At 37.0% G+C, this 72,089-nt stretch overlaps 1 protein-coding gene across 12 annotated transcripts; it reads right to left on the reverse strand.

The window, feature by feature from the left end:
• Positions 1-27,267: 27,267 nt before the first annotated feature.
• Positions 27,268-55,795, reverse strand: SOCS6 (suppressor of cytokine signaling 6). 12 transcript variants are annotated; one of them, XM_021530870.4, is made up of 4 exons: positions 55,631-55,795; positions 53,497-53,573; positions 34,267-34,382; positions 27,268-33,285 (listed from the first exon to the last, which is right to left on the reverse strand). In XM_021530870.4, the coding sequence occupies exon 4, from the start codon at positions 33,158-33,160 to the stop codon at positions 31,556-31,558; it is 1,605 nt and encodes a 534-aa protein (XP_021386545.2). In that variant the 5' UTR covers positions 33,161-33,285; positions 34,267-34,382; positions 53,497-53,573; positions 55,631-55,795; the 3' UTR covers positions 27,268-31,555. The 12 variants fall into 12 exon arrangements, with proteins under 12 accessions (XP_021386545.2, XP_085427996.1, XP_021386544.2 ...); XM_085571870.1 differs by having other exon boundaries at positions 49,958-53,573; XM_021530869.4 differs by lacking the exon at positions 53,497-53,573.
• Between the last annotated feature and the right edge of the window lie 16,294 nt (positions 55,796-72,089).

The following is a 72,089-nucleotide window of genomic DNA, read 5'->3' on the forward strand; positions in this document are numbered from 1 at the left end:
TCCCAGCTTCAATTCCAGGAAGAAAAAAATAATAAAAAGGGCTTCATGTCAGAGAATGAAAAACTGTTTTAAACTTCTCTTCTTTATATTTTAATTTTGATACAAGCATTCTTGATTCAAGAAATGGGGGGGGGGGGGGGTGTGTGTCCCTCCCCTCGTCTTTTTCATACCAAAACTAATTTTTAAAATTTAGCAGACAGGGCCTGTAAATATTTTTTTTTCCACAGATTGTAGATGTTATAAGGCATTACCAGAATTTTGATCTTCTAATCCGTGCGAGCAAATTGACCGAGTGACTTCCGATAAGAAAATAATACATGTCACCGCGAGAGGGTGCTGATGGCAAACCAACAGAACTGTTCTGCCTGATACCAGCGAGCTCATCCGATTTTCTGTGTGAAAACTTCAGGTTCACAGTAGAATTTCATCCCAAAACACAACAGGCCGGACATGTTTGGTCAAATTTGGTCAGCGAAACCCTGAATTTAAAAAAAAAAAAAAAAAAAAAAAAAAAAAAAAAAGATAATATTCTACACATTTATATTTAAGAGAACAAGGATGCTATGTAAGTAATGGCCCACAAGTTTCTCAAGTGCTGGTATATTGTAATGCATTTAGCACTGTTTCTCATAAATGCACATTTACATTTATGAGGTCAGCTTAAAAAAAAAAAAAAGGTCTTTTATTAGTTCTAGGCTCTTAGTGAGTAGGATGTACAGAGGAGGAAGAAAAATGTAGAAAGAGTTTGTGGGGGGAGAAATTAAAATAGAGCTTTTATTTCTCCCAGAAATTATAGTTTTGGAAGCCCTTTAATACTAAAATTACGTGAAAGCCTAAACTGCTGTAACTGAAGAACACAAAGTTAATATACTGTTTTACTGTTAACCTAAAAACTCATTCACAAGAATCAAATGGTAAAATGACTATCAAATATCTAAATAATTCCTGTCTAATCACTAACGTGTTTTTATAGATTGCACATTAATGAGGTGTTCTGAAAAAGATAAATATTTCAAAACACAATTTCTTGTGAAAGAGGCCAATATGGGTTTTTTTTTTCTGGTCTTTTTTTCTTTATTTTTTTTTAATGGTAATGTAAAGATCTTTTTCCTGGCATTAAAAAAATAATCTATGTCTCAATTATCTTAGAGTCACTTATCTTTTTTGCTACAACACTTTTTTCACTTGGAGTTTATAGTCTTTGGAGCCACTGACTTGACCCTAGCAAGTCCTCATGATTTGGCCAGTTTACATGGCTTCTTAAAAAGAGGAGAGAAAAATAAACTTCTAACTGTAAACTAGTGCTTTCACCCAGCAAATATGAAAACTGTCCATTGAAATTGAATGGGTACCATGTGGTACTGTGAAAGCAGGGCTCACAGCTGAGCTGTGGAGTAGCGCTCTGGTCTGGTGCTGGAATAGAGAAAGAAAAAAATGAAATTATTAACAGACAAATCTATCTCAAAGCTATGTAAGAACCACAAGCTGGCCAAAATTCAGATCACGTACAAGCCCCTTCAGAGACAGGTAAGGACAGCACCATAGTGGTTTAGGATTTACCACTTTGTCATCTAACTTGTTCCACTTGGCACACCCGTTGAAATGGGAGCAATGCTTTCCTGGGGAAAGGAGAGAGATAGGTTGGAGTTGCTAATAATTGGCATGAGGGTTATATGAATATGTATGATCTGAATTCTCTGGGTTTGTGGAAGTAGACTACTTTGGCTGTTCTGGCCATTTTTATCATGATTTGATAGCAGCAGATGGAATTCACTAAGAAGCCTTTTTAAAATATTGAAGTCATTTCTCTTCCCTGCTGCAATAAAGTTTGGAAGTGACATTTATAGTCTATAGGTCAGATCCTGAGGGGTACAGTCACACACTTGCAAGAATATCTGGCCAATTCACTGTATGAAGAAAGAGTCCAGTTCCATAAGTCTTGTGGAACTAAAGTCTCTGTCGGGAGTTCCTTGACAGTTGCTTTTAAGAATAAAGGCATTCAAGTTAGATTAGACTAGTCTTCTGTAGGTTTGCAGCTTCCCGTGGAAAGAGAACTTAGGTCTCTAAAGCTTTATCTAAAATATTCTGCATTTCTAAAGTTACCATTACATACTGGTGTTTGTATCATATTCTTACATGCATGTCAAATCCACGTAGATTTGTGTCAGACTGGTTTTCTCATTTGAAGTCAATCAAACTGATTGAAGCCCAGAGAGACCAGCAATGGCTGGAAAGTTGCTATTCACAACTCAGTCATCATTTCAGTCTGCTCAAAACAAAGTCACAAAATTTTGGTGTCACCAAGCTAGACAGGAACAAGTAATGAAATCTGATATTTCTCATATGCAGAAAGATACAGGATATATGTCCACTGTGTGCTTCAAAACTAAGCATAGTCTGGCAGTAAGATGCATTTATTGCAAAACCTCACCTGTTTCTCATAATACTGATAACAGAAAAGTATAATGATACTTTACCTATCTTTTCACAGCTGATGTTTGTGAGAACATCGGTCTTATATATTTCTTTGTCTCCTCTTCCAATCTACCCTTCCCATTCTGCCCCCATTAGCCAGGACTTTAAAAAGACAAATTTTCTCCTTTACTGTTTAAAGTTTTTGGGACCTCTTACCCTGTCACAGTCCTTTCTATTGCCCAGTCCCACAACAGGATTTGCAGGCTCCCAATAGCCTCACATGTGCTGTGGTTCTGCTTCTCCCTGCTCCAGGGTTTTCTTAGGAAGCCATAGGAGTGGACTAACCAAGGAGGGAACAAACACAATTCCCTCCTCCAAGCTGCTACTCCAGCAGCAATTGATGGTGGAGAAAAGGGAAGAAAGGGATGCTGCACAGAAGCAAAAGCATTTGGGGTTTGCAATGCTGAGTTGAGTAGTACTGGTAAAATCAACATTAATATTGTGGGCACCTCCTCACTATAATCTGCATTGGGAAGAGTGAAAATATATATATTCTGAGCATCAACAGAATAATGTAGTTGTGTACACCTACACATACATCCACACATGAGGAAATCCAGAAATTTGAATCACCCTTTTTTCTCATTCCAATACATTTCCATCGATAATATGCATGCTCTATGCACTTCTGTAGCTTGAGAAGGTAATTTCCCCTTAAAGGGGAAAACTGCAAAACTGAAAGAGAGAATGAACTCTCCATATGTAGTAGGCCTGACTGTAACCATCATTTCTTTTGCTCCATGTCAAAAAGAAGTGGGATTCCAAACAGATCCCTCTATTCCATTTCTGTTTGTCAATATCTACATAAGCCTGCTAAAGAAGGTTGCAATGCACCATCCCTTTAGGCTGCTTGCCTTAGCAGTTACCTTACCAGTTTTTCCCATCTATATCTCAGTTCAATCTCAAACAGTAAATTTTCAACTTATTCAATATTCTGTTCATTCTTTGATTTTTTTTAAGTTTGTAGGATGAAATAAAAGCATAAGTGATATTATTTCTGTAATTCAATTGAAAGTAAAATAAACCAAAGCTTTTTTATCCCAGATGCAAAAAATTTATTATACAGGTCTATTACATTAAATAGTAAGTTACATAATTTTGTTTCCAGCATGCATATCTATATGTATTTATCTGATTATTCCTTCCAGGGCTGGATATATGCATAAGAGCGATATGCAAGTGACACAGCAACAAGGATAATTGTCCTTACCTGCTTAGTAACACATACAGTTCTGGCCATGCTAAGCAAAATAATTATATGGATCTCATCCAGTTTGTCAAAACCTTTTATCTCTAAAGCATGGTGAAAGCAGCAAGACTCATTAATTTCATCCTGCTTTTTAAACTAAAATTTGGCCAGAAATTATCTGCTGGATCTCCAATAAACTCTGTCACAGGTGAGCCAGATCACTGAAAACACTTACAATCCACAGGATCATCCTGATCCAGCCCACATGAGTTACTCATAGCTGCCTCAAAGAAAAATTAGAGAAAGATACCTTGAGAAAACTAAGTCAGTTAACCTGAAAGAGAAACTTCTATTAAAAAGACCTCAAAACCACCAAACCGAAAAAAAACCAGCCAACCAAAGAGAAATACACCCACTCCATTCCCCAAAAATAACTTCAACAATAAAACCAGCCCAAGACAATCTTGACTGAAACCTCAGTTGTGAGCAGTGTGGTATAAGTGGCCACATTTGGGTTCATACACATTCCCCCAGTCATGCCTGTGCACTACAGACCCCTCAAGATTCTGAAACCTAATTCATTCTCATAAAAACTAGGAGTCAATGTGTCTGTGTAGCCCCAGTCTCAGAAGTACTTTTAGATCCTTCTGATTAGAACCAGGTTTGGTAGTCAGTCTTAATGACTGGGGAGCATAATCCTTGACTGTCTGCCAGACCAAAAAGAAAAAAATCTTGTGAGAAGCTTGCAATTGAAATTATTAATGTAAACCTCATTAAATAATTAGGGAGCATTTTAGATTTGCAAAACAAAAGATGAAAAATAATTAAAGAGGGAAAGATCACATGCGTGAAACCTAAGGATCCTAACAGAAATGAAAAGAAAATGAAACAATTGGAAAACCTTTACCAGCAATAAGCTGCCAGACCTTGCAGAAAAGACAGGATTCCACAAGATCAGTACATCTTACCTAGAAGGTAACCTCTTTCGCTTGAACTACTGTTCACACATGATGGTCTTTAAGGAGTTGTTTGATTTTTGAATCAAAGAACTTTTGCTTTGACTGTCTCACAGCTTCAGCTTACTACACCTAAATTATACCTATTCCAGTGCAACTTTCATCCTCCTCCAACTTCCTAAATGAACCCCAAATTCAGGTATCTTATTAGACCATCACATCTGGAGATTTAAGAGAATAAAAACCACTTGCAATATGGAACATTTTTATTCCTTGTGGCTCTACCCTGCCAGAGGCAGCGAGGCAGTTATATAAAGAGTGTTCTCAAGTGTGAAACAATGTCCTCAGCCACCAGTTCAGACTGCATCTTAGCAGCAGGGGCTCCAACAGCTTTAGTAGCATGGATAAACTGGTGAAAACAGATGACATGTTCACCCAGAAAGAGACATGTTGAAACTGAAAATTAAGAAAAATTGCAACATTTATGCAAAGGCATAAATTGCTCTCTGATTAAATGCTCTTGAAATTAATGGAGAATTTTCCCAGCAGTCAAGGACTGGAAGTAGAAGTACCATATTAAATCCTTTTTTTTTTTTTTTTTTTTTTGGTCCCTATTGTGCTAGCTTTTCACAGAGAGTAATAAGAAAATATAGAAGTATTTCCAATAATGAATTTAACCTGCTTTTTTCAATACATTTTCTGCAAGCAGTTAATATCCTTGAACATACTCATTTAATTAAATTTATTTATTACTTTCATTCGCTCAACAGAAGCTGGCAAGAATTATTTCATTTAATCTCTAGGCTGCACGCCCACACACGCTTTCCTGCAAGAATTTTAGATTTCATGTCAGAAACCTGAGATCTTTTTACTTGCACAGGGTCATGAATATTGTTTATCCCCTTTAACTGGCTCCAGTCATCAAAGTGTTCAGGGAAGCAGCTGGGACTGGGAATCTCTCAGGAATAGAAAAACAGTACTAGGGAATGGTAGTAAATTTACATCTCTGAGTGATTCAAGGGTAGTAAAGACCCTCCTAGGAAACAGAATCCATTTTAAGATGGCATGCATATATAGCTACATCCAGAACTTAATTTCTGAAATGGATTTTCCATGTAACAATCATGAAAATTTTTGACCTCTACTGTTTGAAGGCTCTAGCACAGGGACCATTTTGGTGTTCTCATCATTCTTTGCACAGATACTGTAATGTCTATCATTCACCGAAACAAGAATTTTTTTGTGTTCCTGAATGCTGTCTTTAATCATTTAAAAAGTGAATCAATCAATGCTGTTACATTTCACAGTTACATTTTGAGAGTATTTTTAACATTAGTAGAACTTTCTACATTGCAAGTGGTTTTGTTCATTTATTAATTAATTAGTCTCTGCCCATGCCATGGCATTTAACAGCCTGTTCTGCAAAGCTGTGATATTAGATTATTGGATGATATTCCTAGCAGTTGTAGAAAACTCACATGAATCTTCTGTTAATTTTTGAATACATTTGCTAAAAGCCTTGATTTGCTTGTAATTTAGAAGACTGATTTGCAGCTGACAACAAGACAGATCAGGTACCTTTAAATGCCTAATAAACATCCTCATGGCTCCCAGAGGAAGATCCATTATCAACGAACCTTAAAAAGGGACATTCGGAGGGCTCTGATGATGACCTAGCATGCATCTCACCAGGCTGCAGTGTGGGAACAGACCTGCTCCTGGGAGGCTGTGGGGAAACCTTGACAGAATTAAAAATAAGCAGCAATTTCTCTTCTGCCATGGTGAGTAGCTATGGCCTATCAGATCAAAGTGAGTCCATCGGACTGCTGCTACTTAGGTGATGGACACAGGCAATTAAGGGGTTACCATGTCATATTTTTTCCCAATTGCTGTAAATGTGGCTGGCTAAGGATTCAGGAAATATTTGCTATAGTTCTATGCCAGCACCTGATTGTGAAAACCTGATTAGATTGAATTACTGAATGTATTGTCTGGTTTGCATAATAGAACAAAGAAAGGACACACCCTTCTCCTAATCCTATACACAGTCCTGGTGCTGTATTTCCACACTGAACAGATTTGCAGGTTTTCTATGTCCATTTACTACCCTTATTGGGTGAAAATATAGGTTGTATTTAAGAAGTGTGTCACCACACTGAATACAACTCTAGCTTTAGAGCTGTTTTCTTCTAGCCAGCCCTAAGGTTATCTACCCCCAAGTTATCATGTTGTTACACATCAGTGCACCATTTACCAACCACAGTGGAAAACATTGTTCTCCCTGCCTAGACAAACTCACAGCCGAAGAACACCTAACTAGACCCAAGCCTGGCTTTATTTTACTGTGAAAATATTAAATGTAGCTCAAGAATAAATTTTAATTTTGCTAACTACAGAGAAGTCAAAAATAAACCGTGAAACATTCAAAAGACTTTACTTTCCCACTGGTTACTTTCAGCCTCTCATTCTCTGTGGCATGAGTGCAGCTGGAACATGTTTTCACAGAGGAGTGTTCTGTTTGGACTTAGATAGACGTGAATTAATTGTGCCAGTTCTTGCAGGCACATCTCCCATGCACTGGGGAGCTGGGCATAAACCTATCAGCTTTTTGATTAATACACTGAGCCTGGTAGTCCATCTTGTCGTTTCTGCTGCAAAGTGCCCTGCTGCCTCAGAGGAGCTGCTACTTTTGTCCCTCTCATTTGTTTAATATTTCTTGCTTCCTGCCTTGTAAAGGCAGAGAGCTGTGTCTCCTCTGATAACACAGATCAAACATTTTTGAAACAATGAAGAAACCCAAATGTGCAAGGATTTATTTTCAATATATGTGATTCACATTCAGGGAGCTAGGAAGTGGCAGGTACAAGTGTTAAACTGTAAGATTTGAAGTGTAGCCTGCTTTATATATCTTGAACGCAAATGACAAATGAAGCTGGGAAGCTGCAGCATCCTGGAGTGAGTACCACAAAGCCAGTCATTTATAGAAGACAGCCACAAAAGCATGAATGGGTGGAGACAGGAAGAAAATCCACTGATGTGAACAGAAGAATGATGTGCTTTGGGGCACTGAGGTCATTTCATCAGTTCAAGAGGACAGAATCAAACGAGCATGAGAAACCTTTCAGGAAAGTCGTCATAACTGTAAAAATAGGAACTCCTGTAATGAAAACTGATATAGTCCAAATTACATCAGGGAGGGAGGAAAGTAAATGGGATTGGTGTCATCTGCCATCAGTCATCTCTGCAGTATAATCAATAATTTGTTTTTACAATTTTTTTTTCAATGGATTGCAATTTAAAATAACCACAGAAGGTCTGACAGCCTTACAGAAAATAGAGCTGTACTCTGTGGTCATAATTGCTCAGTTACCATATAACTCTCATTTTCAAGGTTCAAACCAATAACTTATGGGATAAGCAGCTTCCTACATACTGTGGTAAACCTTGTAATGGTACAGTGGTGTTCATCACACATCAGACTACACAAACCTAGAAAGATTCACAGAATTCAGTCTGAAAGGGACCTCTCAAAGTCATCTAGTTCAGATTCTTGCTCTAAAAAGGTCTGCTTCAAGTAGGTCACTCATGTTCTTGTCTAGCTGAATCAATCTCTGAAATAATGGAACTCCCAAAGATGCTTGTTCCAGTGTTTGACCATCCTAAAGATTAAAAATAAATATCTATTTCTTACATAAAATAATATGTGACAATCATCACATCTAGAAGAAAATTCTCACCTACCAACTCATATCTCTCATCTCAAAACCATGTGTCTCAAGAGGAGTCTCACTCCATCTTCTATACAGTCTCCCTCTAGGCAGCTCTGCACAGCAATAACAATATTCTGACTCAGTGTTTTCTTCTCAGAGCTTTCAGCTAAAAGCTGGATTTATTCAAGCCAAATCCTCTCAGCTTTTTATCTTACACTTTGTGCTCCAGACCCTCAAGTGTCTCACTGCTGAGTCCAAAATGGGATGCAGTACTTCAGAATTGATTTCACAAGCACTCTGCAGAGGGGGAGAGACACCTCCCTTTGTTTGCTGGCTACAGTCATGCTGGTACAGCCCAGGGTGCAAACAGCCTTCTTCAATATAAAGGAACACTGCTGGCTGATTGTCAGTTTGTTGTTCACCATGATTCCCAGGGACTTTTCTCTGAAGCTGGATTACAGCTAGTCATCAGCAAACTGTATCTGTGCACAGGGCTACTCCATCTCACATGCATGACTGTACCTGGCCATGTTTGACTCCTTGCAGCACCTGCATTTTCCCAGGCCACAAAGATCCTTCTGAAGAGTGCCCTGCCACTATCATCTGCTGAGAGCACAGTGAATATCTTCTCTGCCTCATCATCCAGTTCATTAAGACCATATTACACAGAATCAGCCTCAGAATTGACCCCCAAAGGACATGACCAGTAAGCAGCTGTCAGATTTTGTCCTATCGATCCCTCTGAGACTAGAATGACATGGCCAAATGAAAAAAGGGGCAATTATGGCTCTTCCTCTGCCTGCAACTGGTGAGAGCATATGATTGCATTGGCACAGGCTGTCCCAGGGCAGGAGCTGCTGGACTGTCCAATTCCCCAGCTGTGTGAGGGAATGAATCATCCAAGAATAATGAGACCCACGCTAATCATTATGTGATGCCACACTATTCATTCCACAAAACTAGACACAGCCGAAGCAGTCAAACTTTCTGCAAGCTCTTATCATCTCCCTGGTAGTCAAAAGTGTGTTTATCTCTGATCTGGATTCTGTTCCCAGTTTTACAGTAGATTTCCTATATAATATTAACCAGGGCTCTCTTGAGCCATTTACTTGGTTAAAAAATCTATGCAAAGATGCTATCACAACTTTAGTGAGAAATCCAGAAAGCGACTTAATAATAGAAAATAGGGGTACTTTGTTCAATGCATGTTCCCCTTTTATTAAATGCTATTTATTCTTATTAGTGAACATTTTAGTCTAATGGTATTTGCAAAGGGTTTGAGACATTTGGTGGAAAATATGAAGTGGTACCATTGTTTCTTAATCAAGTACTGTGACAATTATTTCATGGGCTATTTAGATCAAGGCATTGACAAATCTCCAAACCAACTTCCTCCACACCCCAGCTCTTCCCCTGATGGTGCAGGGCTTGCAGTGCTCCCATCAGCTAGGCGGGTCCCCTCAGCAATAATATGAGTGAAGCCATTCAGCATTTCACTTTGAAAAAGGAAATGCATTTTCCTGAATATGTGCCAGGTTCTACTCCACCCCTAACTCTCTGCAGTGCTCAGTTACACACAGTTTAATGGCATGAAAGCTACAGAATTAGTGATCCATTACTACTCTATCACTGAATTTTCAGTGACAATGACTGACTTTATCACATTATAAATAGAAGCATGAGAATAGGTGTAGCAGTGAACCGTGTAGACAAATGAGCCCCTGCATCCTAGAAGATTCCAAAACTTTCTTTTGCACCTGAAAAATAGAGAACCAATTGTTGAAGTGAGGTAGGACATTTTCTAAATATCAAGTATTCAAAATAATGTGTGAAGAACTACTGAAAACATACTCTGTATAGATGAATATTAAAAGAGAGATAGGTTAGCTATGATAAGAGTTTTGTAAGCTCTACAACACTTAATTAGTAGATACAGCAATTAATATGAAAACCATTATATCCAAGGTAGACCCAGTAAGGCATAGAGCAATGAAGTATTTATACAGATCCATGACAAAAAGCAAAAATATGAGATACATAGCTACATCAGTTATAATTCTTCTGTGTTAGTAACCTTCAAAACAAAGCTCAATAATTCTGGAGGAGTCATCCAATAAAAGTAGAAGAAGAGGTAGCAAAGGAAGTTACCTCTGTCTTTGGATTCTATTCTTAATTACCTAACAACTTAGCCAGAAGTTTTCTGAAAATACCAATTATTTATAGAGCAAGAGTAATCATTATTCATCAAAAATTAATATTATTGATGACTCCATTTCATTTCACATTAATCCAAAGCACCTGTTCATCCTTATTACTTCAGCATGATGGAAAAAAATAATTCTTCCCTAAGCATTTCATCAAATACGCCATTCACCCTATTTTCAAAACAGTGCCAAACTAAGTTTCAAAGACAGTGAAAATTTTCATTTGGAGAAGAATGACATAAAATATTTTTATGTTCTGAATTTTTTCCCCTCTGCCACACTGTTTTTCAGATAAAACTGTGTGCCAGATTCAAAATTCCTGAAAATATAACAAGAACTCTTGTACCATCTGTTTTCTGCCCCTCTGCTGAGGTAACATCCTTTCTGCAAATTTATGTCAGCAAAGATTATATTAAGACATATGCTGAAAAATATAACAGCTAATTTTTCAGAGAGGCTAATCTTTAAAAGACTTAATTATAAGAGAAAAATTTAAGTTTGGAGGAGTAAGTTGAATTTGGGTTGAATTTGAAGTCTCCATACAAATATAAAAGGACTAGTATGGCAATATCCATCTGGGGCAACATTATGAAATTTCACTGACTGGGTGTTAGGCATATCATTTTCTGAACTGTATATTTTCTTCTATAAATAAGGCTTCCAAAGAGTAATTGCAGGAGAGGAAAAAAACAGAGGATAAAAATATTTTTTTAGTAAAACAACCTTTAGTTAAGTACATACAAAAAAGTTAGCCATGCTTTTGCCTTAGATATATTTTACATTAAAAAATAAACTCTAGGTTTTTCTACCAATTGCTCATGAATTCAGAAAAATGGCTATTACTGAAAACTATTCTCTCTAGGCCTTCTCACCAGACACATAAGTATTTCTTGTCTTAAGGCTCCATGATTTAATGTGAACTATGTGTAACATGCTTCGCAGAAGTAATTAATAGGTGATTTATTTTATAATTCAAGATTTAGGCTCAGTAATCCATAACACAATGGGATCAAAAAGAAGGCACTTGAAATTGAATTTCTGCTTGGAGGACACCTGAAAGTATCACCCTGTTCAGCACCATTTTTTGAATGAAAGATTATAAGGTTTCATTTGAATTTTACTGAGCACTTAGTTGTTAATTTTCATGCATGGACACTTTGCTCATAAGTTTAAGACTCAAAAAGTGTAATAAGTATGGGACTGGAGCTTTCAAGTGGTTTAACTTTCTTAAACCATCTGAACAAATTCCTGCATTCAATTATGAGGCCATACTTACAATGAAATTTCATTATTTTCTCTTTAATTCAGAAGATACAAGGCTACTTCTACCCACTTGCTTTCCTTGGATGTGTCCTCTCCTTTTTCCATATGGGATTTGAGGACTCTGGACACTTAACAGGATTTTTATTAGCATCCAGTAATACCATCATATCACATGTTTGAAAAATTTTCGAATGCCTCTCAGATCCACCTTGCTGCAATGGAAACCTGCCCATGTTTATATCTCTGGAAGCAGACATTCTCAGTGATCCAGGTTAAATTTAACACAAATCATCTCAGGAGTGAAAGCTGTAGCATTTTATGTACAAGACAGTGGGCTGCATGGGCTTTGCACAGATCCTGTATTTCTAGACTTCATTTACATAGGTTTGTATTATCTGTGTTTTTCTCTTGGGCACCAAAGTCCTCCATTACCCAGAAAACTGAGTGTTAATTACAGTTGATTTTCAAAGGAGATTTGGTTTTCAAACTCACAGGCACAGGAATGGCATAGCACTGCTTTCATCTCCCAGAGCCTTCATCTCCTCTGACTTTTGCATCCCAGGGACCCAAACTGAGCAACAACCTTTTCATCCAAAAGCAAATTATAAATTTGATCTCAATGCTGCAGATTCTGACACATTGAAATCATTTCACAGTTCTGATTATTTTTGAGGAATTTCATAGCTGTGGTGCATCATGCCCCTAGAAGCACAGACAAGGCCTGAGTGACCCCAAGATCTGGATACCACAGGTTTGAGGCAACTCTGAAAGTAACTGAAAGAAATAAGTCATTTTGCAGAGTACTGAATATCACTGCAGTTACTAATAGAAAGCATAAAAAAATATGCTTTTTATTAAAAAGATAAAGTGGTTTGCTGTAACTACCAAGACTCCTGCCACATGAAGACATTCTCTGTTCTCATGTCACCAGTAACAGAAGGCAGGTTTATGGCAGCACTTGCTGCTGGTTGAAGGGACAGGTAAGAAGAGGTAAAGGGAAGAAAGAACAAAAATGCACCTATGGAAGCAATATTCAAAAGAGATGGAACTGAAACACTTTTCTTTCTTGGAATTTAATTTCTTTGCTTAGGAAAAAAAGTAGCAGCAGCAAACAAAGCTAAAGTAATTAATAGTAACTATTTTTCTTCTAGTTTTGCAGTTCTCTGACCTTTCCATACTCCCTGTGAATAAAGCCTATATAAGGCCCCTGAGAAACGCCAACCACAGTCTCTGATGATTGCAGTTATGAATTATAATGAATAATTATGAGGCAGTATAGATGTGAACATTTTATGTACACAATCACTTCAGGCTACCAGCAAGGTCATTACTAAGAACCTATGTAATTTGATGTTTTTATTAAAGAATTCAGGGGAAGAGAGCAAACCACATAAATTCAGGGTTAGCTAAAGGCCCACTTGTGAAAACATCTAGAAAAAGTGATCCAAACAGTAAAAATTACATTTTTTAAGTGAGAATCAGTTCTTCTGAGCAAATATAAAAGTTACCAAAACCTTCTATGCCCCTTTCCTGATTTGAACCTTAACAAGTCAAACAGCTACTGTCCTAACTTCATACTCTTCCTTAAAAGACTGTACCAAAGTTCCTACTTTCTTTCTGTTTGTTTCTCCTAAATTTTGATATTTGCATATAGTCACATTTTTCACTAAAATTTATGGGGAAAAATTAAGAATACACAGAAGTTTATGCTAAGTTTTTGACAAACCTTTTCCATATGATGCCAATAAATAGTCAGAAAAGTGCCATACTTCACCCTGTAGCATTCAGAGAAGATAATAATTAAGGGAAGAAGGATAAAGAAGGCAGGGTTAATCTTCTCTTTTACATAAAGGAAGTTTAATTCTGATTTTTCCTTGTACATATAAAGAGAGATGTTGTCTCGTTCAGCCACTTTATGCAGGAACTGGTCCCAATTACCCTTTGCAATTATATAAGTGTGTCTCTCCCCTAAGCCTGTTACTCTGCTTCTGAGCACAGGGTGTGAAGAACTGACATATAGGTCATTAAAAATTAAACAAATCCTTCTTTGCTGTCATTCAACCAACTTCCTGCCTGATGATACTTCTCTTCCTTCCACAGCCCATGCCAGTGGAGTACCAAAACTATGCTTTTTCAGTTATGTTTGTGTACTTTCAAAAGGAAAAAAAAAATCCCCAGAGAGCACTGCTTGTGTTATTGCTGCATCAGCAGGTTCTTGCTCGCTTCCTGTGATCACTAGGCAAGAAGCAGTGGCCACAGGCAGAGTAGCTCCCAAAATCAACAATCAGCCAAGCTGATGGGTAGTATCTGGATTTAAACTGAGAGTAAAGAACTGAGCTGTGATTTAAATCAGAACTAGTAATAAAAATATGGAAGAAGAAAGGGGACTGGGAATAGACTCAAATATCTGGGGACTGCTATAATAGCTCTCATTCTACTGTGTATGGAAAAGTATCAGGTCAGCTGATAACAAGAAAATATATTCTAATCTCATTATTGCTGCTGAATATTGAAGTAGAAATAAGCTAGGTAAGCCTGTCTCAACCTTCCCATTTTGTGTCATCTTAACACGTAAAAGACTGAAGAATTAAAGGCTCGTCCTTGAATAAATTACCTCTTCTACACATACAGAAAGGCTGGATAGGTTATTGTCTCCCTCATTTTCTCTTCCAACCATTCTTCATCACAATCACAGATCTACAGCTAATTGTCAAATGGCTCCCTCCATGACTAATTAACTATCAGGGAAGCTAACATTACCAGGAATAAAGTGTTTCATGGGGTGTTTCCCTCTATTTCATATTCAAAGAGCCTGTTATAAATTGATGATAGCACAGCTGACTTTTCTTTCAAATGCCAAAGCCTTTCCTATGTAATAGAATGTGAATTTAAAGTAGAAAGGCATTATCCTTTATGAACCATATCACTGCAACACCATAAATCACTTTTCTAAATGATTTCTCCATGTTACATTGGTAAAATGCTGAACCTATCAATCCCTCTTGTTTTATGAGTCTCGGGACAGCACAAAGGCATGAAAGCTGAAGGGGTATATATTAATCCTTCTGAAAACTCACGACTCAGCTAATGTAAAAAAGAGAGCAGGCCTGACAGTGCTCATTTGAAGCTACAAAATGAATAACTCAAATGGGGAAGGTGGGGATATCACGTTCTCACAAGGAGACATGACAAATGGCAATCTACTGAGCATATATCAACAAAATCTGATTATGCTACTAAAAACATCTATAGTGGAGCTGTCAGCACGACAAAGACAGTGGGTTCAGAGGAGTCCACAAAATTCATCAGAGGGCTGCAACACCTCTCCTGTGAAGGCAGGTTTGGAGAGCTGGGGTTGTCCAGTGCAAAGATGAGAAGGCTTTGAGAAGACCTTACAGCACCTTCCAAAACCTTAAGGGGGAATGTTAGAAAGACAAACCTTTCAGCAGGGCCTCTCGTGATGGCACACGGGGTAAGGGTTTTAAATGGAAGGAATGTCAGTTTAGATTAGATACAATAAAGATATTTTTTTTACACTGAGGGTAGTGAAACAGTGTAGCAGGTTTCCAGGAAAGAATTCCTGATGATTGAAAACAGTCAAGGTCAGGTTGGATAAGGCTCTGAGGAGCCTAATCTAGTTAAAGGTGTTCCTGGTCATTGCAGGGGCATTGGACTAGATGGTCTTTAAAGGTGCTTTCCAACACAAACTATTCTATTATCTTGTGATAATCCTTAATATATTTAACTGGATACTCTTTTTTTGCCCTTTCTACAGGTAATTTTACACTGCTGTCAGGCTCTGCAATATCTGAAAAAGCTTATTACATCAAGATTTTTAAATTGCTAACATTTTAACAATATTACTAAAATTGAAGTGGATATCTGATAAATTCCTTATCATAGTGAAATGATGGTTATATAAATATTCCTACCCCAACAATTACCACCTACAGTGACCAGCCTCAAGGCTTTGGGTCACCTCTTTCATCCAGAGATGAACAAAAGACACCCCACAGCACCTTTGTCTTGTTGGAGAAACCTGCTCAACCTTCTTCTTGGGAATTCAGAGATACCCCTTGGATATTAGCTACACCAAATCCAAGCGTCAGTAGCAAAACCCAGACTCCTCAGCCAGCAGCTGTTAATGGTTAGAATACTTTAAAAATTTAAGTATGCCCCTAACTTCCTCCAAAGAGCAGCCAAAGTTGAGGGAACGGTTTTGCTTTTAAAATATATTATTTTTAGCATCCTAACCTGTGGAATCAGTACTTGTCCAACTGTTGGACGGCTTCACAAAGCAGGCCCACTGGTGTGTAGCTTCTCCTAGGATTGGAAGAATCCTTATATCACCTTTATCAAAGAACCAGAAGCCAGAGCTGTAATTTTTGATTGTGTTTCTTTAATAAAATTAACATCTAGATATATAAATAAAGCAATGACATGCTGTTGAACAGAGATTTCTCTTGGTACACTACGAAGGCTGTATAGAGCACTCCACAGACACGTAAATTACTGACATCCATTGGAGGCCCTTATGTATGAATAGTTTAGTTTTAAATTCAAAGTATCTATGTATCTACTGATCAATAGTGATTGGATAATCTTTCCAAGTACCTGCCCACGCAGACACATTCCAGCTGCTAAACTCCATAAAAAATAAAATAAACTGTGCTGTGAAATTTGAAAAAATTCTCAGTGATATTCTAACACCTCTGAAGACAAAATGCTTTTGATTTCAATATGAATGGAACATGAATTCTCTCCATATTGCTTTCCAAAAACATACAAAATGTCAGAATCTGTGGTATTGATGATTCCAAGATTGTAGAAAGTCTCTGTCTTTCAGCCCCGTTGCCAAAGAAGAAGCCATAATTGGTCTGTGCGGGTTTCAAGGTTGTTTATTCTTGCTTATCTCTAACATGTTCTGCTGCCCTGCCGCAGCTCTGTCCTGCAGGGCAGCGTTGGGGCTCTGCCCCTCAGTGGGATGTTACAAACATTATATACCAGAAACTACGTGTGCTATATTTACAATAACATGCCAATATCTATCATCTACATTGAACAGTGTGTCCCAAGCCTAAACCAATAGAAAAATGCCAACACTACAGTGAAACATGGAGGGCATGAAGGAGAAAAATAACAAAACACACCCAATTTCCTCCATCTTGTCCCCTTTGAACCCCTAATCTAGAATCCTAAAATTTTACTTTTGCACCCGTGCCACACATAATTATTACTCATATCAAACACTCAGAGCTTGTAATTCATCCTCTAAGATTGAAAACTCTTTTCCATGGACAGAGATCAGTGTCTCTTGAGGCTCTGTCCAGGGGGGTTCCTGACCCCCTGCCAGGGTCCCAGGCCTTCCAAGGCAGCCAAAGGGAAGCTCTGGATTCCCACAACAAAAGTTATGACTTGGCGAAGTAATTTATTCAGCTTCAAATCTCTAAACTATTTCTCCTTTACTAACTTTACTTTTTGAAAGCTCTAATTAGGGACAAGGTTGTCTCATACTTTTATGGGGTCTGACCACTCTTAATTTCTTCTGTTCAGCAATCTAGAAAAGCTAAAATGATAGACATAAATTCCATTGTTTAAAATATACAAGAGAGCACATTGTTTATTGCTTTTCTTGTCACCTCCATAACATCACTAAAATAATTATCAATGTACTTAGAGAAATCACAGTTGACAGAACCTAAGACACACTAAGATAGCTGAGCAATATAAAGGGTAATTTAATATTTTAAGTTCTTAGCAAATTCAGGTCCCACAGAGTAAGTCAATATCTATTGGCATTGGAATATTATTTGAAAAAAAACCCTCACTACACTTATACAAGTAGTTTCTCATACTGTCTGACAAATTAGCACTTCTGTTAAGCTGGCACAAACAATTGGCTTGACTAATTTCCTAGAAGTATAACCATTACAGTTTGATGCCTGTGGCTGAACAAATTTCTCCCTTGAATAGAACAGAGATGAGTTACTATTGACACTCACAGAAATGTAACTGCCCCCAAAATCCTGACTACCAACAGCCTCTGAATTCTGTAGTGTCCCATCAATGTTTGTCAGCTTACACTCTGCTTTAAAGTAATTTGTAGTTTGTCATAAGAACATTTGTCATTATATGAATTGTTCCTGATTTTCTAGCCAGAAAGATCAAATGGAACTACTTGTCTATATTTTGATTCAAATACATTTTAATTGTGTTTACAGAATGCAAAAAAAAAAAAAAGAGTATGCCTCAGCCACCAGTCATTAAGTCATTAATACATTTTTTCTTAAGTCATAATAAGAAACACAGGCTCAGAAGACACTTATTCAGTAATTTAGTTTACAAAGAAAACCAAAAGAAGTTTACTAGTTTCCAGAGTTCTAGGAGTCATCTTTTAAGCAATATGCATTTCATATCATTTAGCCAAAACTTTAACTTTAGTAGTAAGCTGCCCTCCTTCCTTCTCCAGATGCAGTTTCTTAAACTAAGTCTACTTAACATAAGAGAGATCCTTTGCAGCTTAGAAAAAGACCAAACCAAATAAAATAACCCAAAACAAACAAACAAACACCCAAACCCCAAAACTAAATAAAAAACCCCAAAAAATTAAAAAACCACCCCACAAAAAAAAAAAGAACAAAAAAAAACCAACAAAAACCAAAAATCCCAAGGAAACCCCCACGAGGTACATGCAATGCAGAAATGTACTTTATTTTAATTTTAAGCTATCTTTTTATGCTTTCAAACTATTCATTCACATAGGTGATTACAGAATACTCCATGAAAAGTAAATATTTGTCTGCATGTTATCATGCTGTTTATGAGGCATGAGAGTAATTCACAACTGTAATTACAAGGTCTGAAATGCTCCTTTGACCTGTCTGAATTTCTTCAGCATCCTCTCCCACACAGACATTAATGTGCACAACCATACATGTACAAAAATGGATGGACAGATTACACTTCAGATCAAAAACTCAGTGGGATTATTCCTTTGAGTACATTGACTTACCTGGATAGTTTAGGTGATCTCTTCGGAGTCTTATCCAGCCCATTGCTTGCTTCACATCCTCCCCTCGAATAACCCATCTCAAAACATAGTGCTTTGTGTAAAATTTATTTTCCTTTTCCATCTGTGTTATCCAGTGGTTTTATGTTCTTGTCTGGTTGTTCTGCCAAGCTTTCTGAGGCTCAGGGAAATTAAACAACTAGTGCAGGGTCACATATGTGTCAGCTCAGCCAAAATTAGCATCGAGTTTTAAAAACAGACATATAACTGCATACAAAATAGGAAGAAAAATGTGAAACCTTGTCACTTCGAGGGCTGTTGAGTTTGGTTTGTTTTTTTTTCTACAGATAAGCTTAGGCAAATTGTCATCCTATCAAGAAGAGGTTCTTATCTCCCCTTTTTCCTGGTAGAACTTTGATTGTGCCATAGAACCATCTCCTTTCTCAGAAGTAGCAAAGATCGTAACAGTTTTCCTCTTCTTGTACTACCTCAGAAGGACAAGTTGTAGAAATTAACAGTGCTGTATCCAACTTTTAAAAAATGAAAGACATTTGTGGTTGTTGGTATCTATATTAAACTCTCTGCTAAACAACAGAGACACACAATTTATTGTAACCTTTCTTGGATGCTGAGTGAAAAACAGTACAGTAGTTCACTAACATGAAGAAAATTAGCCTCTTTTTCTGTCCTAATTTTTAAACCTTCCTGCTTTAGGCCTGTAAATAACCGCATTTAAGAGAATTGTGAGATGTATAATAACAAGAAAAAGGATTTTATGAGGTAATAAAATGTTTTCTGTATTAATATTACTGTGTGCCTAAGAAAAGAAGTAGTAGATTTGAAAAAGAAATTCAAGGAGGATCTGTGTGAGGCATGGACAAACTTCAGTTTGGCTCAAAAGTTGTTCAGATATAGTTCCACAATAAAGCATGCATTACTATTAAGAATATATGAAGATATAACATTATCCTATATTAATACTAAGGATAGATGAGATTTTAATAATATATCACCTTTCTATATTTTATATTTTACTTCCTGACATCTTCCCAAGAAGATGTCAGGAAGTAAAACATAGAATATGGAGAGGTGATATATTGTCATGCCAACTGCCTCATGATTATTTAACGCATGTTTGTAAGTCTAAGATTTGAAACTTGTGAAAGGTCTTCTGAGGAGAAAAAAATTGTGCTCACCCATAATTTCTTTTGTAATTCCACAGCTCTGCAAAGTAATTTGTGTTTAAAATCAAACACTGACTATCACCTTCTATCAAGACCATAAGGTTTTCTGGTCCCAAGAGATTCCTAGAGAAAGGCAAGAATTTCAGTTAATTGCCAGATTTTCACAATATCCACCCTCTCAAATTAGAACCTGAGATTAGGGGGGGGGGAAAGGCAATAAAAATTACTTCTTTTACTATATAAATGATATATGAATTTTCTTCCTGCAGTACTATTGAGTAGCTCAGTTCCTAATATGGAACATTTTCATTTTCCTTGACCTTGAAATGAAATAGGTGATACATAGGCATTTATGGTTCTGCATGCAGGAAGCACCAGATTTTCTTATATGTTCCAGTACTTCAGATTTTTCTAATATCCTTTTAGAATTTGGAAATCACTCATTACTTTTAATTACTTCCCACTACTTAAAAAAAAAAATCTTTGGTCACAATGCTTGGTGATTTTCAGTTCTCTCCTCAAGAGAGAAAAAAAAAAAACAAAACAAAAAAACAACAACAAACAAAAAAAACCCTGCAGTATTTGACATGCCCTTCAGCATTAGAACTTTTGGAATAAAATACATCTTTCCTTTGTTCGTTATCAAAATCTATTTATATATTTCCATTGGGAAATATCTGAGACTTATAAAGCAATGAGAAAAAGCACTAATCCATTCATTAGCTGAGCATTTGATCTTTTCAAAGACTATTCAGGACAAAAAAAAGTAGGCTCCACTATTTTTCTTCTACAGCAATATAATCTTTAATGAAAATAATCCAAACCACAAAGCTGTTTTCTGATAGGTGTTTGAAAACATAATCTCTGAAACTCTCTGCAAGCCTGCTGCAAAATGCCTTTGAGAAGAAATATATACAGGTGCCAAATTATGAAGCTCAGACATTGTACAGGGGTAGCACAACCAAACAAAAAAAAAAATACTGAATCCCTGTAATGTAGTGTTAATCTTTACACAAGATGTCCTCAACCCCTATAATAGTATTTCTTCTATTTTTAACTTGCATATAAAAATAGGAGGAAAGATATTTTCCTCATTTCCCTCCTCCTCATTTTTTTTTCATTTCCCCCTATCTATTTCATTGCCTAAGCAACTTAAAACAAACCAACCTCCAATGTAAAAATAAAATACAAGATAAAATAACTACGTCATTGTGTTTCAAATCAATTTTAAGGATAAACAGGTCAGATTTGCTTCTGATACTAACAGATACACAAAGATTTCTACCATTTTCTGTGTAGTTAAATATGCTTATGCTGTGTCAAACACAAAAGGAAGAACGTAATTACAGATTTGCTCTTGATCATCTTGTGTGCTGAAATATTTATGCCACACAGATTCTGTGTTGGCTCAAAAAAAATGTCTCTCTCTGATATGATACTTTTCAAAGCTTTCAGTGCTAGAATGAATCTGAAGCAGATTCTGAATTAATTTTAACACTGGCTTTGCACTAAAATAATACAGAGGGCTTTATGAAAAATCTGTTAGATGCTCCAGTTGGGGACAATTCTTTACCTTACAAAGGCCAAATTATTTATTATTCTGATTAATGTTTCCTTAAAATAAAATGTAACACTTTTCACAATGATCAAGAAGGTACTCATCCTTAAAATTCCCTCTAACTCCAAAACAGAAACAAGAATTCTTAGATAGTATTTCAAGATTTAAAATTTCTCACTCCATGTAAAAACGTAAGCACAAGTGTAGAGTCAGACTACAGACCTGCACAGCTCAGCACTATATTTGTCCAGTTAGAAGCCAATTCTGGAAAAGATGACCAACACAGGAAGTAAAAGTAAATAAAAGCAAATAATAAAGAGAATAAATACTACTAGAGGGGATGGAGACATCTTGGGTAAAGATTAACACTAAATTACAGGGATTTAGTCTTGCCTTGCATAAACAATCTGCCCTTCAGATGCCCTTCTAGCCATCCTGTGCCATCACTGTGTTATCAAAAAAACAAAAGTATTTCTAACATATGAACTTGCCCACACACATTTTTAGCACCTAAAAAGGCCCATGGAAAGGAGCTTCATACCTCAAGACCAGCTGTATGAAGCACATACTTCCTTCTTTTGAACCTCTTCCTCTTATTTTCCTTTTTCCCCTTTAGATCTTCTTTTGGGAAAGGCAATGAATCATTGATCACAATTCACACACAGTTCATTAGCCACCTGAAATGATTCCTTTATCCTTGGCCAGCAACCTGCACATTACATCCACAGTGGTGTGGATGTAATGGTTGCGGTGACCCTGAGTAGCTGCAGGTCATTACTCAGGGCAGGGAAACTGTGATTAGCAGCACCATTCTTGTTATGACAAACCTTGAAAATGCTTGTCTTAGACTGCTAAAAGCTTTAAGCATTAATTGTTTTTGATAGAGAATTCTAAGCTAATATGTAATCAGTTCTAACTTTAGGATAACTTCCTTCAGGTTGTCAAGCAACAACCATTACCACGTTGCTGGAACCAGACATGGATTTAAGCCAGCAGCCTTGCCTGGAGCCCCTTCCCAGGGCTGCATAGACCTTGGAGCAGCTGACAGCATGGACAACACCAGGCAAATGGATGATGTTTGTGTTGTGCTCCCTCCTCTCTGCCTTATGAAGGGACAGAGGTTATCTCTAAGTCACACTGCAAGTTTGAATAGGAATAACCCACAGTGCATATGGCAGAGATGCCGCAAGGGGGAAATGGCACCAAAACAAGTGATAGAAGCTACAGGAGAGATTGAGCTGTGAGTGATCAGGCTGGGCAAATTGTGGGGAGAAGAACTGAGCCACAGTGCTGAAGAGAACTGCTGTCTGTACACAGTGGTATGCCCTAAGGTACATAGATATGTATGAATATGAAGAAGTGTCAGCATTGTAAGGCATAATTCTTTCTTTAAAAAAAATCTTAATTTTTAAAACATTAATTTTAATATTCAAGTAGATTTCCTTAAAACATGTATTTTATGACAGAAAACAAAAATACATAACACTACAATCTCTGTTTTAAAGGCAAACTATAAAAACCTTTCTTCAAATGTTTGTTCTAGAGCTCAAAGCTATTATTTTTATAACTGTTTTGTTCCCTTGCATTTCACTGTACATCACATATTCTATACTATAAAAGACTGATAATTTTACAAGGACAATAGCCTTCCAATGGCTGAACACAACGTATTACCTACATTTTAAGAAAAGCTAATCTCTATGAGACTAAGTAGTTCCCTATCTCAACTTGTGCAAAACAGATCTTCAACCTTCCTGAAACTGCAGAGCTGACAACACTGGAAAAAAGTATACCTCTACCTCTACAGAAAACCCTCTTAGGTACCATCACAAGTTTAATTCTGATACAAGTAAATTTATGTAAAGTAACCAAGTAATTTGGTATTATCTAGGAGGCATGACATCTAAAAGTCAGTCTCTGTTGAATGAAATTGAAACTCAGATGAACAACTAATTCACTGAAAGTTACTTGAAACAAATTTTTTTGTGTGTTGTATGCTTTTCTCAGTGTCTTTAAAATTGTTTCCATTTTTAAAACATCTCTCTTTTAAGTGACAGCATCATTTGTATATTTAACAACTACGCGCTAAGACTTCTCTTGAGCACTGATCTATTTGTATGTAGTATATGCTACTGAACTAAATTAGCTATATATGAACAAATCTCAAGGGTTTATTATTTTGTTGTTCTTTCACAATCCTTTTTCATTCACAATTGTGCACAGCCACAATGTATAAAATAAATTGGGATTTTGGGGCAGGGATTACTTCATTTTCTTGAGACAGACATGTTTTTGCCATTGGACAAAGAGGTTAGCTGACCTTAGGAATGTTACCAGATCATCTCAGCAGTACAGTAGGGTAACATCAGTGAAAGAAATATTTTGTTCTTTCTTGTATGTATTACAATTTGAGGTCCTTTTATTATATTAGAATAACATATTAAATTCATACATTACTGGATGTTGAGACAATTAGTCTTTAATGATTACAACAGCAATTACTGTTTCTGAAACCACTCAGGCTAACATTCTGCTTCTTGGCTATCCACAGAAAACTGTTCTAGGATTCAATTCAAAATTAATTAAACTTGAAAATTTATTGAGGTCAATGTTAATTTGAAAATTTGACCGTGCCAATTTCTTTTTTTTACATGTAAGGATTTTTTTTTTCCTTAAATACCACTGCTGAAGAAAAGGTAACAATCTAATTATGAGAGGCTATGGCTTTCAATATAGCAATAAATTATCTTCATAAGAAACCTAGGTATACAGTAAATTAAGTACCAAAAGATGACAGAAAGGTTATCTTCACTTTCAGTATTATATTAACTGACATGAGTGCATGTGCATGTGTTCTTTGATGAACACATCCTAATAGTTAACTGGCATGAAGATGTTAACAATGTCAATATTGAAGTTTATGTAACAGCTTGTAATCAGTGAAAAAAATTCTCCCTGAAAATACAGCAACAGTAACAATGTCCATCATTCTGTAATTTTTAAATTTGGATTTATCCGCTAAAACTAAAAATATATGTGAAGAGAAAGAAAACATAAGGGGAAGTAGTTAGAAAACTTTAGATTGATTGATTGTCACAGATGAGTAACAAAAAGGAACAAGTCTGCCAGGGACCTGAACTTTATTATTTCCTACCTTAACTATAGCCCAGAAAGACAAGTTTCTCAGAACACTGCATTTCTGAATTTCATGCTCATAAGAACTATGGAGTATCTTTGAATTTGTTGCACAATGAAGTCTTGAAACTGAGACTTTTGGAGATTTCAGCATCATCAGTCTGACAGAAAACAGAGCTTGACTAAAACAGTTCAGGTAGCTTTTCCATTAAGTCAAAATAGGACTTTTGAAAGAGCTTTGCTTCAGAAAAGATCAGGTTTGAGGAAGGCTCAAAAACTCACAGACTTATTTTCTTCTCAGAGTGATACAGGGCAGACAGCCAAGGAAGAAAGGGGCTCTGGAAAAAAGTAAAGTATGCTTTTCAGGGGAAACAGGAGTTTGTATTAGTGGGCACAGAAAACTTTTGACAAACAAAAACTCCAACCAGAACCTGAACAAGACTGCTGCTGTCTCCTGATGGAATCAGAGAGCTGGGCCAGAAAAAGAAGGAAGATAATTTATTGGGAAGCAGCACTGCCAAAAATTTCTTCAGCCCAGACAGCCCCTTGGTTCCTGTGGTGTGGTCAAACACAGAAGCACCCAGTAACAGTTTAAGAAATTCAAGCTGTTTTCCTTTCTTCCTTAGTTGAAAGGTGTATAACTGAAAAGCCACATGAATTAAGAAATAGATACAATGACCACATGATAATAGATGTCCTATTTTTCAAAGGGCTGTAGCATCTCTCTTATGAGGACAGAATAAGAGAATAGGGATTGGCCAGCCTGGACAAGACTGACCTAATTCTGGCCTTCCAGTACCTGAAGAGAGCATAAGAGAAAGGTGGGAGACTTTTTACCAGGGTGTGTAGTGACAGGATGAAAAGGAATTACTTTAAACTGAAGGAAAGTAGAGAATTTGTTTTTTCCTTTGAGGGTGGCAAGGCACTGAAACAGGTTGCTCAGAGAAGCTGTGTCCCTTAAAGTGTTTAAAGCCAGGTTGGATGAGGCTCTGAGCAAACTGGTCTAGTGGAAGGTGTGTCTCCCATGGCAGGGGTGTTGAACTAGACAATCTTTTAAGTCCTTTCCATGGTCTCCAATTCCTACAATATCCTATTTCTACCTCACATGACATTGACAGGAACAAATAGTTATTACCTTATAAAACAACAACAAAAAAAATCAAAGTGCATACTAATGGTGCAAAATTTGCCAAAATTGGCTGAACCTTAGCCTTTGAAAAGGAAAAACAAAAATCCAAAATCAAACCAAAACAAAAAGATGGACTGCAAGCAAATTGCATGTGCTGGGGGAAAATAACAGAATATTGGAATATTGTTTCCAAAGTATCAAAAACTTCCACTAGATCTTGCAGCTTTGTAAGTTTTGAGGTTTTAATTGCAGAAGGTGACTTAATTCAGATCCCGGATGCCAAGCCCTGCTTTGGTCCCAGGGTTGCATTAGACATATAGCAAGATTTTGGCATCAGGCAGTGTCTCATTCCTTCTCTTCCACCACAACTATGAAGATTGAATGTGGGGTAGAAATAGTACTGTAGGCATAAAATATCCAGCTCTGTCTGAATCATGCAAATTTTACAGGTGGCTGAAAAATTACTTTTTACTCACCTTTCACCACTTACCATGGAAATGTTTGAGGGTAGGTTTATTTTTCACAGAATTTCTGGAGTAAATAGAAAAAAACATAAAGAAGAACATCATGCAGAACGAGTAACAAAACCCCTACAAATGACACAGTGTACTGAGCATAAAGCAATACCAGCCCCAGCAGTACGAAATAAAAGCATGTGCTTTTCTCTTAAACAGCAAAAGCTATGAATCCTTCCTGGTTACTGTTTGAGGATTTATAGAAAAGTACATATCACTGTGGACAATATGAGCACTAATTACTTGCTACCAAGGCTGGACTTTGTTTGCTTAAAAAAGAAACCCAAACCAAACAAACACCACCACCACCACACCTGGTTACAAACCAAGACCTAAGGAGCTGCTGGCACTCACTTGAATTTAAGGAGTGAATCCAAGTCTGAACTACATGAAAACATCTGAACAATTGTGCATATTTTCTGCAACACGGACACTGTTTATCTTCGATCTTCTGTTTTATTTGTGTGACTTCTCAGCGTCAGTGAATATATGATGAACAATACAATACTTACATTTTTATTTTGCAGCTACATACGAAATATCTGGTTGCTTGAAAGGCAAGAGGCAATATAATACCTTTGAGGTACATCTGGATGAAATGGAGACTTTCATTACAAATTCTGTAAATTTTTAATGGAAAAAAACCCAACTGAAATGATCAAAAAGTTAACTTAATATAGTATTTATTTGTATAAAAATTAAAAATTATTTTATAGTTATATCCTGGAAATTTGTTCTTTGCTTTGTAAACTAAAAATTAAAATAATTGCTATACAGAAATATTTTGAAAGTCAACTAGCAAGGGTTAAAAAATACAAAATAGTTAAAACAGTAACCATTAAAATTTAAATGTTAGTCAGATACCCAAATTTTACAGCGTCTTTCAGGATTTTCTGTTCTGTTTTAGAATGTCATTAATGTAGAGAAGACTCCATAAACCTTTTTGTGAATGAAATTTTTATTTACACACTGTATCCAGAAGCAGATACATAATTCCTTATACAATTATTTTTCAAAAATGTGCAAGAAATTACTATAATTTTGTTTACAAACCAAAACACATTAAAATCAATGGACTTTGGATAATTCACTCCGTGGCGTGCTTAGTACAAACAGTGCACACCAGGTCTGAAAAAGAGAAAAGTGTAAACCACAGCAATCTGGATTGCAAGTATTAACTTCATGGCACTCCATCATCACTATAAAAATTCTTTAACCCAACAGGTATTCATAAAAAATTCATTTTGAATTTTTCATTATCTGTGTAGAATTTAGACCACTTACCAGATACAACAATGTCATATTTTTCACATTATGAACTACAATCTAGGCCATTTTTTATTTATAAAGAATGTCTGTAATTTTTCTTCTTTGCAGTCATAGAAAGATTTAAAGAAGTTAAATTGGCAATCATTGATTCACCTATAGCTTAGCTCAGAATTTGAAAGTTCAGTAACAGAGAAATACTTCTCATCATAGCCCATATATTGCTGGTATGCTGTTTTAAATATTTAATTCCAGTATTCACACAGATGAAATGCATCAAAACAAAAACTGCACAGATTTTACTTAGCCCAGTAGTCAATATTCACAGAAAGAAATTGGCTTTAACAAAATGTAAAGTCAGCTCATCTGAGAACAAAAAGTCTAATTAATAATTGCATTTCTGATCCTTCTGACAGAATTAAATTTTGGTAAAAGATGGCATTCACTATGTCAACAGCAGGATAAGTGCTATATCCTTCAAACAGATCAAAGTATACATATCACTTTCAGTTGTTTATAACACTGGCTTACAAAACAAAACTTAAAAAAACAGAGGAAATTTTGTGTGTGCAGATTTATTATTTCCAAATACAAGGTGTTGTTTTACTCTTCAAAATGGTAAAGCAAAGTTATCAGTAATGTCAATAATTTCAGACACTGAAAGGAATTTTATTTTAAAGTTTCATTTTCAAAACTATTTTTCCTCAATTCAATTGCATAAAAAGCATACCTTTTGAACCCTTAAACTGTTGTGCTGAATAAATAGCCATATTTCTATTCTATAAGAGCAATAGTCTGTTAGCTTTTGTTCCTAGTGTATTTACTTCCAAAGGTCTCCAAAATATCCTCCATCATCTTTCTTTTATTTGTCAAAGACACTTTGTTCCTCTAATTTTCACAAAGCAGAAGTCAACACAAGTTTTGTGGTTATTCTGAGTGCTTCTAAATTGACTCATAACTAAATGCTAATGTGTTTCTTTTATATTAATCTTTATAATAAGAAATTGCAAGTATCTTTAATATTTTCAAAGTATTTTTTCTAAGTTCATTCTCCTGGCTGGCCAGATACCTCAGTATGAAAAAGTACTGTGAGGTTCTGATTAAAGAGACCTGTAAAAATAACTACCTGTGTCTATTTACTACTTATTTAAAGCATTTGGAGCTTAGTAGAAATATCACCACCATTTTCTATTTGGAAGCAAGTGCTCTATGGTTCTTACATCCTAGACCTCAACCACTTTTAAGTGTTCCTTTTGTGGTAGCTTTATGGCAGAGGAAATGACAAAGTTAACTTGACCTGATTAAGTTCACAGATGAACAACACAGCAAGGAAGGCAATTCAAAAACAGGATAGCTGCTTTAAAACGTTTTTTTTATTTTAAAAAGCATCATTTATGAGTGAACAACTGAAATTTATAAAGGTATGGGCAAGAATTTTATCATGTGTGTTCTTGCACTTTTTCAATTCCACAATAAGACCAGCATATTATAGCTTCAAATATTTAGGTTTCAATGCAATGACTGCTAAATTAATGCATGTGGTATAGTATAAACATATGTTTAATGTATTCAATAGTGGTATTAAATGGCAATGAAAATATTTTATATACTATAATCTTTCAAAGATTCTGTAGAATGCATAGGCCCTCTAGTATGGGGAAAGAATTTTTAAAGTGAAGAAAATGCCAGAGGTTTTCTTCCAAAAGTATGCATCCGAAATCCATTAAAATGATTTTCTTTTTCCTCTCCACAGACAGAATCAGAACACTGTACCATACAATAGGTTATTGTGCCTTTTTGAATAAAGTTAGTAATCCTGATTCAGGGTAGGGGGAATGGGACATGACTGGGTAGGGGGAGAAGTTAGCAGAGAAAAAAAAAGAAAATGGAATACTCCCTTTCATACATATATTTCCATGGCAGAGCCAACAAATCACATGTATAGACTGCTCTAGATTATTTTCTTTTTAAAGTTTAAAACTTTATCAGACTAAAGAGGAAATCCTTATTCACCCTCCCTTAAAAGCAAAGGCAGTCTTTATCTACCTTTGATTTTCTTTTTTTTATTTTTTAGTTAAACATTATGGTCAAAAAATAAATTAAAAAAATATAAATTTTGTCTATCAATTCAGGCAACCCAAGATGTAGTGCTACTGCACCACCTTGCAGCAATACTGTATTCACTCCTAAAGACTCATTTTAGGGGACAGAAATGCTAGATTAAATGAGAAGAAGAAAATGACCCAAACAAGAAAGATGTATCAAAGATGGACTTTTTTCCTAAGGTGATCTTTACTCATTAGCCACTTCTACCAGAGATGGGAATATGACATTTTGAAAGACAAAACAGGGAGGGGCAGAGGCATACAAAGCAAGGCCTCTCAGCAAGGCAGAGGCAGGCGTCCCTCCCAAGCCAGCTACTACCCCTGTAGCAAGTAACTCATAAAAGTGATAAAAACATGGAAGAAAAGAAAACCAAAATAAAATAGAACAAGAAAATGCCATGGATTAACCCTGCATGATGAAAATATTACAGTGTAGAACCTGTACTCCCCGCTGAAAGTCTTTTTTTCCCTACAGAAGGTTAGAATAACTGTAAGCTTTCCAAATGCCAGAATCTTTGACAGATATCATAAACACTTACTTAATTGATTCAGTATTTCATATGTCAAAACATATTTCATGACAGCAAACTGAAACATATTCTGCGGTCACTGTATATCCAAACATCTCTTCCCAATAATTTGAAAGGCTAGGAGAATAGCATTTTAGAGATGCATTTAAACATCTTCCATATAAAATGTTACCAGTCCTGTTCCTTCCTCCTCAAAGGATATAAAAAAGGGGGAAAAATATCCAAAAGACATTAGTGTATTACTGTACTTTCTGAAGTAAAAGAAAAATGTAAAAAAACCTTCTAGAAATGATAAAATTTCAAGTAGCTTGAACATAAATATGGTAGAAGTTATCCTATTAGAAGTTCTATCTCATCCCCAAAATGGCTTATAAATTTATGTTCCCATGATAACAATTCCTAGAGTCTTCCCACAAATCCAGGAACTTCCTTCCCTTACTCTGCAAAAATAAGCAGGAGGGAAAAGGAAAGAAAGAGGGGACCTGGTAGATGTTAATTTATTAACTGATGGCATGATTATAAAAGGTACTATTTTACAAGACCCCAATACCACAATTTTCTTTTAGGTACTATACATTAACTTTCATGGACTGTTTTTCAAAGGCCATTTTTAGAGGACAAAACACTGAGACGAGAAGAAGGCTGAACCAACCTCCTTAAACACAAGAGTGTACAGACAGTACAAGGCTTAGGAGGAAGGTTTTTTTTTCCCAAAGATATGCCACATAACCATGCTCTTATCACACAGCTCTGTCTATACATTGGGGCATATCTCTACAGAAATGTCTAATTACGACACTAGGAAACAGTTTTTAACTTAGATGTAAAATCGGTAATTTAGAATACCAATATGTCATTTATCCATAATCATTTTTTCTAGAGGTTGTTTTAAAGGAAAAAAAAAATCCATTCAACAAGTTTCATTTGACTTTTACTTATTGTTGAATACACATGAAATGTGCTTTCAATGCATAAAAATCACAGTGGATAGCAGCAAAGGACTTGGGGGAAATTAAGGAGAATTTGATCATTCACATTGTGATTAATCTGCACATTGATGAAAGATAGCTATTTCACACTTCTAAAAATAAAACTTGAGATCATTCTTTCCAACAAAACAAAACAAGAAAAAAAAGCCTCCCAAAATACACAAAACCCCCCAAAACAAACATAAATGCAAATGCATTACTTTTCTTTTACAGACAAAAATGAAATATTCTTATGGCAGCAAAAGATTTTGATAATAATGAAAGTCTGTAAACTGTAATTCAATCTCTTTTTGTTGTTGTTGTTCCCAAAGTGCAAGATGCAAGATTCCCGTAAGCTTTCAGTAGTGCTTTTCCTGTAAATAATCCTTCATTTTGTTTGGCAAAGGCAGTTTTTGAATCAGGTCTATTCTGGTGTACTGACGTATTACAAAACGACACAGGTACTGTAAAGAGCGCACCTGCATAAACCGGGACACTGGATTTGTCAGTCTCACTGGGTAAGTTGCAGATCCTGGCAGCCGGGATCTCGAATAGCAGAAAGCTCCATTTTCAGAGTCCCTGATTGAATGTTCAATTAAATCAACTATAGATGTATGTCCCTCCACATCTGGCTGTTCATAAAAACTAAACCTACCATTTGAGTGTTCAATTCTAGTGTGAAGAGTTTTTCCATGGGAACGAAAACTCAAACTTAAAAGATAACGATCATCAGAACTATCTCGGACGAGAAATGAGCCATCAGGCACATTAGCTAATTTTCCCTCTGCCTCCCAGCGTGTAATGGGGCCCCAGTACCATCCTTGTTTTGCAAGTTTTTTCAGTTCTTCTGTGAGGCTTGTCACAACCATAGGACCGCTGTTCTGTACAGAGTCATAAACTCTTCCAACTCCTGGGGCAGTGTTAGGGTCAAAATTCAAATGGCAGCGCATACTTTCAGCCACATGGGCATCTGTGCCATTTAATCCATTGAAGTTCCTTTGGATTTGATTATTCTGCATTGGAGGTAGCAAAGGTGAGAGTGGAGGGACATCACTATGATTAACTCTTGGGCTTTGCAACATGACTCCTGTGGTACCAATCAACAAACCATTCACCGTCTGGTCCACAAAGATATCTGGTGCAACGACTACGTCCTGATCCACTTGGCTCTCATCTTCGTGGAAAGCATTTCCCCCCACTTGAGGAGAAACTGTCGAAACTTCCATGGGTGAGGAACTATCCAGACAGTAACTACGTGATCCTTCCAAAGGATACATTCCCTCATCTAAAGGCACAGTATACTGAATGTAGTCCTGAGGCATTAATCCAATAACTACAGGCACATGTTCATCAATATGAAGATGCAAGTCCCCGTTCTGAGATTCCGTATTTTTTAATGCATTGGTTTGTTCCTGGAACACATTTTCTGACTGCAAGTCATGGAAGTCCTTTCGAACACCATTCAGTGCTGGGCTTGGATTAGAGGAATGGACCAAGGCCTTGACTTTCACTTCCATTTTGATGCAAGTCTCTTCTGAATTTGTAGGTCGAAGTGGCCACGGAGTTGGGCTGTAATGGTGATTACGGAGGGAAGTAGATCTCAGAGGTCTTTGAGCTCGCACATCTTTGAAGGTTATTGGAGCAGATGAAGAAGAAAATGTGTCATCATCTGCAGAGCTTACAGAGGGTGTGCTGCCTTTGCCTTTCTGTTTTTGTTTTGCTGAAAGCCTCCTTTTTAACGTACCCATTAAACTTTCACTTTTTGATCTATTTTTGCCTCCTTTTTCATCTTCACTATTGACTTCACAGCTAGCCAAATCTTTACCATAGCAGCTGCCAAACAAAGAGTCATCTTTTCCAAATTCACTTAATGATGGCTGCTGAACCATTACAAAGTCACTTTCATCTTTACTTTTATTTAAGTTAAAGGACTTGCGAATTGTTTTGAGACTAATTTTCTTCATTATGACAAGTTACCAAATCTGGGTGATCAGCACTGCTTGTGGTGATATAGCCCTAACACACGAAGAGCAGTTTCTGCTTCATTTATGTGTTCTATCCAGCCTCATTTAACTTCAAGAGCCATTTCCTGAAAAGAAATAAAAAACAATTACATTCACAAAAGAAATATTTCAAAAATTATCTATGAGGGTTTCCCCCTATCCAAGCAAAACAGAAATTTCAGTATTTTAACAATGAGTATCACATAAAAGTAAAAGTAAGGAGCTGACTTTGAAACAATCAGGCTCAAAAACTGAAACTCCTACATCGGCCTTGGAGATTTCCACAACTTCTTTCTGCTTTCATCATGGTAATTTTTGGAACATCCACACACCTTATACTACACTCACAGGCGTATATATTTAATGCATTTCTAAATAATTTTCAAACATATAAATACTCTCTTTCCAAAGGCTCCTAAAAAATGCCCACACAAGTAACTACAGAAGATAAAAATACAGAAAACATTCTAATCAACAGAATTCCTACATGCAGGTTAAACTGTGATTGGTCCTAAAAACATTGTCTTATAAGGTTATACTTTCTCTACACAAGAAAGTTAAGTAATATTTAGAAGGCTACATATTTATAGGAAAACTAAGTGTAGTGAAAATACAGATTTTCCTTAACAGCAAAGTAACATACATTTACAGCAAGTCCTCCTGAATTTCTGTGAAAGAAAGGATTTCCAATCTATTTTAGCCACAGAAAACCAAGTCACAGGCTCTTACTGCCTAAAATTATTAGAACTTTTCTTTCTCCAGTATTTCTGCCAAGACCTAGTGGACACAGCTGCTCAAGTTCCAGACAACTGCTCCCACTTGGTATCTTGCAGAATGAGGTACTCACAAATTTGATCTTTTGGAATTTTTTTTTCTTTATTTGTATTTGACTGTGTTTTTGGAGGGGCTTTGGAGGGGCATGGTTTGTTTTGTTTTAATTTTAGCTAGACCTTCCAAAGTAAACAGCTCTGCAAAGAGAAGGACAACGCATGGGAAAGAGAAGAGAGGGAAGTTCTACTCGCACAGAAGTAGGTACTACAATTAGTAGTAACTGTTATTCCACATACCTCCAAATACGTATGGTGTTAGCAGCACAACCTGTAGCAGCAAGCCTGGCTCCAGGCTAAGCATGGCAAGCTGAAGTAGTCTAAGAATCTTTCAAGAAATCTTCAACCTTGGTGGACTGAGGGGAAAGTAAAACAGCCCTTATATACACACTTCCCACTTTTCTCCCAGAGTATCACAATATAAGCAAACCGAGAAAAACAGTGCAACGGACTGAAATAAGTTTTATCAACTAAACAATGTTGTTTTCTTAAATATGCAGTTTTTGAATGCTTAAAACCATGGAAGGACATGATTAATATAACCAAGCAGTCCACTGCCTATTGCTGTTGCCCAGCCTAACTACTGTGGTCCTCAAGTACACAAAAGTTGAAGGATCATATCCAAAGCAAACTAAAAGGTAATGTGAAAGAAACATCTACGGATTCTTAACTTCAAAACACTTGGAAAAATTTTAAGTAAAACCTTGCTGCTGGAGGGGTGTACACTGCTCCATAAAAAGCAGAAGTAGTAAAGATTGACTTACTTGGATTGTTCCCTAGTCCTATCTGCATCAACATATTTCAAAGAGTGGTTCTGTGTCCTTGTCATAACCTCTGATATTTCCCAAGTCCATCTTCAGAGCACTTTCAGATCTTTCCATTTCATTTTCTTAATTACCAAACTAAATAACACTTTCTTTCAATGGGGAGAAACTAAAAGGTTTCTCCAGTATCTAAACTGATTCACTTTCTACCAGCAAAGAACAAACATGACCAAAACACTTCTTAGACAAAAGCCTAAGAACCAATTATTTGCTATAAATTAATATTAATACTTAAAAAAGCAGAGCTAGTATTTTATGATATGTTCACTAGTTATTTTCCACTTTTAATATACCTGTTCTATCAGGAGTCATGAAATCCTAAAACACCATCCTCCAGTTACACAATGTGAACACAATCCTGAGTATGAATTTTCAAAGGTTAAAACACTATGTTTACTTTCCTACAAGTGCAGATAAAGGGAGACTTACATGTCAATTAAAAGACTGAAAATGTCACTGACTTTCTAATCCTAAATCATCTGGATTTTACCATCTTTCCAATTTGCAGAACTTTTTGTTATATGTAACTCAATTAACCTACAAAATAAGTGAAAATTACAACTTCAGGATTGCATGCTTCTCCTAAACTTACTCAGAGCATTGATTCATGTGATAAAATTAACTCTGCTTTTGTGTGTGAAGCACCAGAAGCCTGGGAACTATCATATTAGCTCCACCTGTGAAAACCACGTTCTCCAACTGCTTCTGACATCCACAAGCTGATATTATTTCCACTTTTCCAGAAATGTTCCCCCCTCCTTGTGGAAGGTACTGTTTGCAGTTACCAATCTCGTCACTCTTATGACCAGTCCCAGAACTCAAGGAAGCAGCATGAAGCTGGATCAGGGGGTATTTAGGTTGGATACCAGGAAAAGGTTTTGCACATTGAGGGTGGTTGGGTACTGGAACAGGCTCTCCAAAGAAGCGGTCAGAGCGCAAAGCCTGATAGAGTTCAAGAAGTGTCTGGACAATACTCTTAAGCATATGATGTGATTCTTGGGGTGTACTGCAGAGACCCAGGAGCTGGACTCAATTACCTTGATGGGTCCCTTCTAACTCAGTATATTCTGGATTCTATAAAATGGTTAGTTTATTAGTTGTATTCTTGCAAAAAGTCACATCAAGATATAAGAAAGGTTTGATAATCAACTGTAAAGCACATAAACATCATGCATCTATCCAGAAGCCCAGTTCATTCATGCAAGAGAAGACAATAAAAATCTAGAGACAGTCCAGGTCGAAGCTCTTCAAAGTAAACCAAACATACTCATATCATCAGAGCAAGTCTCTAAACAAGTCATCCATATGACACCCACCTTAGGATACCTCCTATACATATTTTATCCAGGACACGAGAAAACTAATAAATACCCCCTGAATTCAAATACCCAAACTGATCCAAATATTCCTCTTTCTTTGCACATACTTAATTCTGGATTGCATATCAATATGTTTAGAAATGCTGTATAGACAGGTCTCAATAAAATTGTATGCTTGCAAGTATAGAATTCATTGCAGTCTTCATCTAATAGAGCTGGAGCAGAAGAGGCCGGGCATACACCCCTTCCTGGAATATATTAAAATGAATTATGCAACTTCTTCACAACCCTCAGCACAGCAACAGCTTCACTAGTATTTTGCATGAATTATGGCGTGACTGAAGTCTCCCACCAATGTGCTCTTCCAGTGCCATCTGCTGTACAATGAATTAGACAGCCTAACAAGAGATAACTCTAAAAATTCTTCTGGGAGATATTTGCAACTATAAACAGATTTGAACTCTACCAATGTATTCCTAAGGCCTGGTGACTGTGTGCAGAAACACGGTCAGTCTGGAACACACAGACTGAAAATGAGATTAATCAAATCCAGAAAGAGAATGAGATCTTAATGCACAGAATCATGTGGATGAATGAAATTCAAACTTACGAATTTTCATCACAAATTCTGCATCTCAGAATATTATGCAAGTTAAAAAAATACTGGCCAGGTCTCTGGACAAAAACTACCAGATTATTACCAAGCAAAACCGATATCCCCTGCTGCACATAAAAATATGTGCAATGAAATGCAAAATATATGTGTAATGAAAACTAAATTTGCACACTTCACTTGGAGGAAGAGCAACATTTATCAATCACATACAAATGTGAAATTACTAGTGAAGATAATTAGAGCTAAAAGTTCACTTTAAAGGCTACTTCTTGAAAACCTGAAAAGAAGGCCATGCAATGGTACATTAATTATTATGATGGCCAGCACTGATGTATGAAAAATTTTAATAGTTTTAAATATATATATCAGTTTCTGCAAAGCCAGTTTGGATATTCCAACATTTCAGATTTGTTTCAGTAGATTGGAATCACATAGCTATCTCAAAGCAGTGTTTGCAAAAGTACAGCAACAAAAAAGTTTGATTATGCTGTCTTTATTAATTTCTGATCTTTTTCACACTTTTATGCTAGGCACACTCATTTACCAAGACAAACACTATAAACAATGCTGCTGAAATGCACTACAATAGAAATAAACCAGGAATACCTTTAAGGAGTTAGGATAGAAAACACCATACTGGAAACATACAGCAAAATACAACTCATGTTTGAACAAAGAATTGTCTTTAAGAAGTTTACTTAAAAAATAATCACAAAAATTACTTCAAATTATTAGGCAATGTTACTTTGGATAATTTTTCTAAAATAAATGTTAATCTGCTTATTTATTTCCATAAAGTGAAACAGTTGAGCATCAAACTTGATTTTTTTTAAACCCACATCAAACTGCATCATTCCTGAAAAGTCTCTCTTTCACTTAGAAATATATAATCTTTATTCTTATACTGGATCATCATAAGACTTATATAATTTACAATTTCAATTTATTGTATTTTAACATAATTAGGAAAATAACTAAAAATAACTCAAAAGTGAAAAGTTTCTGCATTCCTGGGCATAACAAGCATTGGGTTCTCATTACTGTCAGATAATGAAGCCTATTCTAATCTACAGAAATATGAGGTGCCACTCCCCTGTTTTCCCCAGATTCTCTCTGAAATATATTCATGCATTCTTTTGGAAGACCATGTCAAAAACATAGCATCCTAAGGTAATGCAGATTTCAAGACCTGCATTTTGGAAATTCCTAAGTGTCCACATTTTCTCCAAAGTTACTAAATCTATTAATATGAATTATTAAGAAGTTGCTCTCCATATCCATTTGCATCAACTCTACTTCAATACTGAAGTCTGTATCACTGGAAGTTTTTCTACAAACCAGTACATAAAATAATGACTCGAGGTATTTCCTGGTATGTACTTAGGGTTCCAGGTTATATGAGCACAAAAACAATACACAAAATACTCAGTAAGCAAAGAAAGATTAAGACTTCAAACACCATCAGGTTCTAAAAGAACATACACACTACCAGGCAACTTTTGGCTTTTTCTCTATACCTGCCACAAGCACACTGAAGACAGTGAGGTTTTTCCCTTCACTGATCTTCAAGTAAATTCCTACATTATACTCCTTTTCAGTAAGAAGAGCCTTTAAATGAAGTAATCAAAATTCCATTGCATACTCTTATATCTTGAAAACAACAAAAAAAGGTAAATTGTTTTAGTAGTGGCTTCCTTGCTAATGGATGAACACTCCCCTAATATGACCACAAATTTTATAAAAGCCCTTCTTACTTGCATACCTGCTTTTCTAGTGAGCTCAAGGCTCAGATGTACAACTTCACACAAAATTGGAACAAGGAAAAAACAGATGAAAGCTCATCTGACAGTACATTACACTTATATCAAGAGTACTTAAAGCCTCCTGTTTTTAAGTTAACCAATCAAAGACCTGAACTGTGAGTTATTCACCAGAAAATTTATATTTCTACCCTCTATGATTGGAGCAGCTGAGTAAAGTATGGTCAAACTCTCTACAGGGTAATATAATTGAACAGGTTTTATACAGATTACAATTTAAAACAAACCAACCAACCAACAGTAAGTCATATCATTTAGTCATATCATCTCTCCTAATTTTTTCCCTCCTTTTAGGAAACTTAAACATAAAACAGTCCATGGACACTACTGTTGCAATACAGGATAAAGTAACCCTAATCACTACCAACCTTTAGCAGAGAATAACCAAGGTACATCTTTGGTAATACTTAGAAAAGTGGGGTAAATTAATAATTTATTTTTTTAATTAAAAACTTGACACAGTAAAATTTTTCTTTAGCATTTCTGATTTTGGGAATTAAAAGTATGCATAACCAGGAACACAGCCACTGGAAAGGTCCAAATACCTTGACAGCTTTTCCTTGGCCTGCTGTTGAAAAAGAATGTCCTTTAACATTTATATTTCCTTGATTTTTTTTTTTATTTTCTTTCTTTGAACACTATTTAATCCATGACTGCTTGCAGTAAGTCCTATTCCTTCCCATATTTGGTTGCAGAATGGAATATTTCTATCTGATTGGTGATTTTCCTCTGGGGAGTAACTTAAGGGTGCTAAATGGCATCTCTATTATGGTTCATATGTGTATATACAGACTTGTAACTATAATAATTTCATCACTACAATAGCCAAACCCAGTAACTAATATTAACAGTCCTCAGCCAAGGTTATATCTGTTACCCAAGGATGGTCGGCTGGGATCCGTATCTGCTCCTGAGCTACCATGGGCACACTAATGTGAGGGTGTTAAACTGAAGTTGGCACCAGCTGGAATTGGCTCAAGGACACACATAACAGCATGATACCAGAGCTGCTGTTGGAGGACGAAACTCCAGGGAAGCTGGGTGGATGACAGCCAGTAACCACTTGAGCCATTCCTGCTAGATCTCTCACAAACTGAGAATCAACACCCAAACAGGGAAACAAGCAGACTGTACTTTTCATACATTTACTAAAAGACAGGCACAAGTACCATCTTTCATCACGTTCTTTTAAGCAAACATATGATAATAAAGCATACTGCTAACAAATTGTTTCAAACATGTGGAAAAGTTACCAGAAAAATGAAACCACGATTTGGCTCTAAGACCCTGATCAACAGCAAGGGGAAAAGGGGCAAACAAAAATAACCCAGCAGTTCTATGCATGCCAAGGCACTGAAAAAGAGAAAAGAACATTTTTGTTCAATCAAATGGGAGAAGTCACTAAAGAAACCTGATGTGTTCACGTGTTTCAATGCAGAAAATCCTATCCATTGACTGCAAATAAAACTTTGCTTTTAGTTTTCACATAGCTGTGCAGAAGCAGATGAAAAGTGAGAATAATGCTCAGTCAGACTCCGTCTTAATTTTTTACTATTTTACAAGAATGTAGCAGCCAGCCTTGCAGCAGACTGTCTGTCAGCAAAAATTAAGTAGTTTCATAAGCAAAGGTTAGACTTCCTGGGAGAAAATGCATGAGAATTCCTTTCCAACTAAGGGTCCATCTCCCATTCCATCCTGACAGAAGATTACACCAAGATGTTTCCCCTCCATTGTAAGGTATGGGGTAGCCTCAGCTTCATAATGAGGATTTATGTTTATCCAAGATATTTATGCAATCCTCTTAAACCATATCACAGTTATTTTAGGAGTCTGAAAAGCTGTAAAACTATAATGCTCTACAAACCAGCATTTCATTTTACAATACAGACCAACACCACATTCTGTAAAAAGAATCAATTTTAAAACATTTTCGCTCTAAGATGGCAAGGAACAGATACTGTACCTACATATTTGAGAACAAGGTAAATGTTTAAAATTAATATCATGAAAATGAAAGGAAGAACAGAAAAAACAGTAAAAACAAAATAAAACTGCACTTCTGCCTTATTTTCATTGAGAAGTACGCATAAATATCTAAATGCTGGAATGTGTGTTGAAAATAACATAATATATGTAATTGTATGGATGCAAGTACTAAAACCCAACGCAGTTTGGTTTCTGAATCCTCAGTTATGCACTTCCAAACATAATTTTAGAAATGCTATCCATCCATTCAAAGCATATGCCAGAAAGATAGAAATAATAAAGCAGACCATTCTCTTGAAGTGGTTTTTTGTGGTCAGCAACAATCTGACCACTCTTCATGTTAGTGACAAAATAATATAATTGTGAGAAACACTTTTCCAGCTCTTCCCAAAAAGGGAAAGAAAACACTCAGCAGACATGCAACAGCTAAATAGCAACACTTCACATTAACTTATATTGATTTTGGTTTCACTTTCAAAGTTCAGGCTGGTATTCCTACAGCAAGAACAGAAATAGTGTACAGCTTCCAGAACATGAACCAAGACAGCTGAAAAGGGCCTGCTGCTGCTAAAAAAAAAAAAAAAAAAAAAAAAGACATTAAACATGTACAATGAATGATCTTTTCCTACTGTGCTATCAGAACATACATTCAACTTCTCAGGCCAAAAATCTGTCACCAGTGAACCTCACAGTACAAAAGGCACATACCAAATGGGCAATACGGAAATACACCACTCAGTTAATACTAAATGCTACATTACATGTTTGTTTCCTGCTTCCAAGGGGAAAAAATCATTAGAAAAAAAAAGGGAAGACATTGTGAGGAGAAAGAGGAAAAGACAGGAAAAGTAATAGAATGAGAAACCTCATACCATATGGTACCATTACAGAGGTGATCATTCTGGGAGATATTGAAAAACACCTGGAGGACAAATCAGTCATTGGTCACAGCCAGAACACAGGAGAGGAAAATCTTGCTTGTCAAACCTGATTTCCCTTTATGATAAGGTAACCCACCTAGGTGATCAAAGGAAGCAAACTGAAGTTATCTTTTTGGATTTCAGTACTTTTTCGTACTGTGTGTCACAGGATCCATCTGGACAAAATGTCCAGCACACAGCTGGGTAAACACAGCATGGGTTTGGTGAGCAACTGGCTCACAGGTCGGGCACAAAGGGTTCTAGTGAATAGGGTGACATCTGACTGGAGACCTCTCACTAGAGGGGCTCTGCAGGGCTCCATCCTCAGCCCTGTGCTTCTTTCAACATCTTTATAAATGACTTGGACACAGAACTGGAAGAGATACTCAGCAAGTTTGCAGATGACACAAAACTGGGAGGAGCAGAGAAGTCCTGCAGAGAGACCTTGACAAGTTAGAGGGCTAGGCAATCACAAAAAATACAAGTTTTAATAAGGGCAAGCTCCCCATTCTGCACCTGGAGTGGGGCAGCCCTGGATGTATAGACAGACTGGGGAATGAGATGCTGGAAAGCAGTGCCACAGAAAGGGACCTGGGGGTCCTGAGTCAGCAGTGCCTTGGCAGCCAGGAGGGCCAAGCGTGTCCTCGGGTGCATCAGGCACAGCATCGCAAACCAGGCAAGGGAGGGGATTGTCCTGCTCTGCTCTGCACTGGGGGCAGCCTCACTCCACCTCCCTTCCAACTTGGAATATTCTGTGATTGATGTTTCTGCTGAAAATTATAAGGGTTTGTACAGCATCACTACATATGAAACTATACTAAAAAATTTTAAATATTGCCATTCTCTCTAAATTATGAGTTGTTAATTTGTTATAGTCATCTGTTTTTGCTTCTGTCTGTCCCAGTTACCTGATATGAAAATAAAGACAGAGGAAGTAGTTTTAAATTACTATAGCACCAAGGAACCATGACTGATAATTCTGCTTTCTTTAAGGTGCAATATGGGATACTCTCTTATTCAGGAGCAAAAATGAGAAAACAAAATATCAGGAATGCTATCAAGTCACATGCACAAGGGAAAAAACAAACCCAAAACAAATAAGCCCCAAAACTAAGTTAAACCTAACTTTTAAACACTTCACTTGCCATACTATCTAACCAACAGGTGGCTTCATAGCCCATGTTTGTAAAACAAGTATCTTCACCAGTAAGTGGTAAACTGCTCACTTTTCCACTTACATTTGTCATTTATACTTATCTGACAGACAACCAGGACCATATGCAATTGGCTTTTATTCCTACAAATAACATCCACCTGGCATCAAATATATATCTTAAAAAAAAAAAAATCTGCACAAATTAGCTCCAGGTAATACAATTCCTTTTAAAATATCCAGATGAAAAAAAAAAAAAAACAACCTTTTAAAAAGTATGTCAAAACCATAGTAATTAAATTCTTCAAGCAATAATTCAAATTTAGTTATCTAATGTATTCCAGCAGGAACAAAATAAACATTTTTAAATGCTAAAAGATAAATATATTTTATAGAGATCTATCTACCAAATACACAAGCTGAATCAAAGGCACCTGAAACAAGTTTTCAAGATAGTGACTGGCTTTATCATTCACTAAACAGAAAAAGAGGATTCCATTTTTCTGGCATATGCAACAGAGTCATGTTCTGCAATTGGAGAATATATAATTGCAGGAAGACTCATTTCCCAATTTTTCAGCTCTTCTAGAAGGCCTGAACAAATATAAATACACTGCAGCCTTACACTGTCTTGTACCATTCTGCCTTGTATCTCATGGCTGAGGCTGACTCCAAATTAACCTCCCCAGTACAGTTTTTCACTAAGACCGAATGACCCTTTGAACTTGTACAACCAGGCAGACTCTCCAATCTTTTTACTGTCTTTACTTCTATTACCCCCACCTCCTTCCATCAGGTCATTTCCATAAGAATAAAAACCTTCTTTCCTTAGAAGATAACACTATCCTCTCAATTCAAGCTATGATGCAGCAATTCTTTAAGAGATAGTTAACCCTCTACATAAGTGGAAGGATTAAATGAACTCATTTATGGTCTGAGGGGAAAGAACACAGTGCCTTGATTAAAGAGAAATAAAAGTGGAAAGATCTTCCACAACATCTGTACAGAGTTCACACATGCAGAGAAATCTCCAAGCATGCTGAGGAGGAAGCAGCTAATAAGCACAATCCCCAGAATCACTGAGAAAAAAGGACTGACTTCTGTTTTGGGACTTCCTTCACTAAATTATCAGAAAAATACAATGTATTTGCTACACAGATGACACAAAGGTCCCACCATTCCCCTCCAGACCATATAAAAATGTTTACTGTCAATACTACATACTCCTTGACTTGCATAAAGGCATTTGGTTGCCATACAACTCAGATTTCATAAGTTTTCAACCTGCAGACTCCTACCTCTATGGCTTTCCTTTTTTATGCACATTAGATCAGTTCACATCTTTAAGCTTTAACAGTAGGAAATTCTAACAGAATACAAATACCAACAACTGATATTATTCATGTGTGCATTGTGAAAGAAAAGTAATTTTGTGAAATTATCATAGATTTAATACAATTTTTTAAACTAAACACAGCAATATTTTTCCAAAGCAATAACCAAATGTGTTACTACAATGCATACATAATATACACATAATTTGAAAGTGTATGCGTCCTTTAAGTAAAATTCATTGAAAAGAGAAATAGATATTCAGTGAACTATGAAAGACCTAGGATGAAAAGGCATTGCCTATATTTAAACAATAATTATATTTAGTCAATCAAGGTCATTATAATCCCTGCAATAACAAATACATAATATACTGGAATAGAGTATTTCTATTATAACTCATAGAGTGTACTGCAATAGAGTATTTCTATTATTATTTGTTATTATTATTAATTATTAATTATTATTATTAATTAAATAAATAATTATTAGTATTTATATTATTATTATTATTATAGAGTATTTCTATTATTATTCTATTTCTATATATAAAGTATTTCTATTATAATAGAGTATTTCTATAAGCCAAGTTCCTTAGTAACTTATCAAAAGTTCAAGAAATAAAAAAAAGTTCAAGAGTTAAACTCACATTCAGAGACTATTGTTTGTTTTAGCATTACTTCCCATTGAAAGAAAACTCAACCATGCAAGGCTTCTGTGTATGCCCTGCAGCCCCTCGAGGGCTGCCCAACCAAGTTTTATCAAATAAGCAGATAGGCAGTGTAGCAGCCTCATAGCAAAAATTCATATATTCTTACATATACAAAAATCCAAGGGCATTTCTAAATACAATAAAAGCTTTCTCTGGAACTCAAAAGTATTTTGAAAACCAAGGAGAAAAGTGACTTGAAAGAACTCAATTTCTCAGAGAGATGATGTTCACAAAAACTGTTTCATTGTAACATAAAAATGTTTACCTCTGACCTTAAAGACACTACCCACGTTCACTAGAAGTAAAAGTGTTTTGTTACTGTGACCTGTTTTTCAATTCTGATCAACTATTAAAAAGCTAAAGGCTTAGGAGATGCTTTTTATATCACTACATTAAGAAACCAGTATTACAAAATATTAAACCTTTTAAAAAATGATCTCTAAGTTCCACTGACAATTTTACTTTGTTGAAAATTTAAAACATTATCACTAAAATAATCATAGTCATCTTCTCTCAGCAACTAAAATCCTCTGTGTTTTCCCTCTTGAATAGCATAGTGAGAAAAGTAATTTTATATCCTTTATCTGAACCATTTATATAAGAAACAGAGTCGACAATTTCATTAAGGTTCTAAGTCCAAGAACCCAGAAGTTGAGAAAAGCCAGAAGAGTTTCCTAACAAATTCTTTTTTTTTCTTTAACACGTGGGACAAAAATGTTTACATTAATGCTGCCCTCTGACATCCTTTAAAATGTATAGTCCTATCATTTACTTACAGGACACGAATTAAACTCAAAATTCCAGACAGAATAATTGGCTTCATTAAGGACATTTTTGCTGTGTCTATGTCCAGTATTTAAATGTTAGTGCACAGGCACTCAATGCTCTATTCAACACTTCATGAGTCAGAACACAGAGAGCTTAATTTACACTTTTTTTTTAGATGGATTCATAAGCTGAGCAATATGCACCATCAGGCAAAACTGAGGTAATTTAATTCTGAAACCTAAATTTTGAATTCACTTAATGTGGAGTTATGGGGGAAAGGGGTGAGAGCTGCTGGGGTTTTGAAGAAACACCTACCCTACCTGAATCTGAAATCTCCCTCACCTAAGATGGCAGCAAAAGCAAACAACTGCAGTGCCACAAGTTAACTGCAACAGCAAATTGTGTGCTCCAAGAGAGCACTTAAAGCTTGTGGTCCATTTCAGGAGTTTGGTGACAATGGAGGAGTAAGTCAAACACACAAGCTTGGGTTTTATCATTCATTTGAGATATACCAAATCTTTCAGTAAACTTTCTATTGCTGTCCTCTAGTCATGATTCAACTTCCCAACTTCCTTTAAAACTTCACAATTCAGCAGATATTTTACAAAGTCCTTTCAGCCCAGTTGTTTTATTTACCAAAGCAGTAAGCAAATGAATAGCCCATGTTACAGTATCAAGATTTATCAGGAAGCAGGATGAGGAGCAGAGGATCAATCAGTGGTATGTAGCTAAAGATGTTAAAAAGATGCAGAAAAAAATAAAAGCAAACCACCAAAGTTATGGAGAATGGTAACAAAAAAAAAAAATACAACAAATACCCTCTTCCCTAAAAAGAAAAAAAAAGAAAAAGAAAAAAAAAAACACAGCAAAACCCAAAACCCAAACACCTTTCAAGGTTAGTTCTAAACCATTAATTAAAGTGCTTGAAGTAGAACCCTCAAAGAAAGTGAATTCAAACTAACAAAAAGGCCAAAGGCCAGAGTTTAAGTTTTGCATGATACAAGCACTGACTTGGCTAAACCGGTGTCACTAGCATGGCACAAAGCATTCTCACAACCCCCAGCCCATTCTGCTTGTAACAACAGATCTGACTGAGGTTGATGGCCTGCTTTCCAAAAATACAATTGAAAGCAAAGTACATTTTGACAAACTGCAAAGGTCAGAACTGCAACTACTCTTACCTAAAATAAAGAAATCTGGCTTTTGTCCAAGTTAGGATTATTTTCTTTCAGTATCTAAGCATAAGCAGTCCCTCTAAAAATCTACAGGACCTGCCAAGTATTTCAGGCATACTACAACAATCAGGTTCCTTAAAACTTTCACAGACATGTGGATCTTTGTTGTTCTTGAAAATCCTTCACATACGGGGAGCAGCTTAACTGAGGAAGTATCAGAATTTCAGAGATTTTTTTTTCTTTTAACTAAAAGCTCCTCAGTAGCCTTTAGTCTTATTTTTTGTATATAAAAGTACAAGTACTTAGTGTTAAAAGAATAGTATCAGTGGCTACCATGTGATTAACATATTTATCTACATGTTTAATACTGTCTATCATCACACACAATCATGCCACATAAAATTCAGTGGCAACCACTTCTTTTAATGGGCATCATGAGAAGCAGAAGCATGATCATAGAATCCCTTTGGATCACATAAAGAACTTGCACAAATGGAAATCAAACTACAAAGACCAATTACTTAGGCAGTGGTCCTAGACACCATGAAAGGAGATTCTCACTTAATATATCCTTACTGTTCAGTAACAGTTTCAGATGCAGGATTAATTGGGAGACAAAGTCAGATTAAAGTTTTCTCTCCAGATCAGTTGCTTACTCTACCAGGATGAGAAAAAGCACACTATCTAGATCATTTTCAGCTCTGTTCATCTTCTTCAGAATGGCTTTAGAAGAAGGAATAGAAATCTTTTCACACTACAGAGCAGACAAAAGGCTGGTGTTTAGGGTAGTCCTCATACAGAAAGTACAGAAGTGGAAAATTACTGTGGCTATCTTACATTCTGAATGAGGGCTCTACCTAGCAAGCTGTTATAGCCTATATTTTTACATTTTTACTGGGAAATGCTGTACTGCTTGCAGTCTGTGAAACCTATACATGCAAATGACAAGGAAATTTTTAGCTACATACCTTTGTATTTAATTTCATATTTCACTGCAAATTTTGTCCTTCTTATAGATGACAGGCCAAATATCCACCTATTATTTTTGGTCCTAAATAAATAACAGTGACAACAATCCATTTACACACACTTGGGAATCCATTTTAAAGGCAAAGGAGTATTCAGTACATCAAGCATAAGAACCTACTCTTACATAGTTGCACCTCAATTCTATTCTGGAACACACATACTATTTAATGAGATACAATTTGACTGAGATTGTCAGACATTATCAGCCTTTCCATCTTTCAGGGCCAGGAAAAGAGATCCAATCAGCGAAACAGAAAGTAAGGTTTATTTTACAGACAAGCCAGCACAACACAACAAACCAGAAGGCAGGGGGTGAAGGGGCAGGAATAGAACTTCCTTCTCCTTGTTTAAAAACTGGGGGGAACTTGAGTCAGGTGGTGCCCAAGGGGCAGTCATCCTGACTACCTCTAGTTCAGCAGTCTCTCCTGAAATACACTCCAGGAACAGAATCTGTATCAGTCATGCACCATGTGCCACTGATCCCCCATGTGTTTGGCCTGGCTGCTCTTCCGAGGCCTCAGGACCCACTGCAGAGTAATCCAAGCTCTGCATTTCAGAAAATGAGAATGCAAAACACAGCTTATTTAAAATATTTCCCTTCCCAATTTCCCTGGCAGGAGGCCCAATAAGAACAGAGTAAATGAGTTATCTTCTTTATGTCTATCCACACATGGGAAAAAGGAGACATGGCTGTGCTTAAAGTACTGTCAAATACACTGGGTAAACACACCTGACAAGAGAGTATAAATTACAGCTAATCTTACAAAATTACTTTAACACTTTGTTTCCCCTAAAAAAGAAGGTGAAACATTAAATAAATTTCTAAATTCACCCTTTTAAGTCCAAGGGTGCTTTTAAGAAGGTACATACCATAACACTGCATAACTTGCACACTGACCAGAATAGGAAGAGTTCTGACTGCAGAGGCAAAGCCGTTTAGCTGTCTTTTTCATAAAGTTCTGACTTGTCAGTGCAAAACCTTTTTTGCAGGACTAGACCAGTTCTGACAAAACTTATTCTACATGCAAATTTTCTCATTTTGGGTCAAAACAAGAGAGACTCTTAATTATTCATGATTAAGATCAGGAAATTCTTTTTTTCTCCTACACCTACACTCTCATCACCTGCAGACAGAAATGGCTCACTACCCCAACCAACGAATCTGATGGTAAATATATTAATGGTGGTTTTTAGACACACTGTTTTGTCCTGATGCACATGGAAAATGGTTGGTTTGGGGTTGTCATGGGTTTTTTTTAAAACAATGTTGCCAGTAGCAGAAAATAATCTTACATTTAGTCCTAAACGATCTGATTTTGCTACTACTCTGTCCTAACCCAACAAAGATTAATTAACTGTGAGCAGACACTTAACTCAATGGGAGTCCTCACTGTACACTGTATTCAGATTGCACATGAAAAAATTGGGCCTAACACTGAGCAACTTCGCATCAGTATATAAATTGTTATACACAGACATGATCAAAGATAAAATTTTCACTGTCTGTGTGAAGTAATGTGCTCTATCAGATTTACACAAACTCAAAGCCCTTAAGATAGCTATCTCCAGAGCAAGGTCAAATTTCTGCAGAGCCAGGAGTATCAAAGCCTGGCTGCAGAAGCTAGCTAAGCTTCAAAGTCCAACCACGAATAAGTCATGTACATGCACACTGACTTTCTTTTCTCCCATTCTAACACTAAATTTAAAGACATGCTATAAATAAAATGAAGGAAAAAAATTATTAGCCCAATTTAAGAAAAAAACAATCAAGGGGATACATACTTTTCAATGCTGATACATAGAACTTAAGTTCATTTTTCCCCCCTGTCAAACAACATTTAAAACAACATTTAAAAATGTAGATTCCAAAAGCACTTATTTTTGTAATACACAGGACATATGAGTCAGTACTGATATAACAACTTCTATTCACTGTTTTCTTCTGATCATCACTGATTAGACAACAGCTCAGATAAGTGCTGTTGGGGGAACAGAGCCTTTTATCCCTGCAGTAAGGGACCACAGAATATTAACAGCAACTATCTTCCCAAATAACTGGATTTTTTTGCACAAAATAATGCCAAAGGCTAATGGCTAGTATTTTATTACTTCTCAGCATTACTTCCTACTAACCAGCAACTCTTTTCCTTTCAAAAGCCAAAAAGAGGAATAAAAATCAATATTTCAGCATGCATTGATCAGCACTGGTTTTGCCTCTTTTCTGCTGAAGAGAGAACAGGGAGGGGAAGGAATGAAAAAAAGCCACCAGGCACTTACCTTAAACAGACTGAGACTTAAGCTCTTACACATAACTTAGTGACTCCTACCTCTGAATGCACAAACCAACTATTCTAGAGTCAGTCTCCTCAGGCTGACCAAAATTCCAGCTTGGAAAACTCCAGCACATGTTTCACCCAAACCAGTATCCCTGCACAAACAGCTTCTGTTAATGAATCCAGCAAGAATTCCTTACTTACTCAGTTCCCACCAGCTCCTGGTGGGAACTGAAAAGCATCCATCTGAAAAGCTGCATACCCTGTTTTTAGAGTACAGTTTCCACACAGCTCATCCTAGAAGGCACACCTTCTGTAATCAAAAACCTTTGCCCTGCTGACACTTGTCTCTGTTTCTCTATATTATAACTCCTAATCTGATACCTGATTACTAACCCAAAGGGATTCCAAGGGAATTAAAACCCATTACTGATGTCAAAACCAGTCAAAATTACAGCTTGTAACTGCCCAGTCCTGAAGCACTTAACTGAGGTAAAGCCACGAGAGACAAAACTCCTTAAATCAGAAAGAACAAAAAAAGAAGGCAAGATTGACCACCGTATTGGAGATATCATGGGACCAAACATGCTTCAGAAACATTTGGAGTAGCCTATGTTCTCAACCTATTTGAGGAATGCAGACTGCTTTGGAGAAGGAAAAACAATCACCTACTCAAGACTCCTACAAGCCACTGTTTTAGCACATTTACCAGAAAATGTCAAGATTAATTAAGAATAAAACTACTCAAGAAAAAACAAGAGATCACACATTGTAAAACCATGTCTGACTGGAATCTCATTTCCAACAATGTTTTCAAAAGTAGCACTCTAGGTACTGTTTTAAGCAATACACAATATCCTTGAGGAAAAATGCAGATTTAATAACTTTGGTAATCTCAAATGCTAAAATTAGTCATTTTATCTGTTAGCTGTATTCACCGCATGAACTCAAGACCATCAAAACCTAACACAACTGCTCTTACAGGTCAGTATCATGTACATCCAAGTTAAATGACACAAGTGCAGCTGCTGATTATACAGCGCACTAAGAAGCAAAGAACAATACCATATACCTGTGTGATTTATTTAACAATATGCACAGGCTCATTTTCATGGTTTAAATTTTTAACTTCGGAACACTTAAAGTCTCAAAAAAATTACTAATATCTACTATCTATACCTTCACTGACAGAGAAAATGGCTCTCATCCAAAATTATTTTACAGCAGTTTACAGCAAGATTATTTGGTGCTTACAAAAAAAATCTCACACACTTTACAAACCTAAGATTTTTTTAAATTGCAAACCTATTGCACTTGGCAGATTACAAAAAGACTGTTTCCTGGAAGACAGAGAATAAGAGGCTATGTGCCCTACATATATACAAAAGGAAGCAATGTTAGGAGAGCAGCACCTGGACAGAAATGTCTATATGCAACATTCTATGTTTGGCTTTACATGCAAGAAAGATATTTTTCATATTCTTTCAATGGAGTTTAAAGTCAGGGGCAGAACAAGTCAGCCACTTTATTGACATCCATGCTAAACAAACATTTATGTTTAACTTGCATAGTTTTCTTGGTGATGCAGCAACCAAGAAAGAATTTTTTAGGTAACATGTGGTTTACATCCTTGTCATAAATGAGGCAACTGAGTTCCTCAGAGTCCAAAGTGTTATGTGAATGGTTAAGGAGACAGAAAAGGACCAAGAGTTTCCAAAGTATTTTAATATTTTCCAGGAAAAAAAAATTCAAGAGAGATAACAGTTTAATTAACATTTTAAAAATTTAAAATATGTAAAGATAGGTTCTCAAATCCACATTACAGACTAATGAAGAGCAGCTAGATTTGCAAAGCCATATACCTCAAAACCTTCTGAAATTATCTGGAGTTCCAGACACTTATTGTTTGCATGCCTGTACATGACAAAAAAAGACCACAAAAACTACCACTGTGCATATCCAGAGTAACTATATCTAGAGCAACGTATACTGAAGTGAGCTTAAGGACTCGAAGAGCTAAATTTCTAATGCTTTGATCTGAAAAATGTAATTCTCACAGTAAGTAGACTAAGCCAGATTTTGCTTCATGCTACCTATTCAAATTCAGTATAGACTCCAGCAAAGTTTGTGTACCCTTTTTCCTAACCTTGATGTATCAGTCAACACTTTACATACAATCAGCTTTCCATTTTCAAACCAGGACAATAATTATAGGCCAGTTTGCTTTCAGTTTGGTTTTATTTACCAGGAGAGGCTGAAGTAGGTGACAGGTTTTTGTTTCAATAGCTTTTTCAATGCAGCTATGGGGGAAAAACTTTTTGCAACAAAAAACCCCAAAGCTATGAGTTTCTAAATGTTTCTTTCAAAAGTAATGTAACTATTTTTAACACAGAAATTTATTCAACTTGCACAGTACAGTGTTTTAATTCAGAAATCAATTATTTCAAGAGGAAAATGTAAAACAATAATAAAAGAAGGAATGTACTTTGTACCATGAATCTTTATATTCTGCTGTATCAAAAATATATTTGAGTGGTATGAAGCTGCGTTTTAATCCTGGACAATAAATATCCCATTACAAAAACAATAATCTTCTTTTCTACAAAAACATACTGTTGTATGTAACGTGACATCTGAAATTGTCAAGAATTATATTTAAGAACATTTTTCTTAAAGGATATTTCCTTCTCTACAAATTTATTGGGAGGACACTACAAATTTATTGGGAGGACAGAAGCGGCAAGAACTTGGAACCTTTGTCTTCTGAAAACTCATATTTACTTCCAGAAAAATAAACATGCAACAAAACAGAATGCAAACAAATTTTGGAATAAACATAAGGACAAGGAACATTACAGATGTAATTATTTCTCTTCTGAAAAATAAAAAACATAAAAAAAGGGTAAACTCAAAGTTCTGTATTTGCTCTCAGTTTAATACTTTACAGTACAAAATATACAGCTACATGGCATAGGATATCTCTATTCTGTTTTTCATCCTATCCAATTTATACTCAAGACATTTTAGCATCTGCATTATATTCCCTTTTATGCTATTGGCATCTTATTTTCTTCCTTGGAGTATCAGAACTGCTTGAGCTACCCTCTTTTAATTTGTTGCTAACACACATTAAAGCCCCATCAACAAAACACTGAGGCACACACCAGCTGAGAACAGTCTCCTTCCTATCTATTTTATGTTATTGCATTGTACTACCCAAACACTATCAAACTAGTGCTGCGTAGGCCCAAGAGAGCCATAAAGAAAGAGGAAAAAAAGGCACTCGAGCTAGGGATTACCCTGGACTATGGCCCCACTTCTGCCAACAATAGCATAGCAAGTATATAGTGTACTCATGGCAGCCCTACCAAATGAAGTCCTGCAAGTGTTCATGTTCAAATTACTGTAAGACTATAAAAAAAATCATAAGAAAGAGCAGAAATAATTAACTTGCTTTGTATGAACAACTTCTAGTTAAGATTACACTCTCCCATTCCACCAATTCACTATGCCAAGGAGAGTCAGAAATCATAATCTACTCACAGAATAAGAACCAGTTACCATTTCTTCAAACCATCCCTCTCCAAGAGTAACCCAGGGTTACTGACCAACTTCACAATCTAGGATCAAAGAAGTTAACAGCATATTATAAATTAATACACAAATGTTTTTTAGATTTCAGTACGTCAAGTTTTTATGAAGCTACCAAGTCTCCTGAATCTATGCAAACACTTGGATGCTGCAATACATGCAGTGCATTAAAGTGATGCTCATGAAGCCCCTGGAAACAACACAGAGCTTCTTGCTAAATACTCCATACCCTCGCAGCTAATCCAAGAAGTTAGCTAATATGGGTATGTCTGTATAACAATACACTGTTATCACTTATTTAATTTAATTTTATCTTTTAAAAAATTTATTTAAATCTCAAAACTTGGGATATAGGGAATACATCCCTAATTAAGCATACAAGAAGTGAACCTGGTTTCAAGTAAAAGCTCAGTTCCAAACACAGTGTAATGCCAGAAACCCAAGAAATATCAAATAGGAAGTGAAAACAGTACTTGATGGGAGTTTAACACATCAAAAAACTGCATTTTGCAAAAGCTGAAATTGTCTTTCTTAAGTTACACATAAAACTGTGCATTATGACTACTATCTTATTGCAGAAGACTCAAAAAATACCTACACATTCTCTAGCTGTTTAGGGTCTTCCAGCCAAGCTAAGTAATTTGTTTCATAATCGCACCAAAGCTTCCCTATTTTCTACAATCCAAAGATGTGTCTATTAGCACAAACAGAAACTAGAAACAGAACCAGTTCTACTTTATTCCACCCATAGAAGAAATGCAGATGCATTATTCCTGGAGTACTTGTGCAGACAGCAGCACTCCAAGACAGGAGGCCTGCAGCAGGCATTTTTTAACTACAGGTGTATTGAGAGGATAGACACGGCATAAACATTCCTGGCCTGTAGGAAAGAGTGGTTAAGACCTCACAGTGAAAGGGTACAAGAATTTTTTAAGGGGAAGTCAGTTTCCCTGTCTAAAGCATATTCTATGAGCAACTACTGTAATGCAGTGCCCTACTCCACACGAAAAAAAAACATTGCGTTCCAAACCAAGATGATTTTGAAAACATAGGAAGACAAAAATAAAGAGGACAGAAAGACGTAGCCAAAGTACCCTCACATCACAGAAGCATCACCCTCTGCATTTCTCAAAACCCCGTTGTTTTGCAAAGGCTTTTTTCATAAGCAAACGGGCTGGCATGGACTAGTTGTTTTCTAAGAGAAGTGGCATCATGACAGAAAGAGAGTAAGAACAATGAAAGCGAATAAACTTTGCGGATCTGGTAATGCTTTTGTTGAAGGCAAGTTCTTAAGCGCTGTCTGTCATAAAAAGGAGCCTCTCTCGCTCGCCCCTTCGGGAGCTCTCGGCGCACCCTCACCTCGCAACAACCCGGGGCTCCTCCACCGCACAAATCCCGACACCGGCTGCCCAAATCGCCACCTCCGGGCACCCGCCCTGCCGGAGACGGGGACACACCAGCCTCAAGTGAAGGCGGATTTCACGGCGGGCTGAGGGAAAATCAGCCCAATTCCGCCGTCCCCCACAATGGCACCAGGAGGCGCGGGGTGCATTCGGGCAGCGGCCCAGGGCAGGAGCACGGGAGCCCGGCGGGCCCCGCTGCGGCGACTGGCGGGGACGAGAGGCTGGCCGGGACCCCTCCTGTCACGGCGGGGGCTGGGCAGCGCCTCGCCGGCCCGGGCCCGGCGCTGCTTCCCTCCCGCCCGCCCGGCCGCCTCGCAGGCCGCGCCGCGGCCCCGGTGCCTCCGCAGGGCCTGGCACCGCCGCGGGCTCGGGGAGCCCAGCAAACAAAGGGAGCCGAGGCCGGGGCCGCGGCCCGGGAAGAGGGCGGCGGGCAAGTGACGAACCGCGCCGGCCCAATCCACGGCTCCCCCTCCACCGCGCCGGCCCTCCGCGCCCCGCGGCGCGGGGAGGGGGCGCCGGGCCGCGGAGCGCCCGCTGCCCCGGGGACGCTCACCCGGCGGAGGCCGCGGTGTCCCGCTCCCGGCGCGGGCCTCGCCCCGGGCACCTCGGCGGCGCGGCCCGGCCTGCGCCGGCTCCCGGGCTCGGCGGGGAGCAACCTCCGGGGGTGGCGGAGCGGCACTCACCGAGGGGGAGGAGAAGGAGGAGCTGGCTCTGCTGTTGCTTTCGCGGGGCCCGGCCCGGCCCGGCTCCGGCTCCCTCCCTCGCCGTGCCGCCGCCTCCCTGTTCCTGGCGCCGCCGCCGCTTCCTCCGCCTCCTCTGCCCCCACCCCTCCGTCCTCGGAGGGGCGCACGGGGGCGGCGAGCCCGCGATGGCCGCCGCCTGCCGCAGGCACGGCTACGGCTGCGGCGCCCGCGCACGGCCCGGCGGCGGCGGGAGGGCCGCAGGCATCCCCGCTCCGTCCTCGCCTGCCCGGCCGCCCCTGCCGCCCGGCCGGCTCCACCAGCCCTCGGCGGCCCTTCCCTTGCTCGGGTCTGGGCGCCTCGCCCGGGCTCGTTCCCGCTTAGCGGCCGCGGGAAACCCGCGGGGGGCAGCCGGGAGCCGCGCTGGAGTGGCAGCAGGGAGGCGGTCTGGCTTTGTTAGCCCCGGCCCTTTCCTCTCTCCCCCGGCGCTCCGGTGTGTGAGCGCTGCGCTGGGCTCCAGGAGCTCATCGGCCAAGTTCACAGGGAGCCACCTCCCCTCGTCGTTCTGGCGGGGGCAGCCCCTCGCTGGTAGCGCCCGGCCAGAGGGGTCCCGCGGCCGCCCCCCGCTGCCGGCCACGGGCGCTCCCCTCCAGGCCCGCTTGCGCTGGAGAGGGAGCGGGAGAGGGAGGCAGGGAGGTGATCTTTTCCTCCGCTTCACCTTCCCTCACACCTCTTGACGTGAAAGCGACGCGCCAGAACAGGCATTACTTTTGTGCTCCACTCTGCTTCACAGATCTCCTCGAGAAATTGACACTAAACTTCAGGCATACCAGCTGTGCTGCAGCAACTTCAGCCAAGCAGACTGCTTTGATTGCTTGTTCCCCGGTCTCTTCTTAAAAATAAAATGCTAACTCCTGAGCAAGAAAACAATTCTTAGTTTAGGATGTGTGTGACTGATGGAAACAACAAGCAGGGTGTGAAGGATTAAAATCTATCGACGATACGGCTCTTAAAAGTTGTTGCAAGTTGTGTTTGCTGACTGAAAAGTTGTTGCAAGTTGTGTTTGCTATTTTACTGAGCAGCTAGAAAAATCTACCTTAGTTTCCTCCTTGTAGTGTATATAACTGATACAAATTAACAACCAGATTTGCACAGATAAGCGCAATTTGCTTACCTATGTAGTCGCTTGACAGAGTACTTGTACGGCTTATTATGAAGCAACTGACTTCAAGGTTAAGAAGTATCCAATGACACTCAAGATGTCATGCACATGCTCCTTGAATTCCGGGAGATCTGAGGTGTATGTGAGTTCAGGTCAGTGACTTGTTTAACTGCCTAGGGTATTTGAGATCCGAGTGTGCCTTTATTGTATTCATATTTTTATATCCCAGGCATTTATAGAGAGTTAAATACTTTCCTTGAGTCTCATTCAAGGGTCGTATGCTTCCTTATGTGTCGAATCAACCTCAGTTTCTGGCAGGCTGTGACCATTTCAGATGATGACTAATCAGAGTTGCAGAAAGAATGTTTTTTCTCAAATATAAGGTTTGACTTTTTAATTTATAAATAGAATGATTTATGTTTTAATTAAGTGTTTTAGATTAAACTGTTTGTTTTATGATTATGATTACATATTATCAGTGGTATAACAAAGCTAAGAATCACTTCAAGTGGATCACATGAAACCTTATGGGTTTTAACTTTTGTTTGTAAAACAATATTGTAGATATGAAAAATACAAATTACTTCCTAGGTTGGCAGTGGTGTTCAAAGAAAGAAAATTAAACAAATAATAAAATACTTTTTTTTTTTTTTTACAGCATTAAGTGTTCCTTCTTCTCCTGTTATAAGTCTTATAAACTTATAAGTTTAGCAACCAAGTTAAAAAGGGGAATAAGAGAGAGCAAGCAAGGCTCTAATGGGGAATATTTTGGTTTAATTTTTGTGCAGTTCTGTCATTTTGTGAAACAAGGAGTTTTTCTTTGTGTGTGTGTATGATCTTACCTTCTTCTCGGGCTTATTTTTCCTTGAGATACAAGCATTTGAAAAAGTAATTACTTTCAGGATTCTGCTGGCATTTGTGCTTGACACATATATGTAGTATTAACTTAAGCTTGTTTAGTATAAACTTTTCAGCAGCAGCTGTGGGACAATAGCAGCAGTATGTGAAGAAGCCAACTGGGCTTAAAATGTTTGTCCTTCATTTTGCTTTCAGGGAGCTTTTACCATAGGCAACTTTTGCAGTGATCTACCTTGCATATGAGATGAATTTTTAAAATCATCTTAGAAATCTTATTCTACAGTCTCTCAAACTACTAAAAAAACAGTTGAGTCTGGATGATGAGATTTTCCAGGCCATATGTTGACCAAAGGTTTCCATGTGTCTGAAAGTGCTCTCTTATCAGTCTTATGAATAAAAGGACTTAGCTTTTTGCAGAAATGGGACTGATAGACAACAGGAAGGTTGAAGAAACTTAATGCAAAATATTTGGTAGCTTTTTCCCCCAAATCTTCCATATCTTAACATTCTTCTCAGTAGTGATGATGTTAAATATGGCTTAAATTAGCATCACTACTCCAAGCACTCACCTTTCTCATTTTCTCTCCATCTCCTTCCCTCCTCCTGCCCGTGCACACCCTTTCCTTTTTTTCAGTGACTCCAGGCCTCATTGGTCCTCTCTAAGCCAGCTCAGGTGGCAAAATCTATTGAGGTTCATTTTCCTAACAATAAATTGTGACATAAAGGAGAACCGATGCCTTATTTCTCACATCTTTTTCTTTTCCATAGGCAACCAGTGTGCTCTTGGTTTGACTCAGTCTTAACATACAGCTTCAAGTTTAGGATAGACTTTTCCCCATGGAAATGTGGCAACAAACAGCCATATCCTAGTGAGAGCAACAGTTTATCACCAAGTCTGAATTCACACAAGTGTGCGACTGATGTTGCATCCTGGATGGAAGACAAGGAGAATGCAAGCGGGATCACTCAGTTGAGTTTTTCTTGGCTTAAAAACACATATTGAACTAAATTGGGCTGTTCGTACATTCATGCATCTTGTTTCAATGCTCTTTGTATGTATCACCTATCAGACTTGCTTCACAGTTGCTAGCTTTTTTGAAACTACAAGAACTAGAAATTTGGTCTTGGTAATAGAAAATAATTTTTTTCCCATCTGATTTCTTTATATTTGGGAGGTTCTAAAATCAGGAACTCTACACCCAGTTTTAATTACTTAGGGGTTGCATATTGATGTACTCTCTATTTTTATATGCTTATGCCTTTTCTCTCTTACTTAAAAATGTGATTATAAATAATTTTATTATTTTTTTAGATCAAACTGTGTATATACAAATCTGTAGTGCAGAGGGACAGGTCAGAAACCTAAATTATGAGTATTCACGGACAACAAAGCCAAAAGTTATGTCCATTGTATCTATTTCTTTCTTATTGCTACCTACCTGAATGGCATAGATTATCATCACCTTCTTACAACTTCCCTGGCCATGGCTCTTTGGCCTGAATTGTGGTGGGAGGTTAGTGCCTTTGTCTAACTGTTCTTGCAGTCATATATCTCTGATTTTATTTTAAGCACCCAAATGCTTTCCTTTCCTGTTCAGTATATTTCAGAAAGGGAATTTGTTGTAATTTTACTGAAATGTTTAAATTATTGTAATGCTTTATAGGATTTTGATTTTTAGATCTTAAGTGTTCAGATGGCCTTGAAAAAACATATGCTTTTAAGGAAAGCCATATATCCAAAATCACTAAATTGCTGATCATTTTTTGTAACTGTGGCCTAATTTTATGGTTTTAAAATTCCTGTTCTCCTTTTTTATTATGTGAATTTATGTATTCCTTTATTTGTATTTTTAGATAATATAGTATATTTATATTCCTATGTTATAATATGTATTAGAAGTCCCCATATATCACATCATCACATATGGTTTTCAGACATTGTAGGTTGTTTGCTCCACTTTAGTTTCTCTTAGGTTCTTGCACATTTTCTGTTGATAAATTCAATTTCTATTATTAAAGTTCATTTATGTAAATATTTTCAAAGTGGGTTTTTTTTCTTTTTTTTGGAGGGAGTTCCCCCTCCACCCATTTTAATACTATTGTTACAAAAAAAAAAAAAAACAAAAAAAAAAACAAAAAAAAAACCACCAAAATGAAGTGAAGTATACAGGAGTTTCTTTCACACAGACAAACCTTTTGTCTCAGATTGGAGTTAAATTTGCATTATTTACTAGTACTGCTGAAATAAAAGGTATAGATGGCATTAAGACCTCTTACAGCTACTAAAAACTATCATACATAAAAATTATGTGCTACATTTTAATCAGAGTACTGCTATTGCTTCTGTTTCATGCTGTGGTTATGTTGTGATATGCTATATCTCTTATGATTATGGATTAAAACCGAGCCCTTACTTACTCAGGTGTTTTTTGAAATGCACCAGTTTTGAATGCCACTCTTACCTCTTTCATTTAATGTCATTTTAAGAGGAAATATGCTTCAAAATTATTGATGAGCAATTCTGAAATTAAGATTCTTAAATTCATTGTGAAGCTTTCTGCTGATAATAGGGTTCATTTTTTTAGCAAGAGTACAGCTCAATATTTACTTTTGCTTTCAAAGTTTTCTAACAATTATATTACAGTAGAAAATAGCACAAAGCAAAATGACATCTCTAATAACAGTACAAGGGGACTAACTTTAATCTGTTGAGTAATGGGGAAAAGGAGGGGACATTTTAATTTTTTTATGTACCAAAACATGAATGGTCAGGGTAAATTGGGCCTCACAAATTGATTCCTGTTAATGTCAGAGAAATAAAATACCACATTTCTTGTTGACAAAGATGCATAGTAAATCATGACTATTACTGGCTGCAAATAGCTCTATACAGTGAGGCTAGTCTATGTATCTTATTCATTGATTGCCCATATTGCCTATACAGTAGCTTATAATCTGCATTGAGTCATGTAGATTCAGAGATTCAGAAAGAAAGGCAAGGTGGAGAACTTGTCCCAGCTCAGACCTCGTCTGTGTAATCACTGTTGACACAAACAGTCTGAAGATCTCAGCCCAGAGGACTTTGCCCGGAGCAGGACATAGCTAACAAAGACAATATATATGAAGCCTATACTCTCAAAGCCAATGCGTCGGTGCACATACGCCTTGTTTCATCTGTTTGCCTATACTACTTCATCAAAATAATATATATAGAAAGATACAGTCATGTATTTTTCTTATAACAGTAAAGCAGAAACTTCACAGAGACTTCCTTCTTCAACTTGTAGTGTTTCTTCTGTTAAAATATAAAGTATGTATCCAGAATTTTTATGGCTACTGGCATCACACCTTTTATTTTGAAGAAAAAATAATTATGTTTGCAACATTATATTCTCCCTTGTAGCCAGATTTATTATATTCACTATCTGAAATGTTCTTTACAATGCAGCTCACAAGCTTGACTTTTTAGGTTTTACTTCAGTATTCACAACTGGCCCTAGGAGTCCACCTAAAGACAATCATTTTCGAAAGCAAGTGCCAAAGACAAATCAAAACAAATCCAGATGTCACTTTATTATACTTAAACATTCTGAGCTTCAGGTCATGGTTTTGCCATAGGTCTGGAGGATCAAATAAGGTTTGTGGGATTTGACCGAGATTGTGACAAGGCTGTGTGTTGCTCTGTTTTCTCGTTTCTCTTTTTGAGGAAGTGAAACTGGTCCACAAAATGTTGCACTTGAACTGCTTTTTCAGAGTAGAGTTCGTGACAAATATGTGCCCCAAAATTTTCAAATCTAAAACTGGTAATTTAAAAAGAAACTATTTTATTTTTCAGAAGTTTATTGTTCTTAAAGAGGATTACTTAAAAGACAAACAAGCTGTTGTTTATTTTGTCATCTATAAGGGGAAATAGAGAAAGGAATAAAAAAGGGAAAAGGATTTAGAAGATGATTTACTCTTTCCTTTTACAGGCTTAAATATTTTTTAAAACTTATAAGGTAATATTATTTTTGCATTTTTTCTTCAGCCCACTCCTGTTAGAGTTATATGAGAATAAGCATACAGCTGTAGTTAGAATTTTATTTAAAAACCTAAAGATAAAACTTTGTTGACATCAAGAATCATACTTGCTTCATCAGACCACGTAAAAGGATGCAAAGTGTAAATGCTGGATCAGAATGCTCACTGCATATGATAATATTGAATTTGAAAATGTCTGAAAACAGTAGTAGCAGGTGTGCCTTGAAATTAATGTTCTACTTGCTGTATAACAACTAACTGCTCCTTTTGGCTTTAAGTGTTGCAGCCATTTCCTTAGTTATGAAAAAGAAGGTCAAACAGGTTCTTTTCCGTCCTCCTCTTAAGAATATCCTTTTAAAAACATGCATAAAAGCACAATAAATGCTCAGTTCAAGGGCAGAAGCATATTAAAAGCCAACAAATAAACAAGCCTGCCCCTAAAATGGAGGTAGGGTTGCAGGAAGTCATTTCACAATACCAGCTGACCAGTTCTTGTTGAGCCTTGATTGTCCTTCCCTGCTAATTCACAGAAGAGATACACATTTACCCCAACACTGTAAGGCTCTGCCTGTGATGCCATAAGCAATTCCCCTTGATTTTTGAACTCCGACTTCACCTAGATCCATGGCTCCTCAATGAGTATTCTCATTTCTCAGGTGCTTATCCTTGCACTTTTAGCTAAATCAAGAATGACTCTGATATTCTTGTTTCTCAAAATCTTATCATTAGAGGGTGTACCTGCAGCTGCTAGTTTTAATTTGACATAGTTTGTAAATAATTTTAATCCCTATTTTTTATAATTATAAAAGTAAAACGAATTTTAAAAGAAGAAAACTTTGGGCTGTATCAGTCAAGCAATAAAATTTACAGCATTCTGGGAAAAAAATATTATTGTTGAAGAAAAATGTTTAATGTTTAGATGGCTTACAGAGGTACATATGGAACTTCTCACATTTAGGTCACAAGTTCAAACACGGTCTTCATTAGCTGCAAATTAAAACTATCAATAACTGACATCTGTTACATAGCCAATATGGAATTTTTTGCTTTCTGAAGTGGATAGTTCAGAAGACGTAATTGGTGAACTTGTTTCTAAATGCACTCTAAACATGCACATTTAAAGATGTTTTTTCTCAGAAATGAATAATTTTATCTCTCATTAAGAAGTCAACAGTACCAACCTCTAAAATTTGACACAATACATTTATTACTTTTGTAATTGCAGCAAGTAAAATATGGATGTTAAGTGCTCTGTTATACCTGCAACCTACTTTCTCAATGAAGTCAGAGTTTTTAATTACAGTTTTTTATGTGTGTGCTGATCTCTCAGTAGAGGTGAAGCTGACTGGCAATGCAGGGTGGAAAAGCCCCTTGCCCACACTAAGCATTTTTGATAGATCTCGGTCACAAGTCAGATCAGTGTGAAATCCTGATATGGTACTGTGTGCATGAGGAAACAGCCTACTGTGCCTCTGCATATAATCTTTAAAAACATACCAAGAACATTTATGAAGATGTTTATGCAAGTGTAGACCACACTGAGTCAGTTGATTAAATCTGGGTTATTCTACAGAAATAAATTTGTCAAATTCATCACATAAAGCACATTGAACATTTGAAAAATATGAGAACGAGATTCAGAAAATCCTCATATGGTGATTGGGTGTCTAGGTTGTTTCCTATCACTGTTTGCTAAGAAATCACAAAAAGACAATCAGAAGGCTGAGTGGCATGAGCACAAGTTTTTATTCCGAACCACTTCTTTTATACACTGATCGATACAGGTGGACCTGATTGGTCATGTAATCAATACATTTCACCTGATTGGCTAATTAACAAGACACTCATTTATAATCAATCTTACCAGAATAACAAGAAAACAGATAATAGAAAAACACCACCTGCAGGTTGTTTTTAATAATTGGATATCATTGTTTATCTCCAAGTCCCTGAAATCTCCCAGGCTGATTCTAGGAAAATTTATCTATTTTTCTCGCTCCCTGACCAGGCTGTCCCATCCACAGTTTTCAGTATGTAAAACAGTCAGGAAATACTCCATCAGCTGATCTGTCTGCTACTCAGTGACCCAAGAGAGAGCTGCGATAGTAAGTGGATGATCTTTTGTATAATCCTTCTTCTTCTACAAAAGCTTTTAGGATCCCTGAAGGATTGCACTGCTTTTTATTTATGAAGCAGTAAATTTTGTTACTGTTGATTATAGTGTAGCAAAAGTCTTTTTAGTTGTACTATTCTGTTCTAGGTTAATGTAACTGGAGGCATTTTTTGGAAAACAATCGAAAGAAAGACTAAGTGACCTGGACATGCTGAAGATCATATCACAGCTTCCTTTCATGCAGGAACTTTATAAAAGAAAAGAGCAGGACTGAACATGCAGTAGGCACTTCCAAAGCTGGAAATTATTACTGATGTAAATAACACTGCAGCATCTTCTTTCCACTGCTTATGTAGTGTACTTCAGTGTGTGTCTTACTACATGACTAAAGTCAATGCTGGTAAGGGCACCACAAATAATGATAAAATCCTAAACTCCAGAATTGAAGCATTTCAGCTGAAACTGATAAATAAGGCTATTCTTTTAGGGAAAAAAAAAAAAAAAAAAAGGCTAATATGTTTTCTAAATGTGCTCACAATAGTGAATACACAAACATGGTCTCTTTTGTGGGTAAAAATCAGATTTTAGCTGGATATCAAATTTTGCTGCAGAAAAGAAAATGCATTGCTGGAAGAAATGGTATTCTACTAAATAGCATGCATTCAGGGCAGATTCCCCAAGACATGAAGGGCACTTAAATGCATCAGTTAGGTCCCTCATGGATCTTCGTGCCTTTGAAAAATCATCCTCTCTTGCTCTGTTAGGATTTTCTTAATGCAGAATTTCTCTTCCTTTATGACTCATCTCTATCATGTCCTGGCTGTAAATAAAACATAGTCTTGGTTTTATAAATATGTTGATAGGCAGCATAGAAAACATTAATCATTTTAAAGCAGCATGGAAAACATTAATCATTGTAAAGTTGAAGGATACTTAGCAAAAGTGAAGTGCATGAATTGAGAAATATTGTTTTAAATTGTACTCAATGCTACAAAAAGCTCTATGCAATCTCACTGTTTTCACACCAGAAAGGCCATTTTATAATACAGGAAAAATAATATAATTTCTATTTTTCTCATCTGAAAAAAAAAAAGAAAAAGCATAGAAACAAAGGTACTAAGAGCATATTATTTAGCACTAATATCAAGAAGTTGTAGAATACATTGACAAATATAGAATGCTACCTTTTTCATAATGATGCCCATTTTTCATAAAAATAAAATGCTTTAATACTAGTAACATGTAAACCTAATGGGAAAAATTTTCATATGTAGATAAGATAGATGCTCACATATCAATCAGACTTTATTTTTTATTGGTGAAAATTTGAAACCAAATCTTTATTTTATATGACTCCTTAGCAAAATTTGTGTTCACTTCAGCATGACTGTGGCTTCCTCACTCCTTGTTTAAATGCTAACTGGAATAGCAGTTTTATGTATACTACTGAATGCTAAGTCATTCCTGTAGCAATATGAAGACAAAATAATTGGAATTTAATTTTAAAATTTTCTAGCTTCAGATTCAGAAGTCACACTACTTCTTTTTTCTGTTATTAAAAACAAAATTAAAAATCAAAATTAGCTAAATGAAACATCAAAAGCGAATGTTAACAGAAGTGACTATTTTGGTTTTATTAGAAGAGGAAATCTCTTAAAATTGCTGTTGTAAAAGTGCTCTATTTAATACTTTGAATTTTTGAGAACTGTTTTAATATTGTTGGTCATTACATCAAATTATTGCTGACTGTTGTTCATTCTTGGTTGTATTGGTATCCATAAATATGTATTGTACAATTCTGCTTTTTAGTCCACAGCATTCAGATTCAACACTGTAAGTGAAAAACTACTCTAAAATATGTAATTTCATTGGGATTTAATATACTTGTTATCACCACATTTTCTTTTAAGTGTATTTAATCTTAATCAAGGACTTTTTAGATCAGTACTATAACAGTAATACTATTTTGCTTAGCAGGCAAACTTGAAACAAAGAGTTCAGTTAGTTTGATAAGACCCACGTGTCATTAAGATGTTTGGAAATTGACTACATTTCTCTCTTTTTAGTCTTCATTATAAAAATCCAGGCCAGTAATTTTCTACCATTTTTTCCAGTCTTACTGAATAGAGAGAGAAGCTCTGTGTCTGATAATATGCAACATGTATAGCAGTTAGGGAGGGCAAAATTTTCAGATTTCAGTTAGTGATGAAGGCAGAATTTTAGGATTATCTGTTTAAGTGAAATAAAATGTAATTTTTTTTTTATATTTGACAAAAATACTACTGCAACTGTGCCTGTATGGTGTCTGTGGTGTGGAGTCTGCAGCACCTTCTTGAGCTTGCACTTGTCAGGCTGGGAGGAGGGCACCCTTCACGAAATGTGGTTAATTTAACTTCCAGCTCAATCCATACTTTGTGTAATGCAAATCCAAGACTCATAAGCAGGGCTGTAATTTGGAAACTAGTTAGAATGATTTGTCAAATATATTTCAATTGGTCAAATCCACAAACATCTCTTCATCCTCCACTCCAAGTAGTAGGTCGCTGATGCTTCCCTTGCACATAATAAGATTATGCTGCTGCAGAGGAGGATCAGCTCAATCCCTTATTCATACTCAGGGCCTGCCAAGGAAGTGGATGGGATAGTTTTCCAACAGTTCAATGAGTGATACAGCTCATAATGATGTATTTTTTAGGTCCAATACAGGTTGAGAAGGAAAAGACAAGCACAGGACCACTGTATCCCAAAAGTCCTCAGTTACGTCAGGTGGGTGTGAGCTAAAACCACATCCTTAGTGCATGAAACCCCTGATTTACTGATACTACAATGTGAATAGGTAAGACAACCAGAGGATGAGTGGAAGGCTTTGTGCATTGACCAAAGTTCAGTAGGACGGAAGCAGCAGCAGTCAGCTTTTCAGAGTATTTTTCTGCTAACTGTTCTTCTGGTTCTTGAACTTATTTTCAGTTAAGAGCTTTAAAATATTTACAAGAAAAATCCTATAAAAATTCTAGAAGGAACCTCATTCATAAATATCAAAATAATTACTCTAGATGACTCACTTTATGCCAGATGAAGACTCTCCTGGAAATGCTCAGTGATTTCAAATTTTCCAGTCTACTTGTAGAGGTATGCTAAGTGGCTGATCTTCGATTAAAAAATGGATTAATTTCAGTGAAATTACAGTAATTGGTACTACCAAAGTCTGTTTCTAGCCAATCATTTACTAATTGCTCATTGGTGCAACAGAAAGTGGAAGTATGCCTTGCCATGAAAACTTTCAGGTTACTGGCACATAAGATAATCACTATGGTGACTATTTCTCTGTAGCAATTCCTACTGCTTTACATATCACTACCCTGTGAGTAACTAGATTTTTCCATACCATATTGTAACTATTTATATGCAGAAAGTTCTCACCAGCTCTCTAAGGACCCTCTTCATATCACAGTTTAATTTGTATATGATAATTCACTATTAGGTCTCTTAGCAAGATTGCCCTAAGCAAATAGGCAATGCATCTGAAAAGTGTCATTTTTCTCTAAGAAATTTAATAGAGCATTACTTACACTTTAACATTCATCTGATAATCAAAACATATGTCATTCTTCTTATTTTTGGATATCACTAATTCAAAGGGGAAACTTGGATGCTTTATCCAGTCTGTAACTCTCTTACGCAGATTCAAAAGACAAAAGCTGTATTGTCTGTTTCTAAGGAAAAACTGCTGGAGGCAGTTCTTTTGTTTTTCTAATGAACACCATATGAAAACAGGCATAGAATAACTATTTACTTACATGTAGTGGTCTGCTAGGATCTTTTACATGGTCTACTTTCCTCATCATGACACTGGTCAGTCTATTTACAAGAGTAGTGTCTTTTTCCCTATTATTTTTTGCAATGCAGCAGTTTGTTTATTATTTTGACCTGAGTTTTTAATAAGGCTGCTCTGTGTAAGGGTGAATGATACTATTATGTGTAGTTTACCAGACTTGGACACATCAAAGAGCAATAGTTTTTAATAGTTTTAAATGCTACGGAGTCAGTCTTGCTCATTTCCTTATTTCAAAGTTCAGATTTACTGTTCAATAACGCCACAACTTTTATTGTTCCTGCTGCTAGAAGTTTCTCATTTGTCTGGTTAAGGATGATTTGGAGGGCATGTTGGAAGAGAAATTGATGTTTTTATAGGCTTTCCGGTATTAAACATTGATGGCTGGATGTGGTTTTGGTGATCAGCTATAATGATTTACATATTTGCTTTGCAGCCCGGCATTTTCTGCTGCATCAGTTCCATACCAGGCAGTTTGTGTATTTTCCTGAGCCTACTGACATAACAGCACTAGCCACATTGTGAAATGTGTTGCACCTTGACCTCTACTGTTCTGCTGCCAAACGCAGGGAAACAGTAGCTGTGTGCTATGGTACTGTTAGATGGGGCTCTTATCCCTTCGTTTGTGTATGTAAATACACACAATGAGTTGAATACAGCACTCTAAAGAACAGCATTTCTTTGCAAACACAGTACAGGTACAGATATATATATTTCCCACATATATTAATTTCTCTGTACAAGTTTTTTTTTTCTTCTTGCTGCATCATTAATTTTCTAAAAGAAGAAAATCTGATCAAATAATTTTAATAAGTGTTACTGTGTTTTATAATGAAGAGTTACTTTTAGAAAACATTTGGCAGATAAAATAGTTTCCTATATTAAAACTTACTTGACAAATAAGAATGCACAGTCCAGGAGAGACTGGCTGAACAAAAGCAAAAGTATAGAAACTGACTTGCAATTTTCCAGTTTTTCTGAAAGTTTCAGAAAAACTAACCACTACTAAAGATATATAGTATTAATTTCATGAAGAATGACCTGTAGAAAACATGCATCAAAAGCCAATAAAGTGAGGCAATGATTTATGTGCAGTATCAAAAGTGACTTTCAAAGGTAAGAGAGTTGTTCTGAAAAAAATATTGCCCCTGCTTGGAAAAAAAAAAAAGTGCTTTTTATTGAACCAATTATATTAAAGTGAAATGGATAACAAATATATCTGAAAGTAATTGCACAAATATTCAGTTCAAAGAAATCATAGGTCACTGGTAGGATCTGATGTGGTCAAAGGCTTTTTTCTTGTGAGAAGCTTGGTAATTAAAAACACAGTTTGTATGGGATAAACAGCCTACAGTTCTTCTCAACTATAAATGGAGTAAAATACTTCTGTTAAATAAAAATACTGAGACACACCTAACACTATAAAATAAGACATAGCACTTACATTGTTGAAGAGCATTGGCAGAAGAAACATTACATGAAAGTTGTTTTAAGTCTTGCTTCTCCCTACTTATACCTATCCTGTCTAAAACTGTAACTAATGGTGTGACATCTGGCAACCATATTACCTCAGGCTGTGACCTTGCCGGTTCTTACAAAACTGTGGGAAAAGTTTCATGGTGTCAGCATCAGGTTTGGATTTTTTTAACTGTCTAGAAGAACAGAATCAAATATAGATACAAACTACTCAGCTCTTTCATTTCTAATGAGCTATACCTGCTTTCCTCACAACAGATTCTTTCAAGAGTTACAATTAGATGTTTCGTAAGGAAAGAAAGTGAGTGGCTGGCAGCTTTTGGGGTAGAGCAGTTCTTAAATTTTTACAGGAAGTCTACTTTATCCCAAATGAATTTGTATCATCCAACTTGAAGAAATATATAGCAAAAGAGAGTTGATTCTGCAAAATTGTAAAATATTATCACAAAATTTTGTAGCCAGGAAACTTTGCAGAGTTATGTGTTTTTCCTATCTGTTTGAAAAGGATGCTGTTTTCATTACTAAAGTGGTAATATTAAGAATTTAGGTGCATACCATGTTCAAAATCATATTTGTAGTTAAAAATCATATATATTTTCTTTTCCACCTGCTGTCAAGATAGTAATGAAAATAAGATAAACTACCATCCTCAGTCTGCTTTCTGACAGCGGTCACTTTCTATTAGATGATGCTTCTACAGAGTTAGAAAGTACAGAGTTACAGAGTGCTGTTACGGTGTTACTTTGTTCAGTCCCTGGGGAGCTTGTCACTGTACTTCCTCATTGCATGGCAATGATCATTGCTGAGCAGTTTTTCATTTCAGAGACCATTATGTTGCATTAAGCACTGTGAGGGGTGGCATCTGGAGAAAGCCCATCAGTGTAAAAAGGAAAGTTAGGAGGAACATCAGCATCAGACATGAGTATGAAATCAGTGGTACCACAGAACAGGAAAGAAGTCCTGGCTGAGTTGGTAATCTCCAGCTACCCAGAGGCTATTTGCTTTCTCTGCTCATCAGATGGCCATTTCATTGGTTTGTTTGGGGTGTTTGTTTTTTTTTTTAACAGAACTCCTCATGCTTCTTCAAAATTGCCAGACTAAATTGTTCTTTTTTCTGAAGAAGCTTTCTTAATTTCTTGCTCGTCCCACTGATAAAGTGCCTAAGATACAAAGTGATGATACAGCTTTTGAAGAATTTCAAGATAGGAACCATCAGTCAGAGAGGAGAAATCCTGTACCTCTGTACTTCCTTCAGTGTTGAGAACACAGCACCATGATTTTTTCTTCTGAAATTTTGTATAAGTAATGACTGTCTGTACTATGTTTGTCTGTTATCAAAGATATTATCTAAATGTTTAATTCTTCTGCTCACATCATCCCCCATTTTATTGAAAATTGCTGCCACAAACTGATACTTTCAGTACCCTTCTGTTTTTCTTTATATAAAAATGAGTCAGAACAAACACTGAAACAAATAAATTATCTTTGTTTCTTAGGATCACATATACAGGGAAGATAATTTTTTAATAGAATTTGCAATTCTCCATATTCAGAAAACCCATCCAAACATCCTTTTTGGTAATGACTTTAATGTTTGGAAGCTACCAAAAAGCTCCTTGAATTTTTTGATATCTAAAAGATCGTTTAAGCTCTGTATGTTTCTTTTGCTGTAATCATAGGAATGGGTTAAGAAGCTCTGCACATTACAAAAGATGCAATTTACTGAAATGGTGTTTGTATTTTGAGAATATGTACCACTTTCAGGTAATGCAGAAAAAGCATCAGAAATATGTGCACCTAGAAACTGGGTATTTCTTCAGAAGACATGTATCTTAGCACAGAAGTTACCTTATATCTAGAAACCATAAACCATTCCTGGATCTATGGGATCATTGTCCAAGATACACAGAGAAGTCTAGCACTGTGGTACTCCAAAAGAAAACTACAATGGAAAAGTAATATCCAGCATTCCTGTAAGAAATAGTTCTTTAATGAAAATTAATTACATGAGTTACTGTGGATACAGACTTCTCTGACTGCCTGTAGTGGCTTGACCTTGGCAAGCTGCTCTGTGCCTATCAGTTCCTTTCTCATTCCCTCTCTTGGAAAGGACAGGAAGAGAAAATTAGATGGAAAAGTTCATGGGCTGGGGAAAACACAGGGAGATTGCTAACCAATTACTGCTATGAGCAAAATAGTCACAACTTGGCCATTATCAATTTCTTTTATTGCCTTATAACAATAGAGTAGAATTGTGAGAAACAAAGACAAAATGAAAAACAGCTACCCCTACCCCTTCCCCCTTCTTCCTCGGCTCAGCTCCTTGAGTACTGTCCTCATTGTGAGTCCTCATTCCTTTAAGTCCTCCCCTGTTGCCAGAGGGGAGATCAGTCCCTCTGCTGCTCCTCTTTCTTCCTACTCTTTCCCTATTCCAGCATGGGATCCCTCCCATATGACATAGTCCTTCAGGACCTGCTGCAGCATGGGTCTTCTCCAATTTTCAGGAAGATATTGCTTCTGCATGGATCCCCCACCCCAGGCTTTAGCTCCTGCCAGGAGCCTGCTGCTATGTGGGCTCTCTCAGCATCCTTCAGGGCATCGCTGTCTTCTGATGGGGGAGGTTATCCACGGGCTTCCAGAGGACAATATGCATCACCATGGTCTTCTTGGACTGCAGGGAATCTGACCTGGCACCTGGGACACCTCTTCCCCCTAATTTTCTGGCCTTGTTGTCTGCAGGGCTGTTTCTCACACATTTTCTCTCCTCTCTCTCACAACTGCTGTACAGCATCTTTAACCTTTCCTTAAATACACTTTCCTGGAGGAGCCACTGTCATGGCTGTGGGGCTGAGCTATGCCCTGTGGTGGGTGGGCTGCAGTCAGCTGGAACTGTGTGTGGTGTGGGGCAGCCCATGTTGTGTTCTCACAGAGGCCATACCTGCAGCCCCCCAGCTGCCAAAACATGGGTGCTTACACCCAACATGCTGCTTCAGTGCTGCCT

This window comes from Lonchura striata, chromosome 2, assembly GCF_050655825.1.
Source record: "Lonchura striata isolate lonStrDom1 chromosome 2, ASM5065582v1, whole genome shotgun sequence".
NCBI classification, from domain to species: Eukaryota; Metazoa; Chordata; class Aves; order Passeriformes; family Estrildidae; genus Lonchura; species Lonchura striata.

Excerpts from the sequence above, each read along its gene's own strand:
- SOCS6 (XM_021530869.4), bottom strand. The coding sequence starts at position 33,160 with ATGAAGAAAATTAGTCTCAAAACAATTCGCAAGTCCTTTAACTTAAAT.